This window comes from Primulina tabacum, chromosome 18 (assembly GCF_025594145.1).
Source record: "Primulina tabacum isolate GXHZ01 chromosome 18, ASM2559414v2, whole genome shotgun sequence".
NCBI classification, from domain to species: domain Eukaryota; kingdom Viridiplantae; phylum Streptophyta; class Magnoliopsida; order Lamiales; family Gesneriaceae; genus Primulina; species Primulina tabacum.
In genome coordinates, this window is record NC_134567.1 from 17,763,614 (window position 1) to 17,835,702 (window position 72,089).

Below are 72,089 nucleotides of genomic sequence, written 5' to 3' on the forward strand. Positions count from 1 at the left end.
CTAGATGAGTTGGCTAGGTGTTGGCTCAAGGCGGCTTGGGCGTGGCTCGAGTAAATTAGGAGATGGCTCGGTGTGTGCGATAAGGTGTCAAAAACGAAAATAATAAAGCTAAAATTAAATCCAAGGGTCCACGGGGGTGGCTCATGACTTGGAAGGGTAGAATAAATATTAAAAAGGCCATGTTTAAAATTTGAGATCAAAATAACGAGTTTTGGATTTATTCGTGATTTAATCGCCGCACGAAACGCTAATTAACGAGATAATTGAAAAGCCTAGTTTTATGCTTTATAAAATTATGAAAAATTAGGTCTAAGCTTAAATAACTATTATAAGTCTAAGTTTTTAATTTGGGAATTTTATATTAAGGTTTGGTTTAATTCGTTATATTTAAAGATTAATTTAAAAGTCGTCGAATTAGGCTAAATAAAAATATGAGAAAACTCATGTAGGCTTAAATAATTATTTGGGACATGTTAGAGTCAACAGAATTAAGAAAAAGTCAAAAACGTGAAATTTTACGTCCAGGGGTAAAACGGTCTTTTTACACCTAAAAATTAGTAAACGTCATGGCAGTGCCCTATTTGCTGTTTTATATGCTAATATGATTATTTCACATGTTTATGAATTTTTATATTTTGAAATATGATTTTTAAAATGTTCATGGATGTTTATGATTTTTAATATGTTAAGTTGTGATTTTTAAATGTCTATGATTTTTTATGATTTAAATTGGACATTTAAAAGATATGTTGCATGCTTGGTTTCAAAATAAAAATGATATTATTCATGTTTTTATTAAGTGATGATAACATGTTGAAGGACGTGAAGGGATTGTGACTACTACATGTTGGAAATATCGTGAGAGTTATGGTCCCAGTGGGAACCCGACGATCGTGTTTCCTTGGATACGGATACGAATACGAATACGTGATACGAATATGAATATGTTAATACGTAGGCCAAGGCCCAGTTGACCGATGAGAGTGTTGCAGGTGTCCATGCCGCCCAGTACTGTGGTTTTCTTTAGATGGATCCATCGCCCAATACGTTTAGGAATACGAGTCACAATCACGATCTGAATTCAACAAACACGAGTATGAACATGAATATGAATATGTTGATATGAATATGAATATGTTTATGTTTATATGAAAATGGTTATGCATAAGATTATGAAAATGTTTTTATTTAAAAGTTTTATGCATCATGAAATTTTTACGAAAATGTTTATTTTTATGCATCTTCATGAAAATGATATTTTAAGTACAAGTATTTTTCACTGTTATATGTTAACTGTATTATGTATTACTCGTTATCAAGAATATGACGTGTTGAGTCTTTAGACTCACTAGGTGTGATTGATGCAGGTGATTATGATAATGTTAATGGAGGTCTTGATGGTTGATCTGACTGGACTGGAGGTGCACATAACCCGAGGACCGACCCTAGTTTTCCGCACTAGTTATTATTTATGATTTTAAGTAATGTTAAAGGTATTTTTACGTCTTTTATTTATGTTAAGAGAGATTTTTGAGAGGTTATAGTATGGGATATACTTTTCAAATAATGTTTTTAGGTTGATAAAATGTTTGACGAGTTTATGCTTTAAAATATTTTCCTTTGGATTTTTAAATGGTAGTTGGATGTTTATTTTTAAAATAATGTTAAAAATATTTTATGGTTCGGCCGATGCTAATTGAGGTTTTAAAAAAAAAATCTAGTACTTTTTAAGAAACCGAATAAGCAGACGTTTCAGTTGGTATCAGAGCAATGGTTCTGTAAAGGGTTGTGCTACCATCAGCGCCGGAAAGATCAGTCTTCAAGCCTCAATTTGTAAGTTTACATGCTTTATATGATTTTATGATGTTACCTGCATAAGTACATGGCTTATATGTTCACGTCACATGTTTAATAGTATTATGATGATAAATGTTTTATATGCTCTAGAATTTTTATACGTGATACGATATGAAATAAGAAATTATTTGATTTAAACTCATATTGGTTTTGTGGTGGAATTGGACTATGTTGACTTTTTGGGTTTTAGTATGGACATTTTACTTTTTGGGCTATAAGTTAATCATGAATATTATGAATGCTTTGGGACACGTAGATTTTCTAAGAAAATATTTATGATTCATGGTTACTAGTCGAATTAATTTTTGGAATTACTCGTAAGTAATAATTATTCGAGGACTGCGATTATCTTGGGAAGTAAGAAAATATATAAATTGTGATTTTATGTTTAATGAAAGGTAAGATTGGTTTTAGGAATTGATTTTTGGGTAAATAAGTGTAAATTTTTGAAATTTTGCTATGGGAAACCTATAGAAGGAAATTAAGAATGCCAAGAATTTATGGGCTAATCATAGGATTTTTGAAAATAAGGACCAATTAGGATGATTTTTGAGGAAATTAAGTATTAATTTTGTAAATATTAGGGAATTTGGGGACTAGTTTAGCATTAAGCGATAATTAAATGGTTTAAACGATAAGAATTTTGAGAATTTAGACTTTTAAGAATATTTAGAACCTTGGGATATCTTGGATTATAATGTTATAAGGAATGTTAATCAAGGGTTTTTAAGAATGAATCGATAATAGGCTTGAAAATCTAAGCGTTAACGGATGCGTTTGGGATTTTAAGGTTGAAATTTGATAAGTCGATGAATATTTTGGGTATAAAATAAGGAAAATAATATACGATAAGTATGGCACTCCATCTTTTAATATTGAGAATTGTAAGAAAAAATTTAAATTCGAGGTTATAATAGTATGGTACTGAGTCATTTGGGTCTCTTTAAGTTGCGATTTGAAAATAAGGATTTAGAAGGAAAAATTAATTGGGATCAAGGAGACGTAAGGACATTCTAGAACTTAAGTTTGATCAGAGTAGCGCAGCGAAAGCGTGAATTTTTGGGATACTAGAACTAAGTCTAAACTTTGGGTTATTAAGGGTAAGCGAATTTCGAGGACGAAATTCAATTTAAGGGGGGAAGATTGTAACGCCCCGAAAATTTAAAAGTCCGCGCGAACCACATGCATGCAATTATTAAATTATTTTGTGTTTTAATTAATTATTTTAATTGCATGAATTAATTATGTTGTGCATACTTGCATGTTTAAACTATATTTTTCTACATGATTGCATTAAAATGTATTTTTAAAGGTTATTCGAGTTGCGATTGAGGAACGGAGACCGATGCTGAAAAATAGAAAATATTTTTATTGGTTAATTGTTTTTAATTATTTAAATTAAGGGTGATGCTTTTTCTTGTTTTTGAAAATAAGGGGTTTTGAGGTGATTTTATACGCCGGGACGTAATTTTTATCGGTGTTGGTTTTTCAACAAAAATACGAATTTTTTGGCAACCCGGCTATTAAATTCACGAACTTATTTTTACCAAAACTATTTTAATATTTAATTAAATCCTAATTAAAACTAATGGGCATAAAGTGTTGGCTTGATGGGCCTAAAGCCTTGTTAGTGTTTAAATAGTATATAATATACTTAAAACCCTCCCCAAACCCCACAATTCTTCACGCCTACTTTCTGAAATCTGCTCACCAAAGTCACGAACACACATGCACAAATTAGAAGAAGAAACAGTGGAAGCTTCAAGGAGATTTCAAGCCACGGTTCTTGCTCCGTTCCTCGCAATCGTCAACGGTTTTTCGTGCGTTTAAAACGCAAAGGCACGTCATATTCTCCTTTTACTCATCATCACACCATAGTATTTTATTTATTGAATTTTTGCATGAAAACAAGTCACACAATTCACAATTTCGTAACTATGCTCATGCTTGTGTTTAAACCTTTGTTATTGGATTCAAATCATGTTTATATGATGTTTAAAGGCCTGCCATGAACTAGGATATGAATAAGCATGTATTTACACTAGTTTAAAGATCTAGATCACACACAAAAGCAACAAAACGCTGCACAAAACAAAACAGAAAAGTGAAGCTGGAACTGAACATGGTGTTGTGTACTGTGAGGGCTCGATTGTTGGGGAATAAGAGGCTAGACCTTGCATGGTTCGTCTGGGTTTAGGGCAGGGTCATGGTTTGAGTCCGAGAAGAGTCCTAGCCACGCTAGGACTCGAAATTAAGGACTCCTACCCGAGAGCAAGCTTCACTTCTGCGCAGGGTCTACGCAGCTTGCTGGGAGAGAGGTGCTCGGCCAGGGAGTCTGTGCTGGGCTAGGTTAGGTCCTTAGGGTCCTAGGAGGGTGCTTGAGGGGATGGTTCAAGGAGTGGCTCGATGGGTAGAAGCCTAGCATCAAAAACGTGAGATTGAGGCTCATGACAGCATGATATACGCGAGGATACTGCCACTGGTTCAATGGTTTGCTGCTAATGTCCAGGGGCTTGGGTTGGTCTGGGTATGGTCTGGGCGTGGTCCAGGGTCAGTTAAGGTCAGGGTGGCTCGATGGTTAATGGTTGGGAGGAGTCCTAGCCTAGATAGGAGTTCAATGGTTCAAGGACACTACACACACACATGCAGAAACATGGGTCGACTTCCAGCAAGAATTTGAGCGGGTTAGGTTCATGTTTTGGGGCTGGGCTTGCACAGTAGGGTCCCTAGATGAGTTGACTAGGTGTTGGCTCAAGGCAGCTCGGGCATTGCTCGAGTAAATTAGGAGATGGCTTGGTGTGTGCGATAAGGTGTCAAAAACGAAAATAATAAAGCTAAAATTAAATCCAAGGGTCCACGCGGGTGGCTCATGACTTGGAAGGGTAGAATAAATATTAAAAAGGCCATGTTTAAAATTTGGGATCAAAATAACGAGTTTTGGATTTATTCGTGATTTAATCGCCGCACGAAACGCTAATTAACGAGATAATTGAAAAGCCTAGTTTTAAGCTTTATAAAATTATGAAAAATTAGGTCTAAGCTTAAATAACTATTATAAGTCTAAGTTTTTAATTTGGGAATTTTATATTAAGGTTTGGTTTAATTCGGGATTAAAACGCATTAATTCGTTATATTTAAAGATTAATTTAAAAGCCGTCGAATTAGGCTAAATAAAAATATGAGAAAACTCATGTAGGCTTAAATAATTATTTGGGACATGTTAGAGTCAACGGAATTAAGAAAAAGTCAAAAACGTGAAATTTTACGTCTAGGGGTAAAACGGTCTTTTTACACCTAAAAATTAGTAAACGTCATGGCAGTGCCCTATTTGCTGTTTTATATGCTAATATGATTATTTCACATGTTTATGAATTTTTATATTTTGAAATATGATTTTTAAAATGATCATTGATGTTTATGATTTTTAATATGTTAAATTGTGATTTTTAAATGTCTATGATTTTTTATGATTTAAATTGGACATTTAAAAGATATGTTGCATGCTTGGTTTCAAAATAAAAATTATATTATGTATGTTTTTATTAAGAGATGATAACATGTTGAAGGACGTGAAGGAATTGTGACTACTACATGTTGGAAATATCGTGAGGGTTATTGTCCTAGTAGGAGCCCGACGATCGTGTTTCCTTGGATACGGATACGAATACGAATATGTTAATACGTAGGCCAAGGCCCAGTTGACCGATGAGAGTGTTGCTGGTGTTCCCGCCGCCCAGTACTGTGGTTTTCTTTATATGGATCCATCGCCCAATACGTTTAAGAATACGAGTCACAATCATGATTTGAATTCAACAAACACGAATATGAACATGAATATGAATATGATGATATGAATATGTTTATATGAATATGAATATTTTTATGTTTATATGAAAATGGTTATGCATAAGATTATGAAAATGTTTTTATTTAAAAGTTTTACGCATCATGAAATTTTTACGAAAATGTTTATTTTTATGCATCTTCATGAAAATAATATTTTAAGTACAAGTATTTTTCACTGTTATATGTTAACTGTATTATGTATTACTCGTTATCAAGAATATGACGTGTTGAGTCTTTAGACTCATTAGGTGTGATTGATGCAGGTGATTATGATAATGTTAATGGAGGTCTTGATGGTTGATCTGACTGGACTGGAGGTGCACATAACCCGAGGACCGACCCTAGTTTTCCGCACTAGTTATTATTTATGATTTTAAGTAATGTTAAAGGTATTTTTACGTCTTTTATTTATGTTATGATAGATTTTGGAGAGGTTATAGTATGGGCTATACTTTTCAAATAATGTTTTTAGGTTGGTAAAATGTTTGACGAGTTTATGCTTTAAAATATTTTCTTTTGGATTTTTAAATGGCAGTTGGATGTTTATTTTTAAAATAATGTCAAAAATATTTTAGGTTCGGCCGATGCTAAGTGATGTTTTTTTAAAAAAAATCTAGTACTTTTTAAGAAAACTAATAAGCAGACGTTTCAATATCTCTCAAATAAATTGGTCAAATGGTTTGAAAAAAATAACACAACTAGACAACTCAATTATCCACATGTTTCTTTTTATATGAAGAAGCAAATTCGGAGAAGAAGATTTTCAAAAGTGATGTGTAATATAATATAATATCTTGGAACACCAATGAAGACTAATGTGTAAAAAAATAATATTTTATTTGTGGTTGTCTCCCCAAATTTCGCTATAAATAGGGGTGCATTGTAATGTATTGAGATATCCCTCATTCTATGAACAAACCTTTGAGTTCATAATATTTCTCTCTATATTTTTCTTTATTTCTTCATTTAAATTTAATTAGCATGTTAATTTCATATTCAAAGTTTTACACTTTGAATAATGAATAGCTAACTTCCTAAAGTTGAGATGAAAAGGTGAAACTCTTGGCATGATAATAAGGTTACTAAAAGGTAAGAATCTATATTTTATATTATTTAATCATTATTTATTGTTTATGTTATATTTATTTCTTTAAGCATTTTTATACCCTACTTATAAGTGGGAGTTTTGATTTATTGTTGCTATATGTTACACTAAATTCTTGGAACCCTTTAAATGTTAGTTTGGTATTACCAACCATTTAAAGTGGATGCCTTGATTTATTATATATGAATATATTATAATATTAAATTACTTGGAACTATTTAAATGTTTGTTTGATTTTACCAACCATTTAAAGTGGGAACCTTGATTTACTATATATAAATATATCATAATATTAATTTCTTGGTACCATTTAAATGTTAGTTTGGTTTTACCAACCGTTTAAAGTGGGAACCTTGATTTAGTGTTTACAAATATATATATAGCACAATAAATACTTGACAACATTTATAAGTTTTGGTATATATTATATACTTATAAGATAATAATATATAACATAATATAAATATGATTATTTAATATATTGGAACCATTTTATTAAGTAGATTTCAATAATGATCGTTAATGTTAACTTTATTAAAATACCAAGAGTGGATCCTTTAATCTCAACTACTTAAATTAAAATTTGAACAATTAAAAATTACCAATTAAAGATTCAAACAACTAAAAGAAAAAATAAATAAAAAGACATTGTAGTGGACTTGTAATTACCTTAGCTTCCTCGTGGATACGATATTCGAACTCATCGAATTATACTACTTGTGGACAACCTGCTCTTGGGATTGCAACAATCAAAGTCACAACAAGTTTATGGCGCCGTTGCCGGGGAAGTATAATTTAATTTCAAGTCTATTTAATTTTGTTTATAGTTTATTTTTGTTTATTTTAATTTTTATTGCTTTTGTGTGTTTTTATTCTTTTGCATTTGCATTTGCATGAGCATTTGGTCACGTACACTTAGTGGGCGACTCATTCGAAATAACCCTTTATTTTTACAAAACATGGCGGAAGAACCCATCAAAGAAAATGAAGATGAAATTCAATCTCAACATGATCATGATAGACGAAGAACACTTAGAGATCACATGAATCCTACACGTACTAGTGCACCTTCATGTCTAGTTTTTCCCCCTGATGCATCTCATTTCAATTTTAAGCCTGGTATTATCCAACTTTTACCCAATTTTCATGGCTTAGATTCTGAAAATACATACATGCATTTACGAGGGATTGAAGAAGTGTGCAACACATATAATGATCTAAATTGTAGCATGAACACCATTCGACTTAAGCTTTTTCCTTTTTCTTTAAAAGATAAAGCTAAAACTTGGATACAAAATCTTAGATCGGGATCCATTTGAACTTGTGATGAATTGCAACAACAATTTTTGAAAAAGTTTTTTCCATCTCATAGAACAAATTCTTTCAAAAGGCAAATCATCACTTTCACTCAAAAACAAGGAGAAACTTTTTATCAGTGTTGGGATAGATACAAAGAATTGCTTAATCTTTGTCCACATCATGGTTTTGAAATTTGGAGAGTTGTTTCTCAATTTTATGAAGGCTTAACACCTAAAGATAGGCAAATGATTGAATTTATGTGTAATGGAACATTTGAAGATAAAGATCCAAATGAGGCAATTGAGTATCTCGATTCATTAGCTGAAAATGCTCAAAATTGGGACACTATAGGTACAATCGAACCATCAAACAAGATTCAATCTCCTACATCTGGTGGAGGTATGTACACTCTCAAAGATGAACATGATCTTCAAGCTAGATTTACCTCTTTGGCAAGAAAAGTTGAGGCACTTGAATTGAAAAAGAATGGTCAATTAAAATATGTTCAAGAAATCGCGTGTCACATCTGTGATACAAGTGATCACTTTACAAAAGATTGTCCCACTTTACCCTCTTTTAAAGAATGTCTCCATGAACAAGCCAATGTTTTGAACAATTTCAAAAGGCCAAATTTTGAACCATTTTCTCAAAATTACAATCCAGGTTGGCGAAATCATCCAAATTTTAGTTGGAGGAATGATAATGCTGCACAATTTTCACAACCACATTTCCAAAATCAACAAAATTTTCAAAATTATGCACCTCCACCTAAAATAAATTTGGAAGATACATTGAATTCTTTCATTGCAAAGCAAGAGTCTATCAATACTCAAACTGCTCAAACCATGACAGATTTGAAAGATACTCTTGCTAAATTTGCATCTGCACTTAATGTTAATGAAAAAGGTAAATTTCCTTCACAACCTCTGCCTAATCTCAAGGATCATCATTCACAAACTGGAACTTTTGGAACTCAACCGATGGATCAGGTAAAATCTGTTATTACCCTTCGAAGTGGTAAGGTTGTGGAAAAATCCATTTTTGAACCTTGTGAAGATGATGATAAATCAACTCCAAAGGGTAAGAAAGTGGAACCCATAACTTGCGAAGAGGAGGTTTAACAGACAGTGTCACCACCATTCCCTCATGCATTGAAAAATACAAAAAAATCAAATTTGAATTCTGATATATATGATATTTTTAAACAAGTAAAAGTTAATATTCCTTTATTAGATGCAATAAAACAGGTACCATCATATGCCAAATTTTTGAAAGACTTGTGCACTGTGAAAAGAAAATTGAATGTGAAAAAGAAAGCATTTTTAGCCGAACAAGTAAGTGCAATCATTCAAAATAATAATACTTTGAAATACAAAGACCCTGGTTGTCCTACTATTTCATGTATTATTGGAGAACGAAAGATTAAAAAAGCCTTGCTTGATCTTGGAGCTAGTGTGAATTTACTTCCATATTCAGTTTATCAAGAACTCAATCTAGGCGAGTTAAAACCTACTTCGGTAATACTTTTACTTGCCGATAGATCTGTTAAGGTGCCAAGAGGTATGGTAGAAGACGTATTGGTCCAAGTTGATAACTTTGTATATCCTGTCGATTTCATAGTTTTAGATACACAACCTATCGAAACTTGTAATGCAATTCATGTAATTCTGGGTCGTCCATTTTTAGCAACTTCTAATGCTCTTATAAATTGCAGGAATGGAATAATGAAGTTGTCATTTGGTAACATGACCTTGGAGCTCAATGTTTTTAATCTTTGTAAGCAATCACATGACAAAGGAGATGAAAGTGAAGATGAAAATCTTATTGAAACTCTTGTGGAAGAAAACATTCAAGAAGGGAGTACTCGTGATCAATTAGATATTTGTTCAATTGAAACTGTTAAAGAAAATATTGAAATTGATCTTAATGATTTTATCAGGTATCACTCGTTACCAGGATCAGAGAAAGAATTTGATGCAAAATATGAGAACAAAGACGAACCACCCATATTGGAGTTAAAACCCTTGCCAGAAGAATTGAAGTATGCATTTCTTGGAGAAGATGAAACAGATCCGGTGGTAATTTCTTCCAAACTAGAAAGTGATCAAGAAGGTAAATTAGTTGATATGCTTAAAAGACATAAAAATGCAATCTGTTGGACACTAAAAGATCTCAAGGGCATTAATCCACTAATTTGCACACACAAAATTCATTTAGAAGAAAATGCTAAAACATCTCAACAACCACAAAGGAGATTAAATCAACACATGAAAGATGTTGTGAAAACTTAAGTTCTCAAACTACTTGATGTTGGGATTATCTACCCTATTTCTGATAGTAAGTGGGTAAGCCCAACACAAGTAGTTCCAAAAAAATCTTGCATCACAGTGATAAAAAATGAAAAAGGTGAATTGTTAACAAGTCGAGTCCCATCTAGTTAGCGGATGTGTATTGATTATAGAAAATTAAATGACGCCACTAGAAAAGATCATTTTCCATTATCATTTTTGGATCAAATTTTAGAAAGAGTAGCAGGTCATCCATACTACTGTTTTCTTGATGGATATTCAGGTTATTATCAAATTCCCATTGCACTCGAAGATCAAGATAAAACTACATTCACATATCCTTTCGGAACATTTGCATTTAGAAGGATGTCATTTGGATTATGCAATGCCCCAGCAACATTTCAATGATGTATGCTAAGCATTTTTTGCGACATGGTTGAAAATTTTTTGGAAATTTTCATGGATGATTTAACTGTCTTTGGGAATAAATTTGATAATTGTCTTGAAAATTTGGAAAAAGTTTTAAAAAGATGCGAAGAAAAAGATCTTATTTTAAATTGGGAAAAATGTCATTACATGATTACTTCTGGAATTTTTTTGGGACATGTCGTGTATGTCATGGAATTGAAGTTGATAAAGCAAAAGTTGATGTCATTGCCAATTTACCACCTCCAAAAACCATTAAAGAAATTCGCTCATTTTTGGGACATGCTGGATTTTATAGGAGGTTTATAAAGGACTTTAGTTTAATCTCTAAACCCATTTGTAACTTCTTAACAAAAGACACTGCATTTGAGTGGACTCAAGAATGTCAAAATGCTTTTGATAAAATCATTCGACATTTAACATCAGCTCCTATCATGCAACCTCCTGATTGGTCTTTACCATTTTAAATCATGTGCGATGCGATTGATTATGCAGTTGGTGCAGTATTGGGTCAAAGAAGAAACGGTAAGCCTTATGTGATATATTATGCAAGTAGAACTTTAAACAATGCTCAAATGAATTACTCCACAACTGAAAAAGAACTACTTGCTGTAATATTTGCATTAGATAAATTTCGTTCTTATTTGATTGGATCAACGACTATTGTGTTTACTGATCATTCTGCTATTAGATATTTGTTGACCAAACAGGATGCAAATCCACGACTGATACGATGGATTTTGTTGCTCCAAGAATTTGACATTGTGATCAAATATAAAAAAGGAACTGAGAATGTCGTAGCCGATCATTTATCGAGACTAGTAACAGGATCATCTTGTGAAATGACACCAATTAATGATAATTTTCCTGATGAACATCTATTTTCAGTTACTACTACACCTTGGTTTGCTAACATAGTAAATTTTCTTGTGACAGGAAAAATGCCACCGCAATGGAGTTCTCAAGATAAAAGAAAATTTTTGAATGAGGTAAAAAACTTTTATTGGGATGATCCGTATCTAGTTCAAGTATTGTCCGGATCAAATTTTTCGACGTTGCATACCCGACAATGAGGTAAGTAGTGTCATTAAATTTTGTCATTCAGAAGCATGCGGAGGACATTTTTCTTCAAAGAAAACGGCTGCAAAAATCTTGCAGTGTGGATTTTATTGGCCCACTTTGTTTAAAGACACCCACGAAATCTGCAAGATCTGTGAAAATTGTCAAAAATTGGATGCGATTTCAAGAAGAAACATGATGCCTTTGAATCCTATCATTGAAATTGAAATCTTTGACTGTTGGGGAATTGATTTTATGGGATCTTTTCCACCGTCGTTTGGATACTTGTATATTTTAGTTGCAGTTGATTATGTTTCCAAATGGATAGAGGCAATTCCATGTCGAACAAATGATCATAAAATCGTCATCAAATTTTTAAAAGAAAATATGTTTAGTAGATTTGGAATTACTCGAGCCATGATAAGTGATGAGGGAACTCACTTTGTTAATAAACCATTTGCTTTCATTAATGAAAAAATATGGTATTAGTCATAAAGTAACTACTCCTTATCATCCTCAAACAAATGGACAAGTTGAATTAGCTAATAGGGAGATAAAGCAAATTTTGGAAAAAACTGTTAACTCAAATAGAAAAGATTGGTCTCTGCGACTTAATGATGCACTTTGGGCATATCGAACAGCTTTTAAAACATCATTGAATATGTCTCCCTATAGGTTGGTTTATGAAAAACATTGTCATTTGCCTGTGGAATTGGAACATAAAGCTTATTGGGCGATCAAAACTTTAAATTCAAGCATAGATGATGCCAACAAATTGCGTAAATTGCAACTTAATGAACTTGATGAACTCAGAAATGACGCGTATGAGAATTCAAGGATTTATAAAGCAAAATTCAAATTATTTCATAATAAAACAATTCTAAGAAAATCTTTTGAGATTGGTAAAAAAGTTTTGCTTTATAATTCTCGACTTCACATATTCCCAGGAAAATTACGATCAAGATGGACAGGCCCATATGTTGTAAAGCATGTGGATATTGAAAATCCTAAAAATGGTGATATTTTTAAAGTAAATGGACAAAGGCTTAAACCATTTTTAGAAAATGAAATCTTTCAAGAAGAGTTTATTTCCCTTTCTGATCCTTGATTTTTTTATTTTTTTGGTGTTGCATTTAAGTTTGTTTGTTTTTATTTCAGGTTTTCTTAATCTTTTTATTTTTCCTGTCAAATGGCGGATAATGATACTCCGTGACTCTCATAGTCGGTTAAATCAGTTTCCCACAACTGTTGATACAAAAATAAAAAAATAAAAAAAATCATTTCTTTTCTTTTCAAAATGGATGAAATTCTCTAAAAAATTTGTAAATATTTTCCCTCTGTTTCTGAAAATGTTATAAGAAAAATTTATGCAGGAAGGTGTGAAAGATTGAGATTGCTAATGCAAAAAGGAATTCCAGAAGATATTCGTCTTGTAATAGAAGCTAAGGTCCGATTAGGAGGAGAAGTTCCACAATCATTGCTCATTCGGTATTTGCCTGGATTAGGAAAAAGCACTTATGCGAAAAAACGAAGGGCCAAAAGTTTAGGGGTTTGTCATAAGTGTGCAAGATGGACTTGTGACAAACAATGCAGATCTTTGGGATGTGTTTGCAATAACAGAGAAGATAAAATTGGTTTCATTAAGAATGGGCTGAGTAAGGAGTCTTTAGATAACATCTTATTGACTCTTGAGACGCATTCTAGTAAACATGTGCATATTGAACTTCTCCGTTTATGGAAACAATTCCAAGATGAGCGTCATAGTCTTGGGAATCCGACTAAAAAAGACCCTGTTTGCCAATTTATAAGAAAATTGGATGGGAAGCATATCCTCGACTCATAGAAGGCGTTGAAGCCGTTTCTCGGACGTAAAACCAGAGAAAAATTGTGAGCCACAATCACACTACTGTTTATATGCATGTGTGTCATTATTGTTTTTACTATTTATTCTGTTTACAGCTTTGACCCATAGTTTTGTCATGATAACATATTACCCCTATAAAATCTCACATCTTTCTCTCTATTTTCGCAGACAAAAAAAGAAAGTAAAAAATGGCTGGATCTTCTGCACAAACATTGAAAAATATTTGTGTATTTTGTGGGTCGAGTCCTGGAAAAAATGAAGTGTTTGTAGAAGCAGCGAATAATCTTGGAAAGATATTGGCTGAGAGAAAAATTCACTTGGTATATGGGGGAGGTAATATTCGGTTAATGAGATCTGTTTCAACATCTGCTCATCTTGGAGGTAGTCAGGTTTTGGGTATTATTCCTACAGCTTTAGCTGAATGAAATATTACAGGTGTTACGATTGGGGAGGAATTAAAAGTTTTTTCTATGTATGAAAGAATCACTCAAATGATTGAAAATTCTGATGCTTTTATCGCACTACCAGGTGGTTTTGGTACATTAGAAGAAATTTTTCACACTGTTTCTTGGGCACAACTTAATATCCATAATAAACCTGTGGGCTTGTTGAATATCAATAATTATTATGACAGTTTGTTGACATTTCTTGATAAAGTTGTGGAACAGAATTTCATTTCAGAAAATTCACGATTGATGCTCATCTGTGCTTCGACTGCCGACCAATTAATTGATGATTTGGAAGCTTTTGTTCATAAGCCTGATCCGATGATAACAAAGATCAATTGGTCGCAATCAAGCAGTAAGAAAAGGAAGTTGGATCATTGATTCAAAAGTCGTGGATTGGTTTGCGTTTGTTTCAGTTTGTTATTTTCAATAAAATTCCAGGTGATATCTATTTCATTATGTACTCTTTATTAATAGTTATTTTGACATTAGGGACAATGTCATATTCTGATTAGGGGAAGAACAAACTTATAAAAAAAAATTAAAAAAAATTAAAAATATATATATTATTTTAAAATAAAATCATGTTTATTGTTTGTATCTTATTAATTTTTGCAAAAATGTCATACATTACATGTTTGAAAGATTTAAATTAGAACATGCATTAATCTATTTAAGAATGTTTAAATTTTTATTTAAAAAAAAAGTCAATTTTAATATTCTGATCAATATAAAAATATGATTTATGAAATCTTTTTGAGTGATTAACCATTGTGATAAAATCAGGTATTAAAGTATATGGCCCAGGATATACCTTATAAGAGTGCCTAAAATTTTAAACTCACACATATTTTGTGAGTGAGTGGAGAGGACTGAGAAAACAGCTTTCGAGCCTTTATTGATCATGAGAGAGACTATCTATTGTTTAGATCTTGAGTTCTTATTTTGAAAAAAGAAATGATATTTTCTGAAAAAAAAGGAGAAAAATACAAAAAGAAAGATATTGAAGATCTATGTAATTTTTAAGTTATATGCTACCACCCATATATCTCTCATAAAAAAAAAAGAAAAAGAGAAATTTATTGTACAAATTAAATAAATATGTGGTCAAGAAGCATAAACTTAGTCTGATTCCATGATGTTATGAAAAATATATATATATATATATAAATATATCAGGAAAAAATATATAATAAGAACAACTAGATTTTGAATCAATGGATTTTCTATCTTTTGATTAGTTTGGCTCGTTTGTCTGTCTGCATTCTGTAAACCATTTTTCTGAGCATTTATCTGTATTCCAACTCCATGAGAGAAATCGTTGCCACAAATTGAAACATTTATTAACCTGTGAGGATATGGAGTTGACACTCTTACTAGGAATTTCTGAAGGCCGTGTACATTTAACTATCTGAAATAAGCTTTGAATTGATCATCTCAAATCATTTCATAAATTAAAATTATGATGATCTTGATATAACTTTGACAGTTTTCAAATTTAATTTAAACACTTAGATAGTTCTGATTACATTTCTATTTAAATTAATCAATATGTTTTGTATTGTCATTAACGCTTAAATTGATAGGGACTAGCAATAAGCTGGTTGGGAGGTGTGATAAACATAAAAATTGTACATTAATTAAATGTTTTATAATATAAATATATAGTTTTTGTTTTATTAAATGTTTAAATATTATATGTTTTATAATAAATTGTATAAAATATAAGTTGTTGTGTAATTACAAGTTTTTACTATTTTTTACAGGTTCGATAAAACAAGAATAAACTTAGCGTTGCAAATGGGATTAAGATGATTCTTGGACCTGTAGAAAGTTGATGTTAATATCTACAATATTGGTGGCAAGCATGAGATAAAAATCATCTCACAATTAGGATTAAATTAAGCAACAAATAAAGTTAAGAAAGGAGTGGCAGTTTTACAATGCTTTAATATTTTGACCATATCTCTCAAATTACTGGGTCAAATGGTTTGAAAAAAATACCACAACTAGACAACTGAATTATCCACATGTTTTTTTTATGTGAAGAAGCAAATTCGGAGAAGAAGATTTTCAAAAGTGATGTGTAATATAATATAATATCTTGGAACATCAATGAAGACTTATGTGTAAAAAATAATATTTTATTTGTGGTTGTCTCCCCAAATTTGGCTATAAATAGGGGTGCATTGTAATGTATTGAGATATCCCTTATTCTATAAACAAACCTTTGAGTTCATAATATTTCTCTCTATATTTTTCCTTTATTTCTTCATTTAAATTTAATTAGCATGTTAATTTCATATTCAAAGTTTTACACTTTGAATAATGAATAGCTAACTTCCTAATGTTGAGATGAAAAGGTGAAACTCTTGGCATGATAATAAGGTTACTAAAAGGTAAGAATCTATGTTTTATATTATTTAATCATTATTTATTGTTTATGTTATATTTATTTCTTTAAGCATTTTTATACCCTACTTATAAGTGGGAGTTTTGATTTATTGTTGCTATATGTTACACTAAATTCTTGGAACCATTTAAATGTTAGTTTGGTATTACCAACCATTTAAAGTGGATGCCTTGATTTATTATATATGAATATATTATAATATTAAATTACTTGGAACCATTTAAATGTTTGTTTGGTTTTACCAACCATTTAAAGTGGGAACCTTGATTTACTATATATAAATATATCATAATATTAATTTCTTGGTACCATTTAAATGTTAGTTTGGTTTTACCAACCGTTTAAAGTGGGAACCTTGATTTAGTGTTTAAAATATATATATAGCACAATAAATACTTGACAACATTTATAAGTTTTGGTATATATTATATACTTATAAGATAATAATATATAACATAATATAAATATGATTATTTAATATATTGGAACCATATTATTAAGTGGATTTCAATAATGTTCGTTAATGTTAACTTTATTAAAATACCAAGAGTGGATCCTTAATCTCAACTACTTAAATTAAAATTTGAACAATTAAAAAATATCAATTAAAGATTCAAACAACTAAAAGAAAAAATAAATAAAAAGACATTGTAGTGGACTTGTAATTATCTTAGCTTCCTCGTGGATACGATATTCGAACTCATCGAATTATACTACTTGTGGACAACCTGCTATTGGGAGTGCAACAATCAAAGTCGCAACAGTAATAGACCATGAACGAAATACAATTCAGATATATCAAGTTTCTTGAGATTTTTCTCTCAAATTGCAGGCATTTTGCTTTGTTCTTCACAAAATCAAACTTATCAAAGATTGCATCTTTGTGGCGTTTGTCAATTGTTTTCGCACGGATTGTCAAAACAAGTTCTTTGAAGGTTCTTATGAAATTCGATTGTTATTATCGTTGATATTTGTTGCTAAGTGTTAATCGCTTAGAGGTGAATATCACAAATCGTTGCTTGTTTCAAAAGATCGGGACAACACAATCGATCTTTGTTCGTTATTGAATTGAGGGCGTGATTCTAATTAATCGTGTTTGCTTCTCATTAGTACGAGGATTCGTATCATTTGGTATCAGAGCATTTGGTTCTCTTTGATTCAAGTAAGTTATCATTGCTATTTTCAGATCTGTTTAAAATTTCGTTCTATTCTCAAATCTGTGTTATCCTTTCGTTGCTATTTTCAGATCTGTATAAAATTTCGTTCTGTTATCAGATCTGTATTATACTTTCGCTTCTGTTTTCAGATCCGTATTATCCTTTGTATTGTTGTAAGATCTGCGTTATTCTAGCATTTTTGGTTTTGCGCAGTCCAAGTGAGACAGTTGCAAGTGTCCACGAGTTGAATCTTGTTAAGTTTGATATACAAATATAAATATTGATCACACTTTTGAGAAAACTATCACATTAGAGTGAAAATATTTGAGTGCGAGCGTTATTTCTTTGGAGTGATCGTGAGAATTTGGGTGAAGAATATATTTTATTTCTACTAACATTTTCTTGCAGGTACAAAATCTGAAAGTAAAATGGAGAGGGAGGTAGGAGATAATTCGAACAAGGGGTTGTCTAAGGTCCAAATGGAGGCGTTATTTGGTCATTTTAGTAGGATGATGAGGGCCGAGTTGGATCCTTTACATGAGAGGTTGGATAGGCTTGAGGTTAGTAATAGCGAAAATAAATCTAAGCCTAAAGGTTTGGGTAGAGGCGAAGAAGAAGAAGATGAATATGATTTGGGAGGAGAAGAGGAGAGTCAAAACGAGAACTGGGGTAGGAACGGAAGAGGTAGAGGGTTTGGTAGAGGAAGAAGAGAAGCCGTACGAGGTAGGTACGATGATGAGAATAGGGAAGATGGTAACATAGGTAGCATTAAGATGAAAATTACGTCGTTCCATGGTAAGTCAGACCCAGAGGCTTATTTAGAATGGGAAAATCGAGTTGAATTTGTTTTTGATTGTCACCAATATTCTGAACTCAAAAAGGTTAGGTTGGCAGTGGTTGAGTTTGTTGATTATGCACTTATTTGGTGGGATCAATTATTGACCACTAAGAGAAGATGCAATGAGAGGTCTATAGAAACTTGGGCTGAGATGAAGAGCGTAATGAGGAAGAGGTTTGTACCAAATCACTATTATAGAGATATGTTTAAAAGGTTACAAACTTTGAGACAGGGTGTGAAGAGTGTTGAGGACTACTTTAAAGAGTTGGAAGTTGTCATGATTAGAGCAAACATAGAAGAGGATCGTGAGGCTACTATGGCTCGTTTCCTGTGTGGTTTGAACAGGGAGATTCAAGACCAAGTGGAGCTTAGGCACTACTTGGATATAGATGAGATGGTGCAGATGGCAATAAAAGTGGAGCAACAACTGAAGAGGAGAGGAATTGGTCGCACCACTCAAGTGGGGAATGCATCAACACCTTGGCGTTCCAACGTTGTTAAACGTGAAGAAGGCAAAGTTGTGACCAAGTCCAAAGTTGACATTAAACAGGAGGCGCCTAAGAATGTAGTGCAAGGTAAACCTGAAACTCCTATTAATCGTTCTAGAGATATCAAATGTTTTAGGTGTCAAGGAGTTGGACATATTGCTAGCCAATGTCCCAACAAAAGGGTGATGGTGTTGAATACTTATGGGGAGTATGAATCTCATAGTGAGGGAGATGATGGAGAGGATGAAGATGAAATTCCTGCATTAGAGGATCCTGATGAGGGATATGAAGCAGTTGTGGTTGAGGCATTAGTGACTAGGCGTATCATGAGTGCCCAAGTCAAATAAGAGGAGACAAATCAGCGGGAAAACTTGTTCCATACTTGATGTTTTGTCAGTGGCAAGGTTTGCAACATTATTATAGATGGAGGAAGTTGCACCAATGTGGCTAGTAGTGAGATGGTAGAAAAGTTGGATATACCTACGTTAAAGCATCCTCAACCATATAGGCTTCAATGGTTGAATGATTGTGCGGAAGTGAAGGTGACAAAACAAGTGTTGGTTTCTTTTTCGATTGGGAAGTATGTTGATGAGGTGTTGTGTGATGTGGTGCCAATGCATGCTTGTCATATTTTGTTAGGGAGACCATGGCAATATGACAGACAAGTGACACATGATGGGTTTAGGAATAGATATTCTTTTGTACTCAAGAAAGAACCCATTGTTTTACTTCCTTTGCCCCCAAAGCAAGTGTTGGAGGACCAATTGAAAAAAAAAAAGAGAGAAGAGGCCGAAAAAAAGAGTGAGAACAAAAGTGAGATGGCCCTTGAACGAAAAGTTGAGATGGCTGAAAGAAAGAGAAATAAAAAAGGTGAAATAGCCATACAAAACAAAAAAGAGAAGAAAGAAATTGAGAGGAAAGAGGCAAAAAAGAAAACATATATGGCCCAAAAAGGTGAGTTGAAACATTTAATGCACACACATGAACCACTTGTGTTGATTCTTTACAAGGAGATTCTCCTTAATACAAGTGACATAGCCGGGTCCCTTCCGAGCATTATTGTTTCACTTTTGCAGGAATTTGAAGATGTGTTTCCGGAAGAGTTACCTCAAGGCTTACCACCATTGAGGGGAATCGAGCACCAAATCGATTTCGTGCCGGGAAGTGCATTGCCAAATCGTCCAGCCTATAGGAGCAATCCGAAGGAGACTAAGGAACTTCAGCGGCAGGTAAGTGAATTGTTAGATAGGGGTTTTGTGCGTGAGTCCATGTCACCTTGTGTTGTACCTGTTTTACTAGTTCATTAGAAAGATGGCTCATGGCGTATGTGTGTAGATTGTAGAGCAATCAATAACATAACCATTAAGTATAGGCATCCCATACCTAGACTAGATGATATGTTAGATGAATTGCATGGTGCTTGTATCTTTAGCAAAGTTGATTTGAAGAGTGGTTATCACCAAATTAGGATGAGAGAATGTGATGAGTGGAAAACTGCATTTAAAACCAAATATGGGTTATATCAGTGGATGGTCATGCCTTTTGGCTTAACTAACGCTCCTAGCACCTTTATGAGGTTAATGAATCATGTTTTGCGTGCACACATAGGGAAGTTTGTTGTGGTTTATTTTGATGATATCCTAGTGTATAGCAAAAACTTGGATGAGCATGTTAACCACTTGAGACTTGTGATAATCACAATAAGGGCTGAAAATTTGTATGCTAACTTAAAGAAATGTGATTTTTGTACAAGCAAGCTTGTCTTTCTTGGTTTTGTGGTAAGTTCACAGGGAATACAAGTGGATGAAGATAAGGTAAGTGCTATTCGAGATTGGCCAACTCCTGCTACTATTGGTCAAGTCCGAAGTTTTCATGGTCTAGCAAGCTTCTATAGGAGGTTTGTAAAGGATTTCAGCACATTGGCAGCACCGATGACAGCGGTGATTAAAAAAAATGTTCCATTCCATTGGGGCGAGGAGCAAGAGAAGTTTTTTAATATTATTAAACAAAAATTAATTAATGCTCCTTTACTTGTTTTGCCGGATTTTTCTAATACTTTTGAAATTGAATGTGATGCTTCAGGTATAGGTATTGGTGGGGTTTTGATGCAAGGAGGACGACCAGTGGCGTACTTTAGTGAGAAACTCAATGGATCAGCGCTGATCTATCCAATGTATGACAAAGAGTTGTATGCGCTTGTGAGGACTTTGGAGATGTGGCAACACTACTTGAGGCCTAAGGAGTTTGTGATCCATACGGATCATGAGTCTCTAAAGTATCTTAGGGGACAACAGAAACTGAATAAGTGGCATGCCAAGTTGGTGGCGTTGATAGGAACATTCCCCTACATAATCAAGTACAAACAAGGTAAGGAAAATGTAGTGGCCGACGCACTATCACGGAGGTACGTACTAATCTCTACCTTGGAGTCGAAAATTTTGGGGTTTGAGCATGTGAAAGAGTTGTATTTGTTGGATGAGGATCTTAAGGAGATATTTGAAAAATGCATGCATAGTCCACATGATAAATTTTATTTGCATAATGGGTTTTTATTTAGAGAAGATAGATTGTGCATTCCTAAGTCATCAATTCGTGAATTACTTGTGAGGGAGGCACATGGAGGTGGTTTGATGGGGCACTTTGGTGTGGCTAAAACTTTGAGTTCTTTGCATGAACATTTTTATTGGCCACATATGAAACGTGATGTTGAACGTGTTTGTGAAAGGTGCATAACTTGTAGACAAGCTAAGTCGAGAACACAACCATATGGATTGTATACACCACTTCCTGTTCCTAGTGAACCTTGGGTTGATATTTCTATGGATTTTGTTTTGGGGTTGCCTAGGACTAAGAAGGGGAGGGATTCAATATTTGTTGTTGTTGATAGATTCTCGAAGATGGCACATTTTATTGCTTGTCATAAAACCGATGATGCATCAAATATTGTGGATTTGTTCTTTAAGGAAGTTGTTAGGTTGCATGGTATGCCTAGGACTATTGTATCTGACCGTGATGTTAAATTTTTGAGTTACTTTTGGAAAACTTTGTTGGCTAAACTTGGCACAAAACTATTGTTTTCTACTACATGTCATCCTCAAACGGATAGACAAACTGAAGTTGTTAATAGGATTCTAGAAACACTTTTGCGCGCTATACTTAAAAAGAACTTGAAAAATTGGGAAGATTGCTTGTCATTTGTGGAGTTTGCTTATAATCGTAGCATGCATTCTACTACGAATTATTCACCATTTGAGATTGTTTATATGGTTTTAACCCTTTAACTCCTTTGGATTTGATGTATTTGCCTGTGAGTGAAAGGTTGAACATGGATGGTAAGAAGAAGGCTGAATTTGTTAGGAGTTTGCATGAGAAGGTCAAGGCTAACATTGAGAAGAAAAACTTACAATACACGAACCAAGCCAACAAAGGGAGGAAAAAGATGGTTTTTGAAAAGGGAGATTGGGTGTGATTGCACTTAAGGAAGGAAAGATTTTCCAGAGAAGCGACGTTCGAAGCTCCTACCTAGGGGTGATGGACCATTTCAAGTGCTTGAAAAGATTAATGACAATGCCTACAAACTAGATTTACCAGATGAGTACAATGTCAGTTCCACTTTTAATGTTAGTGATCTTTCGTAGTTTGATGTAGGAGATAATCAAGATTTGAGGACAAATCCTTTTCAAGAAGGGGAGGATGATGCAAACGTGGTTGGTCAAACACCAAAAAAGGCATGGGAGTCGTTGGAGTTGCCTGAAAGACCTATAACGAGGGGACGTAGCAAGAAGTTTAAAGAAGCACTTCAAGGATTCATGGTGAGCTACAAAGGAAGTTCAACAAATGGGGTGTCTAAATTAGAGGAGCTTGGGGAACATGGACACAATAATGGAAGTGTTTGGAATGTCATTCAAGTGATAAAAGACCAAGAAGACAGCAACTAACACGCACCCGCGCAAGAAAGACGCGCAGCCGCGCGCATATAGCAGCACTAGGCGCGCCACTGCGCGCCCATGCGCGCGCCACCGCGCGTAAACCCGCGCCACCGCGCGCGCTCCGTGCTGGTCCTGGACAGAATCTCGCGCGCCACCGCGCGAGATCATGCGCATCCGCGCGCCCTGCCCTGTAGAAATTGTTCACAACTTTCTTTATGACTTTTTACACTACTTTTTATGGTTTTTTGTTGATTATTTAAGCCTTGTAATAGATCATGAACGAAATACAATTCAGATATATCAAGTTTCTTGAGATTTTTCTCTCAAATTGCAAGGCATTTTGCTTTGTTCTTCACAAAAATCAAACTTATCAAAAATTGCATCTTTGTGGCGTTTGTCAATTGTTTTCGCACAGATTGTCAAAACAAGTTCTTTGAAGGTTCGTATGAAATTCGATTGTTATTATCGTTGATATTTGTTGCTAACTGTTAATCGCTTAGTGGTGAATATCACAAATCGTTGCTTGTTTCAAAAGATCGGGACAACACAATCGATCATTGTTCGTTATTGAATTGAGGGCGCGATTCTAATTAATCGTGTTTGCTTCTCATTCATACGAGGATTCGTATCATCGGGTTTTGTGTACAAGGGCTGACTTGATCTTGGCTTGTGGTCAGAGCTAGCCAGGGACATGGTTCAGTCGAGGGGTGAGCCTTAACCAGGTTGGGGCTCGAGTCGTGATGGTTGGGAGGAGTCTTACTCAACTAGGACTCCTACCCGAGAGAAGAGGATAGCGCGCAGACTTGCACGGCTGGTGCAGGGTGGTGGGCTCTATCCAGAGCTCACGGGCTGGGCTAGGGTGTCTCATTAGGGTCCTAAAAAGGTGCACTAGAGGTTGGTTTGGGTTTTGGGGCGTCGGCTAGGTCCCTAGGCGCATGAAACTAGAGTCCATGCAATTTGCAACTCTCGGCCAGCATAGGTGGGGAGTGGGGGCTTTGGTTTCTGGGTTTGGGATGGTTTCTAAGAGAACTAAGGGTCCAGTAGGGTACTCTAGTGGGTTCGTCAGAGTTTGGTTCAACATGGTTCGAGGGCGACTCGAGAAAATCGAAAGATGGGTCGGGGTCAAAGTTTATAGGTCATAATAGGGTTTTTCAAATTAAAATAAATCAAAAAATGGCTCACGGGGGTCGAGTCGTGTTTATAAGGGATAAAATAATATAAAAAGACTAAGTTTTGAATTTATGAATTTTATATTAAAGTTTGGGATTTTTTTGGATTAAAAGACCGTCAAAACGATTAATCATGAATTAATTAAAAAGCCAAGTTTTTAAGCTAAATAAAATTATGAAAATTTTAATTTAAGCTTAAATAATTATTTGGGACTTGTTAGAGCCAATAAAATCATGAAAAAAGTCAAAACGTAAAATGTCACGTCCAGGGGTAAAACGATCTTTTTACACCTAAAAATTAGTAAACGTCGTGGCAGTGCTCTAAATGTTATTTTTATGTTATTATGATTATTTGTAAATGTTTATGAAATTTTATATTATGAAATTATGAGTTTTAAATGTCTATTGGATTTTTATGATATAAGGAAGACATTTAAAAGACATGTTGCATGCTTGGTTTCAAAAGCAAAAAAGTTATGTTATGCATGATTTTTATAAATTTATGAGAACGTAAACATTGAAGGAAGTGAAGTAATTGGGACTATTGAGGTATGAGGTTTGAGGTAAGAATGAAAATATCGTGAGGGGAGAAGACCCTAGAGGGAGCCCATTTTTGGGAAAAGGCCCCAGAGGGAGCCCCGACGATCGTATTCTATTCGAAAGAGGATAGGCCATGGCCCAGTTGATCGGTGAGAGTGTTGCTTATGTCCCCCGCCGCCCAGTACCGCGGTTTCATGTAGATGGATCCATCGACTTTTTGAGGTTTGAGGAAAGTCACAATTAACGATCTGAATTCAATAAAGGAAAAATGAAAATTTTTATGATCATGAAAAAGGTTTTATGTCATGTCATGTTGAGGAAAAAGAAAGAAAAAGGTTAAGGTTTATGTTTGCATATCATGAAAAAGTTATTTTTACGTAAAAGTATTTTCACTGTTGCATGCGATTTTATACGTATTATTTGTTATAAAGGTTATAGTGTGTTGAGTCTTTAGACTCACTAGCCGTGATGGATGCAGATGAGTTTGAGGGATGTCTTGATGGATGAACTGACTGGACTGAAGGTACACACAACCCGAGGATCTTAAGCCTATTTATTTATGTTTTTGAGAGATTTTGAGATGTTTAGTATGGACTATACTTTTCAAATTTATTGTTTTTTAAGTTTGGTAATCGTTTGACGATTTCATTTTTATGACTATTTCACTTGACTTTTAAAATGCTAGTTGGTTGATGTTTTATTTTAATGGGTAAAATATTTTAATAAAAATATTTTCATGGATGTTGAGGGTTCGGCCTAGTGGGTAGGTTTTTTTTTTAAAAAAAAATTAATACTTTTAAAGTAATAAAAAGGGGAGACGTTTCAAATGCGGTGCTAGTACGCAGAGTTTTCATGTTGTCCCGGGTCAAAGGACTATTGTTGTACAACCACAACCGCTGACATTTCCACTCGATGAGTGATAACCACTTGAAATATCCGAGGAAGGGTTGTTCAGTGCATCATTAAATGATCACCTATATATATGAATGGACGTCTCCATGCTATTACAAATGAAACATGTGGTTTTACATTACATATGCTAGTCTCAAGCTCAAATGACATTTATCCTTATTTTAGGTGATTGATACAATTTGAAGCATGTTTAGAATATACGAAACACTTCCTAATGAGTTTCATGAAATTACGTTGTGAAGCAAACCTCGTGGTACCTATTGTATATTCAAATGTTTTATTTATGCTGCTTGCATGAATATACAGTAAAATAAATATCACAATTCGATAAAACAGTAAAATATTATTAAAATAAATATTATTTTTATATAAGAGTCAATAAACAAAGTCACAAGTTAACTCGTTGCACACCTACTGTAAGGCCCGAGATTTTATCATTTTAATCTGAGATTATTTAATTTATGATTTTGGAATGTGGAGGATTGAAATTGAATTAAAAAAAAAATTGTGAGGGCCGATTTGCAAATAGTGAAAAGTTGAGGGACTAAAGTGCAAATATGGAAATTTGAGGGGACACTTGTCACGCATGCATTTGAGATATATATATTAGGTAAAGTGTCAATTGAATTCAGAATTTCAGCAACGAAGATCGAGAATTCCTCCAGAGAATCTTTAAGATTTCTTTTCTTTAGAAATTTTATTGTACGAGAACCGGTTATCAGAATTTAAATCCGAACACGGTGTAGCGATCCTCGTATCGACAGCTACTACTGGACGTAAGTTTTATTGAGTTCTGTTATCATTTGAAAATATGATGTTGTAGGAATTTGATACAATTCATATATGATGTTCTTGACATGTTAGAAATCGTAGAATCGAAGTCAGACCGAAGAACGGATTTATTATGGAATTGTTATGATTTTCTGATTATATCGATTGAAAATCAGACAGATTTGGATTATTGATTGATTATGGATTGTATTATATATGGGTTATGATTTGTAATTGATATCTGGTGATATTGTGTTGACGGGAATATTGAGATTGTGCCGTTATGTCGTTGATTTGAATTAAATTCAGACTGATCAGATTCTGTATTGACTTGGGAATGGAATATTGATATTATGATTCTCGATATGTCATTTCAGATTTACAGGGACAATCTTGAATTCAGAACTTCCAGTTATTCAGACCGAGACTACGAATGAAAGGTATAAGTCAATGTGGTATTGGGAGATCGACTCAAGTAGGATATACTTGGGTTTCCCTAAATCACATACTTATTGTTGTTATATACATTGATTTGATTTTATATGCTGTTCTATTGATTTATAGGAAGCATGTATTAGATGAGTATTAGACGAGTGATCTTGTGACAGAAGTGCCTGATAGTGGTGGGATCGCCACGGGCACATTGCATGATGTCATAAGATAGTGTATTGGCGATAGTGCCATAGTCTGTGACGGATAGGTCAAGACACCGGATGTTTGGTTATATCGACGTGGATAGAATCAGAGTTTCTTCTATTACTGTTGGTCGATATAGGAATACCAACGTCTGGAAACCGGGATCCCTAGACTAGGATTGAGTCTAATCTGAGTCGTGGAGTCACGAGCATTGTCGACAGTTTTTGAGAAGGGCCTAAAACTCCTTTCTTGAAAATTTGCGGAAAAATTTAAAATTTTCTTTTTAAAAGAACTTAAATGGCCTCATTCATAAAATCACTGGTGAATCAAGTCCAATATTTCAAAATATTGCAGCGGAAGAAAATCAAAGTTTTGCCAACAACAACGATTTAAAAATATCCAACAACTGATAAAAATTGTTTGCGAAGAAAATAACAACTGCTGCTCTGAGGTCCTCGGGTGCCACTACTGCCGACCCAAGCTGGCTCACTGGTCCCCGCCCTCGGCCCTGGCCTCATCAGTACCTACAACAATCAAGTCTAGTGAGCCTAAAGACTCAGCATGCATAAATCGCAGGTAACGAGTAAAAATCTGAATTTAAAATATGCATGAGATAAAATATCATGTCCTGAGGCATACTGAAAATAATCTGTACTGAGCAATTATAATACGTGCATAACTGAACTGGAAGTCACTGTAAAAATATTTGCTCCTTGGAGCCTGTACTGAAATATCTGATAAAATTTTCTGTTGAGATTATGTTTTACGCCTGTGGCCACTGCACTAAGCTGAACTGATCGGTAACTGGCTACCGGGGAGGCTGAAACTGAACTGAGCTGGCCGGTCACTGGCGACCGGGTGGTACCATACTGAACTGATCGGTCACTGGCGACCGTATAAAAATAACACTCCGACATAGTGAATGAACCACAAGCCATATCGCATAAATCTCAAAAATAATCATTTTCTATTTAATGCACGTAAAATAATTAACTGGCATAATGAAAATTCCTGTAATTTTACCAACTGGAGTGGATTGGATCGTTCCCAGGCTCGCTGCAACCTAACTGTGCCATGAAAAATATGCAATAGCTTAAACTTGACCAACTACGCAATTTACGTTCAAAAGATGCGACTATGGAGCCTAATGACTTCGCATTTAATCATGACTCCGAGTCAACTTGAACCGACACTGAACCGACGTATAGTCATGATTAAAATACGCTGAAAAAATCATAAAATAATGCTCCTAAAATGATAGGGTCGAAATCTAGGTGGAATGGAGGCCAAAACACGAAACGCTCTTTCGAGAGTCAATTTGGCATATTGCACCGTAAATTCTCGTACGACCTCAAATATGATCCAAATGACGAACGGTCAAAAACATGACCTTCCTAACTCAATGAGGCACTATCCAGTCAAAGGCCATGGGCTAAAAGCCAACCAAGAACTCAAACGACGCTTCTGAACAGCAGCATACTTGCTGTCAAAAAAAATACAGCAGCTGCGCACTACAAGACTTGCATTGGTTTCGAGACTATCGGCCATTAGGGGCGTGAACCACCAACCAGAGACTCTTACCAACATCCCAAGGAATGATTTGAACCATGGCTAAGGGCCCTAGGCCAGCCACAATCCGCATCACACCAAATCTTAACCGAAGGGTCCAACCGAGAGCAACGTGCATGCGTGTGTAGTGTTTATGCTATGATCGATGTCTTGCGTCGTTCCAGTGGCCATTTGATTGACCATGGCACGATCTAGACATCTAGGAGCATGATATGAACCGTGGCTAAGGACCATAGGCCAACCAAGATCCACACCAAGCCACAAAAGAAACGAACCATATGCTGAAAATGGAAGGGCCGAATGGGGAAAGGGGCTGTTCTTGTTGATTATTTAAAAACCGATGAGCCATGGACCAAGCCACCAAAAGGGCAACTTAGTCACGTCTTAGACATGCTAGGGAAGTGATCCAACCATGGCTATAGGCCCTTGGGGCAGCCAAGATCAGATCCTTCCTCCATGACAAGAAACTGAATTTTCGAATCACATTTCTGCACTTATGGGGAACTTGCTGTCATTCTGAATTTCCAGCAAGCATGGGGCTGGTTTGGATGGACCAACATGGTCCTAATGCATCCTACTACATGTATACAAGCCGCCTTGGGAGCCTGGAGTCGATCCAATACCTGAAACTCACAAACCAAAAGAAATCGTGAAGCTTGCCATGAAGAGCCGAAATTCTGCATGTGTGTTCCCAAAATATTTTGACATGTATCTCGGTTTTTGCTTGCTAAAACATGATCATGTACTGAAAAATAAATGATAATATGACTTGATTGAGGTTTGAAAGAAATCTAGACATGCCTGGTTTCGTTTCGAAAGAAAACGAAAAGAAGAGACGAGACGGCGCGGAGGAGACGGAGTGGCTTGCTTCTCTACCTTTCTTGGCTCTCGATTTTTCTCCCTTTCTCCCTAGCTGTTATTCACGTTTTTTCTACTGAAAAGGGGTCTTATTTTCGGTGGAGGTGGAGGGGGAGTGATGGTTATGAAGGTGAGGAGAAGGGTGCACAAAAATAGGATCATATCAAGACCAAGTCTTCATGCATTTGAATTTTTAATTTTGAATTGCTATCAAATGATCTCTTGGGTGGTTCTAGACTATAGTGGCCGATTTTATCATGCCAAACAAGGGTTAGGATAGTGGTCTAGTATTAATTAATTAAGGTGGAAAAATAGCTAAAAGAATTAGCATGCTAATCAACCAAGAATGGGTCAAAGGTGAGTTGGCAAGTCCTAGTTTGTTCTTCTAGGGGTGTGGCCGAAAATGCATGATAAATGGTAGGGGGAAAATTGATTATCTAGTCAACTAATAATCCTTGAAAGCCTTACTATAATCCTTTAATTAATTTAGTGAACTAACCCCTTAATTAAGTAACTTAAATGAGCTCATTTCTTAATCACCTCCAATAATTTAAATTAAAATCCTCAACTAACTTAAATAATTCCTTAAACTTCTTTTTAACTTAAATGAACTTACTTGCTAGCTAAATTAACTTCTGGAAATATTTCTCGAATCTTAAATTCTATCTCAAAACTCTAACTCCGGTCCGGCCTCACTGAAAATGCTGAAATGCTAAAAAATCAATCTACTGAACTGAAATAATGAAATAATTAACTTCAAATAAATGCATTTAAAATAATTATGCAATGAAGTCAATTAAATTTTAAAAATCTAGAATTATGCATGGATTATACGTCTACTGATTTACGGGTTCTACAATCCTTCCCCCCTTAAAATAAATTTCGTCCTCGAAATTAGAACTCACCGAATAACTCAGGGTATCGACTTCTCATCTCCGGCTCAGACTCCCACGTAGCTTCCTCCTCTGAATGGTTGAGCCATTTGACTTTGACTCGCTTAACCAACTTGTTCCGAAGTTTCTTCTCCTGTCTGTCTAGGATCTGCACGGGTCTCTCCTCATAAGATAAGTTCGGAGTAAGCTGCAACGGCTCGAAATTCAGCACATGCGAAGGATTTGCCATATACTTCCTCAGCATGGAGACGTGAAAGACATTGTGTACTCCGGCCAGATTTGGCGGAAGAGCCACACGATACGCTAGCGTCCCAACTCTGTCGAGGATCTCAAACGGTCCAATGAATCTCGGACTGAGCTTCCCTTTCTTGCCAAATCTCATGACACCCTTCATAGGTGCTACTTTCACGAAGACATGATCGCCCACTGCAAACTCTAACTCTCTCCTCCGCTGATCGGCATAACTCTTCTGTCGGCTCTGAGCAGTCCTCATCCTATCACGGATCTTGACTACTACATCTGCTGCCTGCTGAACAATCTCTGGACCCAACTCTGCTCTCTCTCCTACTTCATCCCAATGAACAGGAGATCTACACTTGCGACCATACAGCGCTTCATACGGAGCCATACCTATAGACGACTGGAAACTGTTGTTGTAGGTGAACTCTACCAATGGTAAGTTCGACTCCCAACTCCCAGAGAAATCAATGACGCAAGCACGGAGAAGATCCTCTAAGATCTGAATAACTCGCTCCGACTGTCCATCTGTCTGCGGATGGAAAGCTGTGCTAAACAGCAACTTCGTACCCAAAGTCGAATGCAAACTCTTCCAAAACGAGGAAGTGAATCTGGGATCTCTGTCGGATACGATAGAAACTGGAATACCGTGGAGTCGGACTATCTCTCGGATATACAGCTCTGCATACTGAACCATGGTGAAAGTCGTCTTAATAGGCAAGAAGTGCGCTGATTTGGTAAAACGATCTACAATCACCCAAATAGCATTCGATCCTCTGGCTGACCTCGGCAATCCGGTCACAAAGTCCATGGTAACATTCTCCCACTTCCACTCGGGAATAGGGAGAGGCTTGAGCAAACCTGCTGGTCTCTGATGCTCGGCCTTCACTAACTGGCAAGTCAGGCACTCGGATACAAAACGCCTGATGTCCTTCTTCATTCCTGGCCACCAATACAATAGCTGCAGATCTTTGTACATCTTCGTACTCCCAGAGTGAATAGAGTACGGGGACGTATGGGCCTCTGATAAGATGTCTGCTCGGATAGAATCACTGCTAGGAACCCATATCCTATCTCGGTATCTCACAATACCGTCGCTGACTGAATACAAAACACTGCCCTTAGCTTCATCTCTCTTCTTCCACTGTGCCAACTGCTCATCTGCTGCCTGACCGCTGCGAATACGGTCAAAAAGGGAAGACTGAATGGTCAAGGTAGATAAACGAGGAACTCTACCTCGAGGATAAGTCTCAAGATCAAACCTCTGCATCTCAATCTGAAGAGGTTTCTGAATCGTCAAATGAGCCATCACTGCGACTTTCCTGCTCAAAGCATCCGCAACTACATTAGCTTTACCCGGGTGGTAGCTAATGTCACAATCGTAGTCTTTCACAAGCTCCAACCAACGTCTCTGACGCATGTTCAGCTCCTTCTGCGTAAAGAAATACTTGAGGCTCTTATGGTCGGTAAAGATCTGGCACTTCTCTCCATACAGATAGTGCCTCCAAATTTCAAAGCAAAAACTACGGCCGCTAACTCCAGATCATGGGTAGGGTAATTCTTCTCGTGGATTTTCAGCTGTCGAGAAGCATACGCTATCACTCTCCCATGCTGCATCAAAACTGCACCTAAACCAAGCTTCGAAGCATCGGTATAAAGAACAAACTCGCCAGATCCTGACGGTACAGCCAAAACGGGTGCTGAGATAAGAGCTTGCTTCAAAGTATCGAAGCTCTTCTGACACTCCTCGCTCCACACAAACTTCACATTTTTCTTTGTCAGTGCTGTGAGTGGAACGGCGATAGAGGAAAATCCTTGGATGAATTTTCTGTAATATCCTGCTAGCCCAAGAAAACTGCGGATCTCTGATGCATTCTGAGGCACAACCCAATCTCTGACTGCTACAACTTTCGCCGGGTCTACCTCAATGCCACTGCTAGAAACAATGTGGCCCAAGAACGCCACCTTCTCTAACCAGAATTCGCACTTACTGAACTTTGCGAATAGTTTATGTTTCTGCAATGTCTGCAACACTGTGGTCAGATGCCTGCTGTGCTCCTCCCGACTCTTGGAGTAGACGAGAATGTCATCTATGAACACTATCACAAACTGGTCGAGGTACGGCTGAAATACGCGATTCATGAGATCCATGAAGATCGCTGGCGCATTCGTCAGACCGAACGGCATCACAAGGAACTCGTAGTGGCCATAACGAGTCCTGAAAGCTGTCTTCGAGACATCAGCATCTCTCACCCTCAACTGGTGATAACCGGAACGCAGATCTATCTTGGAGAAAATTGAAGCTCCCTGCAACTGGTCAAACAGATCCTCAATCCTCGGCAGTGGGTATTTATTCTTCACTGTAACCCTGTTCAACTCCCGGTAGTCAATGCAAAGCCTCATCGTGCCATCCTTCTTTTTCACGAATAAGACTGGCGCGCCCCATGGAGAAAAGCTCGGGCGAATGAACTCCTTGTCGAGAAGTTCCTGGATCTGCTTCTTAAGCTCTGCCATCTCTGTCGGTGCTAGTCGGTATGGCGCTTTGGATATCGGAGTCGTACCTGGCATAAGCTCAATGGAAAACTCCACCTCTCTCTCTGGTGGCATACCAGAGACGTCTTCGGGAAAAACGTCTAAGAAATCTCTAACTATCGGAACATCTGAGGCTGACTGGCTGGGTTCCTCGGGGACAGATAAAAGGGTTGCTAGAAATGCCCGACACCCTCTATGCATGAGCTTCCTAGCCTGAACATAAGGAATAATGCGCGGTAAGGAAAAGTACCTGTCCGGCTCAAATAAGAACTGCTCCATTCCAGGCGGTCGGACAAGAACGGATCTCCGCTGGAAGTCTATCAACACTCTGTTCCTCAATAGCCAGTCCATCCCTAGGATGATGTCAAATTCCGGCATCGGTAACACGATCAGATCCGCATAAACAAGATTACCGTGCAGCTCAAGGTCTATATCTCGGATAACATTGGTAGCTGCCATCTCCTCGCCTGACGGCAACACTACTGAAAAGGCTGTATCTAGCCCAATGGTCTGGATCTTGAGAAAGTTTGCAAAGATCTCCGAAATAAACGAGTGAGTGGCCCCTGAATCTATCAAGGCCTTGGTAGCGGAACCAGATATAAAAATTATCCCTGAAAGAGCGGAGCTCTAAGTTGAATCCCACTACAAGATCTAAACTTATAGACATGCAAAGGTCAAGGTTCCTCTAGCTTAATTTCCCCGAAATAAATCTGAGTAGAGCATGCAATCCTATAACAGTTCTAAGTTCAAAATCTAAATCCCGATTCCCAAAACGCGGAAATTCAAATAATAACTTAAAGTTTAAAGGTACCTGTCAACAACATAGTCTCCGGGTTGGCTTCCGAGGCATGGAGAGCAAAAACTCTGCCTTGGGTAGGCAGATTCCTCTGAGGGCACTGCAGCAACATGTGGTCTGGACTGCCACACTTAAAACACTTTCCTGAGCCAGCCATACATGCTCCAGGATGGCGACGTGAGCACCTGGGACAGACTGGGTGCTCCTGAGTCCTCGGGGCTGGGCGTCCCCGCTGCTGCTGCTGCTGCTGCTGGCCTCGGTTCCTGGGCGGTCCATGAAAAGGCCTCTTATTCTGCTGTTGATGCTGATGAGGAGGAGGGCGATGCGGTGCCTGGACTGGGCGCTTGCCCTGGCGATCCCTCTCGATATCCCGCAGATCCTGCTCTGCGGCTAAGGCCTTGGAGACGGCAATCTCATAAGTAGCAGGGTCAGATACCCTAACATCCCGGCGCAAGATCGGCCGTAAACCCACCAGGAAGTGCATCAGCTTGGCTTTGGCATCATTCGCTATCAGGGGCACAAAGTGACAGCCCCTCTCGAACTTACGGATAAACTCCGTAACCGACATATCCCCCTGTCTCAGGCTCATGAACTCGGTGGTCAGCCTGATGCGAACCTCCTCAGCAAAATACTTGGAGTAGAAAACCTCCGTAAAGCGGGTCCAAGAAAGTGTAGCCAATGTCAGGGCTACCGAAGCTCCTTCCCACCATAAGCGGGCGTCTCCAGTGAACAGGTAGGTGGCACATCGGACTCGGTCTGCGTCTCCCAGCTCCATAAAATCGAAGATAACCTTGAGGGATTTGATCCATCCCTCGGCAACCATGGGGTCAGATGCCCCAGAGAATTCCTTCGGGCGCATCTTCATGAATCGCTCATAAACAGCCTCGGGCCCTGTCGGCCTGGCTGCGGCTGCGGCTACGGCTGCGGCATTGCCCCCCGCAAACTGTGCGAAGAACTGTGCCATCCCAGCTAACATCTGGGCATTCATGTCCGGTGGGGGCGGTGGAGGAGGTGGTAGGTCTCCCTCTAGTCTACGCTCCTCCCTGTCTTCTCGGCGAGGCTCCTCCTCTCTGTTGCGCTCTAAAATGCGTCTAGGGGGCATACTGTTCCAACATAACCCATACGTAACTAACATGCATAATTCCGTAATTTATTTTAAATGAACTCTGAAATACTGAAAATCTGGAAGCATGCTGACAAAATAATTAATGCTATAACTGAAATGCTGAACAAAATGCTGAACTGAAAAAAACTTACAGACCAAAGGCGTGGCTTCGTGAGCTTCTCGCGGTCAGTAGTAGTGAAACCCTATACAGAACCACCGCTCTGATACCAACTATGAAGGCCCTCGAACTCCTTTCTTGAAAATTTGCGGAAAAATTTAAAATTTTCTTTTTAAAAGAACTTAAATGGCCTCATTCATAAAATCACTGGTGAATCAAGTCCAATATTTCAAAATATTGCAGCGGAAGAAAATCAAAGTTTTGCCAACAACAACGATTTAAAAATATCCAACAACTGATAAAAATTGTTTGCGAAGAAAATAACAACTGCTGCTCTGAGGTCCTCGGGTGCCACTACTGCCGACCCAAGCTGGCTCACTGGTCCCCGCCCTCGGCCCTGGCCTCATCAGTACCTACAACAATCAAGTCTAGTGAGCCTAAAGACTCAGCATGCATAAATCGCAGGTAACGAGTAAAAATCTGAATTTAAAATATGCATGAGATAAAATATCCTGTCCTGAGGCATACTGAAAATAATCTGTACTGAGCAATTATAATACGTGCATAACTGAACTGGAAGTCACTGTAAAAATATTTGCTCCTTGGAGCCTGTACTGAAATATCTGATAAAATTTTCTGTTGAGATTATGTTTTACGCCTGTGGCCACTGCACTAAGCTGAACTGATCGGTAACTGGCTACCGGGGAGGCTGAAACTGAACTGAGCTGGCCGGTCACTGGCGACCGGGTGGTACCATACTGAACTGATCGGTCACTGGCGACCGTATAAAAATAACACTCCGACATAGTGAATGAACCACAAGCCATATCGCATAAATCTCAAAAATAATCATTTTCTATTTAATGCACGTAAAATAATTAACTGGCATAATGAAAATTCCTGTAATTTTACCAACTGGAGTGGATTGGATCGATCCCAGGCTCGCTGCAACCTAACTGTGCCATGAAAAATATGCAATAGCTTAAACTTGACCAACTACGCAATTTACGTTCAAAAGATGCGACTATGAAGCCTAATGACTTCGCATTTAATCATGACTCCGAGCCAACTTGAACCGACACTGAACCGACGTATAGTCATGATTAAAATACGCTGAAAAAATCATAAAATAATGCTCCTAAAATGATAGGGTCGAAATCTAGGTGGAATGGAGGCCAAAACACGAAACGCTCTTTCGAGAGTCAATTTGGCACATTGCACCGTAAATTCTCGTACGACCTCAAATATGATCCAAATGACGAACGGTCAAAAACATGACCTTCCTAACTCAATGAGGCACTGTCCAGTCCAAGGCCATGGGCTAAAAGCCAACCAAGAACTCAAACGACGCTTCTGAACAGCAGCATACTTGCTGTCAAAAAAAATACAGCAGCTGCGCACTACAAGACTTGCATTGGTTTCGAGACTATCGGCCATTAGGGGCGTGAACCACCGACCAAAGACTCTTACCAACATCCCAAGGAATGATTTGAACCATGGCTAAGGGCCCTAGGCCAGCCACAATCCGCATCACACCAAATCTTAACCGAAGGGTCCAACCGAGAGCAACGTGCATGCGTGTGTAGTGTTTATGCTATGATCGATGTCTTGCGTCGTTCCAGTGGCCATTTGATTGACCATGGCACAATCTAGACATCTAGGAGCATGATATGAACCGTGGCTAAGGGCCATAGGCCAACCAAGATCCACACCAAGCCACAAAAGAAACGAACCATATGCTGAAAATGGAAGGGCCGAATGGGGAAGGGGCTGTTCTTGTTGATTATTTAAAAACCGATGAGCCATGGACCAAGCCACCAAAAGGGAAACTTAGTCACGTCTTAGACATGCTAGGGAAGTGATCCAACCATGGCTATAGGCCCTTGGGGCAGCCAAGATCAGATCCTTCCTCCATGACAAGAAACTGAATTTTCGAATCACATTTCTGCACTTATGGGGAACTTGCTGTCATTCTGAATTTCCAGCAAGCATGGGGCTGGTTTGGATGGACCAACATGGTCCTAATGCATCCTACTACATGTATACAAGCCGCCTTGGGAGCCTGGAGTCGATCCAATACCTGAAACTCACAAACCAAAAGAAATCGTGAAGCTTGCCATGAAGAGCCGAAATTCTGCATGTGTGTTCCCAAAATATTTTGACATGTATCTCGGTTTTTGCTTGTTAAAACATGATCATGTACTGAAAAATAAATGATAATATGACTTGATTGAGGTTTGAAAGAAATCTAGACATGCCTGGTTTCGTTTCGAAAGAAAACGAAAAGAAGAGACGAGACGGCGCGGAGGAGACTGAGTGGCTTGCTTCTCTACCTTTCTTGGCTCTCGATTTTTCTCCCTTTCTCCCTAGCTGTTATTCACGTTTTTTCTACTGAAAAGGGGTCTTATTTTCGGTGGAGGTGGAGGGGGAGTGATGGTTATGAAGGTGAGGAGAAGGGTGCACAAAAATAGGATCATATCAAGACCAAGTCTTCATGCATTTGAATTTTGAATTTTGAATTGCTATCAAATGATCTCTTGGGTGGTTCTAGACTATAGTGGCCGATTTTATCATGCCAAACAAGGGTTAGGATAGTGGTCTAGTATTAATTAATTAAGGTGGAAAAATAGCTAAAAGAATTAGCATGCTAATCAACCAAGAATGGGTCAAAGGTGAGTTGGCAAGTCCTAGTTTGTTCTTCTAGGGGTGTGGCCGAAAATGCATGATAAATGGTAGGGGGAAAATTGATTATCTAGTCAACTAATAATCCTTGAAAGCCTTACTAATCCTTTAATTAATTTAGTGAACTAACCCCTTAATTAAGTAACTTAAATGAGCTCATTTCTTAATCACCTCCAATAATTTAAATTAAAATCCTCAACTAACTTAAATAATTCCTTAAACTTCTTTTTAACTTAAATGAACTTACTTGCTAGCTAAATTAACTTCTGGAAATATTTCTCGAATCTTAAATTCTATCTCAAAACTCTAACTCCGGTCCGGCCTCACTGAAAATGCTGAAATGCTAAAAAATCAATCTACTGAACTGAAATAATGAAATAATTAACTTCAAATAAATGCATTTAAAATAATTATGCAATGAAGTCAATTAAATTTTAAAAATCTAGAATTATGCATGGATTATACGTCTACTGATTTACGGGTTCTACAGTTTTATATTGATTATGTTTCAGATTTTGATACATATTGCTGTTATCTGTCCATGCTTTTATGTTTATCATATGATTGCATGTTCGTTGATTTATACTGGGATTATATTCTCACCGGAATTATCCGGCTGTTGTCGTGTTTGTATGTGTGCATGACAACAGGTGGGACAAGATCAGGGTCGAGGAAATGACGAGAGATCATGATTAGAGTGGAGACCACGGACTTTGATGTTGCTGTAGATAGGGTTTGAACACTTGATAGCTAGTTGGTGAACCTTCGTTTGTATCGAATGTATGCTGTACAGGACTTGTACCTTATGTTATACTGATATGTATACTAGTATGATTTCCATTACGTTCCGCATTTTAAAAAAAAAATTTAGACCCTGTTTATTATAATTAATTAAATTGTCCCAATGACGATTATGAACTTGGTTAGCGTCCGGGTCCCCACACCTATTTTATCATTAAACACAATCGAATAAAGGAAAACCAACATACAGTTTGCTAACCAAAAGATTACAAGTCAAACTCAACAAGATTCAAAGGCCCGGCATCACGGACACATTTAGTTGTTTAAACTTGATAAACTTTTAATTTGAAAAATAAATAGTAGGAGAAGTAATTATTTAAGCCCGAAACTAATTGGGTCGGGTTAAGATGAGGTTGATACGTTACGTGTATTTATGTATTGTATCCGGATGCATGTGTCTGAGTTAGGCAATAGATTTTTAATCGATCCGACCCGTTCAATTAATTTGGTATTTTTAATCTTTTAACAGACTGATGTCTATTAGTTTGCTGTTATTTCATTGATGGACTGAATCATGGTGTTACTTTCTACCAATTTAAGTTTCAATATTGCTGCGACTTGCGATTACCGTGGATGGAACTAAGTTTATTTCCAATTCAGTTCTTTCGATTAGAGACTTGTAAGTATATAGACTCATGTTTTCTAGTGTGTCGTTTGCCGACAAATCTTGCATGATAGGCTCACTCAAAAAGTATTCTTGGTTAGTAATCAAATACTCATATAATTCATCAAATCAGACACTAAACACATATTCTATCACTTAATTTACAAAATCTGATAAATATTTTATGAACAACTTTTTACATGTTTTAAGGTTTAAAATTCTCGAAGAAAACTTCAGAATATCGTGCCCTTTTTACGTTCACTGTCATTAATATACAACTTAAAAATTATATCGTGCCCTTTTTACGTTCACTGTTTCTTCTCGGCAGGAATTTTTCGCAAATCAGAAGAACGCGAGGAAGGTACGACCTTTTTCACCACTTTCTTCGCCCTCGCCCTCTACCATGGTCGCTTGCTTCTCTGTAAGAGTTTACTCAATCATCTTTAGGGATTCCTTGGTTGCGTTTGTGTAAGTCGCAGCAGATTGTCCTTGCTACTGTAGAGATACGGTGATAGATATAGTATAGAACACAGGGCCCGTGGATAAATGGATTTCTCTGTGTGGGATGAATTGTAAGATAAGAGTATTAATTCTCAGTTTTGGTTGAATAATAATCGTTTGCCGTGAACTAGATCCTAGTTATAGTCATTGTGAACGTAGTTTATAGGTTGAGATTTATGGGGGGTCGAATGATGAGTTATCGATGGCTTAAACTATTTTTTTAAATGAATTTTTCCACAATTATCAAGAATTAGATAGTATGATTGTATGGGTCTAAACTTTCATTGCAATCACGTTACTGTGCATTATCAGAAACTATGACTCATATTTTGTGTAACATCATTTTCCATATTGAAAGTTTCCACCATGATTCACCTCTTAATTCCTCTTTTCAGTAGGGGCTAACTTGTGATTAGCTGTTCTACCATATTCGAACTTGAGGTGATTTGAGGGAGTTCGTTCACTTCTAATGTCTCTTCCCTTTGCACATTTACGGAGTTCACATCCGCAAAATCCTCTGAGTTAGGTTGCTGTAGTATAGTAAGTACGAAACATATCTGTTTGTCTTTGAAAGGAAAATAGGATTCTAAAACTGTAATTAGGCAATTAAATTCTAAGGAATGAACTAATTTTCTAAATAATACTTTAGAGATTACATTGCTAGTGAGTTGCTTTTTGGAGATTTGCGCGAGCTCTGGCTTTTGTGGAGAGCTCTTGTGTTGAATAATTATTTTTATTTATATTTTCGCACTTTCAATTTTCATTGCCTCCTCAATAACTGTTGATGTGGCTTTTACAGGTGATTCAGCAGGAACAGCACTTCTGCTATCCACTAGGCCCGCTTTGCTTGTCTCAAGTTCACGTTCTTCAATTGCCAATAACTGTTATCAACTCCATTAACTGGTCTTTTGTTTTATCTCTGAACATGCACAGTTAGTGGGTCTGGTGATTTTGTTTATAAAGCTCAAAGTTTATTGTTGGACTTTGATTTTCGTGGTCTCAGCATTCCACATATTTCTGGACCCCATTTGCCGATATTTTGGGGCGAATTATGCCAAGCATTAAAGAGCCAATTTAAATTTTAGTTTGGTGTTGACCCAAATGAAATTTTTATTTTGGTCCAAACGACGTTGAAGTCTTTGGTAATCCAAAAGTATCATGCTCTTTTCAATCCCCTCCAAAATCCAATGTTTATACTTACCTCTCTCTTTTCTTCCTTCCCACCTTCAATTTCTTGTGTGTTACCGCAATTTCCTTACCAAGGTACCACCATTTCCTCCAAACCCTATGACAAACTCCAGTGAAAAGCGCCCAAAATCGAATCTTTTTAACAGTACGACGACTCCGACCACAGCCCTCTTCAAGCATTCAGATTTTCTGCCCACTACTGTACTTGAAACCCTCACTTGTTACGATAATGACTGGAAGCTCGCCCTGGAGTTTTTTGATTGGGTTGAAATGAATTGCGGTTTCCTTCACACCACTCAAACCTTCAACAAGATCATTGACATTCTTGCTAAGGTTTTTGAGTTTGATACCGCTTGGAGAATGATAGAAAGAATGCGGAAAAATCAATGCACATTTCCCGATTATATTACATTTCGTATAATGTTTAAGCGTTATGTTGCTGCCCATCTTGTTAAAGAAGCAATTGATACTTTTGATAAGTTGGTAGAATATAATTTGAGGGATGAAACCTCCTTCTCGAATTTGATTGATGCTTTGTGTGAGTACAAACATGTGATAGAAGCTGAGGAGCTGTGCTTCAAAAATACGAGGGATGGTAATTATAATTTGTTGTTTGGTTTCAATGTTGAAAGTACCAAAATATGTAACATGATTTTACGGGGATGGTTTAAAATGCAGTGGTGGAGAAAATGTAGGGAGTTTTGGGAGGAGATGGATAGGAGGGGTGTTCCAAAGGATTTGTATTCATACTCGATATACATGGATATCCAATGCAAGAGCGGGAAGCCGTGGAAGGCAGTTAAGTTGTACAAGGAGATGAAGAAGAAGAGAATCCACTTGGATGTTGTGGCATACAACACTGTTATCCGTGCTGTTGGGATTTATGAGGGGGTTGATATGGCTGTGAGGCTGTATAAAGAAATGATCGAGTTAGGCTGTGAACCAAATGTCGTGACTTTTAACACAATTCTGAAACAATTGTGTGAAAATGGGAGGTGTAGAGAGGCACATAAATTGCTCAATCTGATGACTAAGAGGGGTTGTGGTCCAAACATAGTAACGTATCATTGCTTTTTTACGTGCCTTGAAAAGCCATCGGAGATTCTCAATTACTTTGATAAAATGATCGAAAGTGGGGTTAGACCAAGGATGGACACGTATGTCATGCTCTTGAGGAAGTTTGGCAGATGGGGTTTCCTTCGACTTGTTTTTCATGTCTGGAAGACGATGGAAGAGCATGGGCAGACCCCCGATGCGTTTGCATATAATGCTTTTATTGATGCTTTACTGCAGAAAGGTTTGGTTGATAAGGCACACAAATATGATGAAGAGATGTTAATGAAAGGGCTTTCAGCTAAGCCACGAGTTGAATTAGGAACAAAGCAAGAGAGTGAAGAGCTTGGTATTATCTAATTTTTGTGTCACCATTTTTGAGACAAACATTTGTCCAGAAGCTCAAAAATCCTGTATGAAAGTTCAGATAGTGGGTTTATTAGTTTAATATATGCAGATTTGCAATATGGGCTGTTCAATATATTGGGCAATTTTACTATTAAGTTAAAGATGTCAGGATGTGGTATTTGATAGGACAAGTTGGTGAGTTTCAGTCAGGAATATGATGGAGATCAAGAATTTTATGATTTTATTATTTTACTTGTCTGAAACACGGCCTCGAAGTCGTGGAGCAAATTCCATGACGAGGTGTTTTGATGCTCGATGTTATTGACTTAGCTTCTGTCAGACTATACCCCTGAGAAAGTGGACACAGGATTGGACGAGCCTCGCCAAAGTTGGAGGGGAAGATAATATGGTCATTGCAATCTCGAATTTTCTGCACAATGCGCCAATCTTTAATCCATTTTAAATTTTAACTTATAACAATTACTGTTTTAATTTTTATCCATGTATGTTTTCTGTCTGATAGGCATTGAGAAGATTCTGGCATTTTTATCCGATTCACCCAAGAAAGTCTGTCAACAGGCTCAGAAATAGGATAGGCCCCAGATAGCTTCCCTTTAAACTGTAATTCTATGTTGGATAGAGCTTAATACATTGTCAAACTTCTTATCCCTGAAGAAACTACCCTAGTTATGGAAGTTCACAACCTTGAACAGAAGGTAGGGATAGTTATTTCCTTCGACAAGGGTCAGTTTTATGTATCCTGTCATGGCTTTTAACATTTAATTTATTCCTAAACTGTTTTACATAATGCTGTTATTATTACAGGAAACCTGGTACTATGTTTTTTGAATGATAATTATTGTTGGGAAAATAGGCCTTGGAACTCTGCAATTTTCTAATCGATGCCCTCTGATAGCAAAAGATATTTCAGAGAGGCACAAATTTTAGCTTCAGAAGTGTTTCCATCTTGCTGAAAACTTCCTGAATCTTTTCAGCAGTGTGATATGGTTAGTGCTGTAGATCGCTGTCCTGTTGATGGATTCACAATGAGCCTGCAATTGTCTCAGCTAAAGAAAATAAACCTTGAAGTTAAGAGAACCGGGGTTCTTTTCCGTCCCCAAGCTTGTGCAAGCATTTCTGTCTTCTTAACAGCTAAAGAAAATAAACCTTGAAGTTAAGAGAACCGGGTTCTTTTCTGTCCCTAAGCTTGTGCAAGCATTCCTGTCATCTTTACAGTTCAATGCAAAAAAAATAATAACTTGGAACTGAACACAAGATTAGACGGCATTAGTAGATAACCTGGTGTTGTAATACAAACCCAATGGGCCCTCCTATAATTCTTCAGTAGTTATACTTGGCTAAAGTTATCTCGATTTGTATATAATCTGATTTAAAATTGAATTAATAAATCCCTAATATATATCTTATTTCTATTTGCTGTTTATAACCTCTTGCTATTTGGTCATTATAATTTATCTTTTCAGTTGTAACATTTAAGGTGATTGCTGCTCTTACAATTCTATTTATGGCTGCAGTATGATCACATCGAATATCAAACTGAAGAATCCAGCTCATTCCCCGTGTTTTTTTTATGGAGTTATTTTGAACTGCTAAAGTTCCATCATTTTGGGTTTATGCGCGTGATCATGTGTGAACTTCAGTTGTGGCAGCATGGATGGTTTTATTTTGCTCTGGTTACTTAATACCTGACAAGTTTTCTGTGGCTAATTCTAGTTATTTGTTTTTAGTTTGAGAATGCTCGGGATACAGGAGTTGCTATCAGTGGAAACGACGCTATAACTTTGTCCGTCTTCTGCTTCTGGGCAAGAGTTGAAAATGAGTATGATTTTTCCTTATGTCTTTGCTGCTGGTGTAGTCATATTTGTGGGAAATATTCCAGGATCATATGCAGAAAGTTTGGCTATGTTTCTTTGCTGAAATTTTTAATGATGGTGATGGTATTACATTTGGCCACTTGTTCTTGTAATGAATAATGGTTTGATTCACAGTCTGGTCCGGTCCGGTCTGGCAGTGTGTGATTCTCAGCTTAGTTCATGACTCCATGCTAATTTATGGCACCCCCTGTTATGGGGCGGAGTGATTCTTAGTCCATTTTAGATGCATCTAGGTATACGACAAAAAATGTAACATTTACCCTACATTGAAAATTTTGAAGTCAAGATATCTAGTTTTGGTGATTGTGGATCTGGTTACGAGTACTGTGAACTTGCTCTTCCCATTTCGGTGTTACAAATTTGTTTGGTTAGTGCTTTTATATGTAACCGTTAGTATTTCTCAAGAAACTCACTTGCACACCTTTTTGAATTGAACATTTCGTTTCTGAGCAGTCCATTGTCGCAATATCGTGGCAGGTCTGTATAATTTTTTACATGTGGAGATGTAAAGCAACACTGGTTGGGTACTTTGAGTTTCGATACAATTGAATTTAATCTGCCCGAAAATCATATTCTTAATCGTTCATCAATGTCTTGAACTCCTGCCAAGAGTTCTATTATATTCACATCGGGTCTACTTCCTTCATATGTACCGATAAGGTCGAAGGAAATGTAGCGACGATTCAACTAATGTCTTGTTTCTGATACACACATTTCTAAGGATCTCCAAATTTATACTTGTTATAATATAATTTAAGGCAATCAAATATATGAATTCAGAATATCTTGGTTTATAATACTAATAATCCAAGATGGAATGTCGCCATACGACCATTCTACGTTCGACAAAAATACAAAAGCTTCACGTGCCAGACGATGCGTCACTCGATTCGTCGTTCTTCTCATGTGTTGAATGGAAATGAACTTGTCCGATTCCGTGTTATTGTAAAACTTGATGATTAGGTTCATTTACATTCTTGTTTTTTTGAAATTTTATTTCTACGTCTTCTCTTTTAAAGAAAATAAAAGTTTCACTACGTCTTCTCCATATTTTTTTTTTAAAAAAATAACAAATCACTATTGTTAGTTTTCTTTAGGAGGAAAAAATTTGGAATTTGATGGACTGGGCTAGAAAAAGATTGGTTTGAGTGGAGACTTTGAAATATATGTACGAAATAATGAGTTCAAATTAACGTTTTACAAAATCTCGCCATCATAAGAGGAGTATGTCTAACACGATTATTTTGTAATAGAAAATAATACTTTTATATGAATTTGGTAAGATCTTTTCATCTCACAAAATTAACATGTGAATAATCTCATAAAATTTTTTTTTGCTACTGGATTGCAAAATTTCATTAATAATTTAAACTTCATTAAAAAGTAAAATAGTACATAAAATAATTTTATGAATCATAATTAGCCTTGATTCATTCTGAGACTTTTTGAATAAATATTATAAATTAATTTTTTTAACAAATTATAAAAATTTAAAAGAATATAATAAAGTGGGGTTTGAAACCCACTTCATGGACTCCGACTCCTTGACCACAACAGGACCCTCGAGAATCTAGACCTTTGAATGATAAAAGAAAGAAGACCTCGAAACTCTTCTATTTTTTTCAACTTTCGTTCCATTATATTGTTAGTTTCTCGGTAATTTGAGATATACATATGAAAATAAAGAATAAAATTATTTATCTGGAAAACCTCTAAAAATTATTAGCGTAAAAATCACAGACAAGATGAAAATAATTCAACTATTATATTTTATTATGTACAACCACTCACTGTATTTTTAAAAAAAATACACATTTTCTTAATATAAGAGAACAAACACCTCACAATTATTATAGAAATAAGAGTTCAAATGATATAAAATGAGGGCAAGAACTCAAGGGATGTTTGGGATGCTTTTTAATGATGAAAGGACAAGTGATTTCTCATGTTTGAATGCAAAACATTAATCAAACCCTTCGACCAAATTTGAAAAATATCTACCAACTTTTTTGAATAAATGACTTACTGTTTGCCAACTTTTTGACTAGATGACTTGCTGATATTTCTCTTACTTGGAGATTTGATTGAGAATCAAACACATCTCCACACATCCTTTCAATATTTTCATTACCTGCTGCTTAGGTTTCTGCTAGGTCACTTGAAGATCTACACCACTCAAACTTATCAGTTTTCACTGCTTGGTCAGAAATCAGATATGTTATTTTTTGTATTGATCTTCTACATATCCACACTTCCTTCTACTACTATTTCCCGCACAAATTGAAATCGAACTCCAATGTGTTTCGTCCTGGAATGAAAGGCTGTATTCATTGCGATATGCAAGGCACTATGATTGTCACAAACAAACAAAACATTCTCTTGTTTGTGTCTGATCTCCTCCTATAACCTTTTAATACATATTGCCTCCTTGCAAACTTGAGTAGTTGCCATGTATTCTGCCTTCGTTGTAGATAACGTCACAACTGTTTGCAGTTTTGAAACCCATCTTACTGCTCCTTCTGGAAGTGTAAACACATAACTAGTAGTTGCTTTTCTCTTATCAGGATCACCCGCATAATCTGAATCGATATAGCCCCTGAGTGTAAAATCCGATCCTCCATAACATATTGTAGCATTTGAGGTAGCTTTAATGTATCTAAGGATCCTCTTAACAGTACTCCAATGCTCTCTTCCTGGATTTGCCATATACCGGCTAACTGTTCCCACTGCTTGAGCAATGTTTGGTCTTGTACAAATCACAGGGAACATCAAACTTCCCACTGCTGATGCATATGATACTCGATACATCTCCATCATTTCTGCTTCAATGCTAGGACACATTTCATATGATAACTTGAAATTAACAGGAAGAAGGGTCGAGATTGGCTTACTATCTTGCATGTTGATGCGTTTCAAGACTTTCTTCAAATAAATTTTCTATGAAAGCAAATTATTTATGTTACTTCTGTCTCGATGAACTTGTATCCCTAGAATCTTATGTATTGGTCCCAAGTCCTTCATATCAAATTCCCTAGCCAACTATGCCTTTAATCCTTGGACCTGATATTTGTTGGGGCCCACTACCATCATGTTGTCCACATACAACAGCAAAATGATATAATCATCACCAGGCCTATTGAAATACGTACAAGAGACTGCACTCAGTCTGTTGCATCCAAAGCTCATGATATAGGAATCAAATCTCCTTTACCAATACATTAGTGCCTGTTTGAGAGACTGCACTCAGTCTGTTGCATCCAAAGCTCATGATATAGGAATCAAATCTCCTTTAGCAATACATTAGTGCCTGTTTGAGACCGTACATAGATTTGTTCAACCTACAAACTAAGTTCTCTTCGTCTTTTTTCGCAAAATCTTCTGGCTCGAGCATATAGATTTTTTATTCAAGATCTCAATGCAGAAATGCTGTTTTCACATCTAGGTGTTCTAGATGTAGGTCAAATATCTCACATAGTGCCAACACTACTCTGACCATTGTAAGCTGGACCACAGGAGAAACTATCTTATTGAAGTCAATGCTTTCTTTCCAAGCATACTCTTTTACCACCAATCTAGCACGATACCGATCCACTTGATTATCACCATCACGCTTGATCTCATAGACCCATCTTTTACAAATGACTTTCCTCCCTCGTAGTAGTGTAACAAGATCCTAAGTTTTATTCTTGTCTAACGCCTCAAATTCTTCCTGTATTGCTATCATCCACAATGATACATCCGAACTTTGAGTAGCCTCGTGGAAGCTCGATGACTCATCCTCTGATAATAGAAAATATGAAATATTGCTTTCAGTGACATAATCTGAAAGCCAACCTTGTGGTCTTTTGTCTCGAGTTAACTGCCTCACATTAGAAATCTCAGACTCAACATGTTCTTGTTCTTCATTCTATGGTACTGCTTTACAAGAAATTTGACTATCCATTTTATTTTCCACCTGAAATATAGTAGTTTCTGAATTCAGTGTGCCTTTGTCTCCCTTTACTTTATCTTCTTCGAAGATAACTGTAACGCCCCAGATTCGACGACTGTCTTCACTGTATCAAGACGGGTCTTTCCAGCGTGCTTTTGTACTCACTCACACGCACCCTGGGAAACTTCCCAAGAGGTCACCCATCCCAAAATTGCCCCAAGTCAAACACGCTTAACTTTGGAGTTCTTAGGTGATGATCTACCGAAAAGAAGATGCACCTTCGTGATATGAGTAGTACATATCAAATCTTTTAAGCGCTCTTCAACTGTACAGTCCATTACATTGAACAGTCTCGAAATCCCTCTCATTCCGGTGTGGGATCGGTTCATTCATGTTCCCTCCACCTAGAAGCCTGCCAGGACCCGCTCATTTTCTATGCAACCTCATGGCACCGGCGATCAGCCCCCGCCCTCTTCGGCCCCGGGCCTCACATGCCCACCAGCTTCCGCTTGGTTCGTCCCCAAACCACACCGTACTAAGAGTGGTCGGCTCTGATACCAACTGTAACGCCCCAGATTCGACGACTATCCTCACTGTATCAAGACGGGTCTTTCCAGCGTGCTTATGTCCTCACTCACACGCACCCTAGGAAACTTTACAGGGGGTCACCCATCCCAAAATTGTCCTAAGTCAAGCACGCTTAACTTTGGAGTTCTTATGTGATGAGCTATCGAAAAGAAGATGCACCTTCGTGATATGAGTAGCACAAATCAAATTTTTTAAGCCCTCTTCAATTACGACTACTAGATCAGCAGTCTGCTGAACGATCTCTGGTCCTAACTCTGATCTCTCGCCTACTTCATCCCAATGAATAGGCGATCTACACTTCCTTCCGTACAGTGCTTCATAAGGAGCCATACCTATAGACGACTGAAAGCTGTTGTTATAGGTAAACTCCACTAATGGCAACTTCGATTCCCAGCTCCCTGAGAAATCAATGACACAAGCACGGAGAAGATCCTCCAAGATCTGAATAACTCTCTCTGATTGACCATCTGTCTGAGGGTGAAAAGCTGTGCTAAACAACAACTTCGTACCCATAGCTGAATGCAAACTCTTCCAAAATGAGGAAGTGAATCTCGGATCTCTGTCAGAAACAATAGAGATTGGGATACCGTGCAATCGGACTATCTCACGGATATATAACTCGACATACTGAATCATGGAGAAAGTCGTCTTAATAGGCAAGAAATGAGCTGACTTGGTAAGACGATCAACAATCACCCATATAGCATTCGAACCTCTAGCCGACTTCGATAAACCAACCACGAAATCCATGTTAATGTTCTCCCACTTCCACTCGAGAATGGGAAGTGGCTTGAGTAAGCAAGCTGGTCTCTGATATTCAGCTTTCACAAGTTGACAAGTCAAACACTCGGATACAAATCTCCGGATCTCTCTCTTCATACCGGGCCACCAATATAATATCTGCAGATCCTTGTACATCTTCGTACCCCCAGGATGAATAGAGTACGGGGACATATGGGCCTCAACTAATATGTCTGTTCGAATAGAATCGCTGCTAGGAACCCATATCCTATCTCGATAACGAACAATGTCATCACTCACTGTGTACAAAACACTGCCCTTCGCCTCATCTCTCTGCCTCCACATCGCCAACTGCTCATCAGATGATTGACTGCTGCGAATACAGTCTAATAATGAAGACTTAATCGTCAAGGTAGATAAACGGAGAACTCTACCTCGAGTATAAATATCTAGATCAAACCTCTGAATCTTACACTGAAGAGGCCTCTGAACTGTCAAATGAGCCATCACTGCGACTTTCCGGCTCAAAAATCCGCTACTGCATTAGCTTTACCAGGATGGTAGCTAATGTCACAGTCATAATCCTTGACTAACTCCACCCAACGCCTCTGACGCATATTCAACTCTTTCTGCGTAAAGAAGTACTTGAGGCTCTTGTGGTTGGTAAAGATCTGACACTTCTCTCCGTATAGATAATGCCTCCAAATCTTCAAGGCAAATACTACAGTAGCTAACTCAAGATCATGAGTAGGGTAGTTCTTCTCGTGGATCTTCAACTAACGAGAAGCATACGCTATTACTTTCCCATGTTGCATCAACACTGCGCCTAGACCGAGCTTCGAAGCATCGGTATACAATACAAAATCTCCGGGCCCAGAAGGCATGGACAAGATCGGCGCTGAAATAAGAGCTTGCTTCAAAGAATCGAAGCTCTTATGGCACTCATCGCTCCACATGTACTTAGCATTCTTCTTAGTCAATGACGTGAGTGGAACTGCGATAGAGGAGAAACCCTGAATAAACTTCCGATAGTATCCTGCTAGACCAAGGAAACTACGGATCTCTGATGCACTCTGCGGCACCTCCCAATCTCTGACTGTCGCAACCTTCGCTGGGTCTACCTCAATGCCACTGCTAGATATGATGTGGCATAGGAACGCCACTTTCTCCAACAAGAACTCGCACTTGCTGAACTTAGCGAACAACTTGTGCCTCTGCAAGGTCTACAATACTGCGGTCAGATGCCTATTGTGATCCTCTTGATTCTTTGAGTAGACGAGAATGTCGTCTATGAATACAATAACGAACTGATCAAGATACGGCTGAAATACACGATTCATGAGATCCATGAAGATCGCCGGCGCATTCGTCAGATCGAACGGCATAACTAGGAACTCGAAGTGCCCATAACGAGTCCTAAAAGCAGTCTTAAAAGTATCGGAGTCTTTCACCCTCAACTGGTGATATCCGGAACGCAGATCTATCTTAGAGAATACTGAGGCGCTCCCTGCAACTGATCAAACAAATCCTTGATCCTCGGAAGTGGGTATTTATTCTTCACTGTAACCCTGTTCAACTCCCGGTAGTCAATGCATAGCCTCATAGATCCGTCTTTTTTCTTCACGAATAAGACAGGCACCATGGAGAGAAACTCGGGCGAATAAACTCCTTGTCAAGAAGCTCCTGAATCTGTTTCTTGAGCTCAACCATCTCTGACGGTGCTAATCTGTATGGCGCCTTAGAGATAGGCGCGGTACCTGGCATAAGATCGATCGAAAATTCAACCTCTCGTACCGGTGGTCTACCAGAGACGTCATCGGGAAAAATGTCTGAAAAGTCCCTGACAACTGTGACATCTGCAACTGACTGGCTGGGGATCTCGGGAACAGATATAATGGTTGCAATGAATGCCCGACAACCCCTATGTATGAGCTTCCTAGCCTGAATACAAGATATCATGATAGGAGAATTAAAGTACATGTCAGGCTCAAATAGGAACTGCTCCCTTTCAAGCGGTCGGACTAGAACAGATCTCCGCTGAAAATCAATAAGTACTCTGTTCTTGTGCAGCCAATCCAACCCAAGGATAATATCGAACTCTGGCATTGGCAGCACGATCAAATCCGCATAGACAAGATTTTCATGAAGCTCGAGGTCTATGTCTCGTACTACGCTAGTCGCTGCCATCTCCTTGCCAGATGGAATAACTACAGAATACGCCACATCCAATCCAATCGTCTTGACCTCGATAGAATTCGCAAAGGTCTCAGATATGAATGAATGAGTGGCCCCTGAATCAATCAAGGCGTTCGTAGAAGCTCCGCCTATAAATATTCTTCCTGAAAGGTTGGAACAACTATCTAAACCCAATAATTTACTAGAATTAATCTTATAGACATGCAAAAGGTCAAAGTTCTTCTAACTTAGATTCCCAAAATGACCCGAATAGAACATGAAATCTTATTACAATTTCTAGGTTCAAATATTATAACCCAATAATTCAAAGCAATTAATCCCAAAACGCTGAATTAAATATGCTAAAATTTTCCCAAATATAAACTTAAAGATTTAATATACCTGTCAAGAGCATAGTCCCTGGGTTCGCCTCCGCTGCATGGAGTGCAAACACTTTGCCCTGAGTAGTCAATGTCCCTTGAGGACAATCCTTCAGCAAATGGCCAGTACCGCCACACTTGAAACACTTCCCAGAGCCATACATGCAAACTCCGGTATGGCGGCGTGTGCACCTGGCACAGACCGGGTACTCCTGCCTCCTCGAGACCACACGTCCCTGCTGCTGCTGCTCTCTGCTCCTCGATTGGCCATGGAAAGGCCTCTTATGCTGCTGCTGCTGCTGAGGAGGGCGGTGGGGCACCTGAAATGGCCGCTTACCCTGGCGGTCATTCTCGATATCTCTCTGATCCTGGTCTGCAGTAAGAGCTCTAGAGACAGCGACCTCATATGTCGTAGGGCCAGCAACCCTAACATCACGGCGCAAGATCGACAGCAATCCATCCATGAAGTGCCTAAGTTTGGCACCCTCGTCGTTCGCGATCAGGGGTACAAAGTGACAACCCCTCTCGAACTTACAGATAAACTCCATAACAGTCATGTCACCCTGTCTCAGGGTCATAAACTCCCTGGTCAATCTCGAACGCACGTCATCAGTAAAATACTTAGAGAAGAATACCTCTCTAAAGCTCGTCCAACTGAGAGTAGCTAGATCCAGAGCTACAGATGCTCCTTCCCACCATAAGTGGGCGTCTCCTCCAAACAGATAGGTCGCACAACGAACTCTGTCCTCATCTCCAAGCCCCATGAACTCGAAGATAACTTCGAGGGACTTAATCCAGCCCTCGACAATCATGGGATCTGTTGTCCCTGAGAACTCCTTCGGTCTCATCTGTTGTCCCTGAGAAACTCCTAGGAGGCATACTGTACCATGTAAAATCCTTACGTAACCAACATGCAATATTTCTACTATTTTTCTTGAAATTTAAATATATAATTGCTAAAACATAATCTTGACATAAAAATATTTTTCATGAGAACATGCTGATAAAATATTTCATGAGAACATGCTGGTAAACTATTTCATGCTAAAAAAAATGTAATACGTGAAAGTCGGACTTACAGACTGAAGACGTGACTTCGTGAGCTTCTCAAGATCAGTAGTAAGTACAACCCTTTACAAGAAACATTGCTCTGATACCAACTGTGAGGGCCCGTATTACGTATTTATAATTATTCATGGCACGATTTTCACGTTACGCTTTACGATATGATATCTTTACATGGCATGAAATTTTATGATATATTTTACTTATTATTCACGATATATGCATACTGAGTCTTTAGACTCACTAGACTTGATTGATGTAGGTACTGACGATGCAGAGGCTGAGGGCGGGGACCAGTGAGTTAGCTCGGATCGGCGGTAGTACGAACCCGAGGACCTCACGTTTAGTTATTCAGTTTTATGTTCAAATTCTTGTTATAACTTTTATATATTTTAAGTTATTGTTTAAAACATTATTCAGTTTCTGCTGCTATGTTTATGTTAAACTGTTGAGTTACTTTACGAAAGTTTTTATACGTTGCAAGTTTATTTATTTAAAGAGAAAATTTTTAATAATTCCGTAAAATTATGAATACGAAATACGGGCAATGAGCGGCTCCTGGAAGGCTTCTAGTTGGAGGGAACATCAATGAACCGATCCCACACCGGAATGAGAGGGATTCCGAGACTGTTCAATGTAATGGACTGTACTGTTGAAAAGGGCTTAAAAGATTTGATATGTACTACTCATATCACGAATGTGCATCTTCTTTTCGGTAGCTCATCACCTAAGAACTCGAAAGTTAAGCGTGCTTGACTTGGGGCAATTTTGGGATGGGTGACCTCTTGGGAAGTTTCACAGGGTGCGTGTAAGTGAGGACATAAGCACGCTGGAAAGACCCGTCTTGATACAGTGAGGACAGTCGTCGAATCTGGAACGTTACAGTTGGTATCAGAGCCAACCTCTCTGAGTACGGTGTGGTTCGGGGACGAACCAAGCAGAAGCTGGTGGGCATGTGAGGCCCGGGGCCGAAGAGGGCGGGGGGTGATCGTCGGTGCCATGAGGTTGCACGGACAATGAGCGGCTCCTGGCAGGCTTCTAGGTGGAGGGAACATGGATGAACCGATCCCACACCGGAAGGAGAGGGATTCCGAGACTGTTCAATGTATTGGACTGTACAGTTGAAGAGGGCTTAAAAGATTTGAATGTACTACTCATATCACGAATGTGCATCTTCTTCTCGGTAGCTCATCATCTAAGAACTCCAAAGTTAAGCTTGCTTGATTTGAGGCAATTTTGGGATGGGTGACCTCTTGGGAAGTTTCCCAGGGTGCGTGTGAGTGAGGACATAAGCACGCTGGAAAGACCCGTCTTGATACAGTGAGGACAGTCGTCGAATCTGGGGCGTTACAGTTGGTATCAGAGCGGACCTCTCTTAGTACGGTGTGGTTCGGGGACGAACCAAGCGGAAGCTGGTAGGCATGTGAGGCTCGGGGCCGAAGAGGGCGGGGGTTGATCGCCGGTGCCATGCAGTTGCACGGACAATGAGCGGCTCCTGGCAGGCTTCTAGGTGGAGGGAAGATGAATGAACCGATCCCACACCGGAATGAGAGGGATTCCGAGACTGTTCAATTTAATGGACTGTACAGTTGAAGAGGGATTAAAGGATTTGATTTGTACTACTCATATCACGAAGGTGCATCTTTTTTTCGGTAGCTCATCACATAAGAACTCCAAAGTTAAGCGTGCTTGACTTGGGGCAATTTTGGGATGGGTGATCTCCTGGAAAATTTCTTATGGTGCGTGTGAGTGAGGACATAAGCACTGCTAGAAAGACTCGTCTTGGTACAGTTTTTCGTCGAATATGGGGCGTTACAATAACATTCCTTCATGCTGATGACAAGCTTGTAAACAGTATGATCCCACAAGCGAAACCATTTTACTCCATCAGCATAACCCAAGAAGATACATTTTATGAATTTGGAATCCAACTTCAATATTTCTTGCTCATTGTATAGAACATACGCAGGATTTTCAAATATATGCAAATGAGAATAATATGTTGGCTTCCCCGTCCACATCTTCATCGGAGTCTTCAGATCAATCGCCACTGAAGGAGAGCAATTGATAATATAACAATCAGTTTTACTTCTTCCACCAAAAATTACTTGTCTAGACCCACAGTCCTCAACATAGCTCTAGTTTTGTCCAAAAAAATTATCTTCATCCGCTCCGCCACCTTATTCCGTTGAGTTGTGCAAACCATCGTGAACTGTCTTTTGATGCCCTCATGTTGGCAAAGTGCATCAAATTCATCACCGGTATATTCTTCTCCATTGTCAGTCCAATATACTTTTAATTTTGGAATGGGAAGTGCCAAAATTTAATTTATGTTTTTTAATGGTAATACAATGCTCACAAAAGGGTACTGACACTTTTGTAAGTCCCGGCAGCAGCTTCCGTTCTGAGAGAATTTTTCAATCCTTGTTCTGATGTTTTAATGGTAATACAATGCTCACAAAAGGGTACTAACACTGTGAATTCTTCTCCTGAACCAATTGATGTAACAACTAGTTCCGCCTCTTTGTGTTTTTCTTCCAAAAATACATACAGATTTACAACAAATTTTTCTACCTTCATAACCACAAGTGTAATTTTCACAATTTTCATGATCATGTTCTCGATACGGGTTTTGCACCAGATATCATCCAATTACCCCAATGACAAAAGATTTTTCGTCAGTTCCTTCACATGTCGTACCTCTTGTATGGTGTGAATGGTATCATCAAACATTTTTATTTTGATAGTGCCGACCCCAGCAATTTTCAAAGCATGATCATTTCCCATGAATTCATATCTTTCTGAGACTGATTCATAATGATCAAATCATTCTCTCTAAGACGTCATGTGCCATGTCGTTCCTGAATCCATAATCCATGTGTCACAAAATTTGTGTTTGCCTTCTGCAACTGTTGCCGCTTCGTTGAATAATATTTCACAACCATCTGAAGTACTGGCCACATTTCCTTGAGAACACTTCTCAATACTCATACACTCTTTCTTGAAGTGTCATTTACCAGCACATTTATAACTATAAATATTTTTCTTCTTACTTCTCGACTTTGATCTGCCTCATCTTTGGTTCCCATTGGAGTCACGGTCCATAAACCTTCCTCTTATCATCGGTAAAGCCTCTGATTGCTTCGAAGTTACCAACCTATATTCCTTATTCTTGCGCTGGCTTTCTTCTCCGAGAACCGCAGTCAAGACATCGTCGAATTTTAGAGAACCCATAAGAATATTTTTTGTTAATTTGATGATAAGTTGATCATATGAATCTAGTAGACTTTGAAGTAGAAACTCCACACGTTCATTTTCCTCTATTTTGTGCCCATTGAAATGAGTTGGGCAAATAGAGTATTTAGTGTGTTGATAGGGTCAGTCATCGATGAGGATTCCGTCATCCGAAGAGTATAAAGTCTTCTCTTTTGGAAAATATTGTTGTGTAGTGACTTGACCTCGTACCTTTCTCAGATTATCCCATATAACTTTTGTTGTTTTTATCTAAGAGATACTTGAATAGTACTTCGTCTGCAATAACCAAGTGTACAACAACGTTATCATTCATCTCATTTCCACCAGTTTTTCTCCAATATCCGCAAAGCAATTCTCCTTTCTTAAAACTGCTTTATCATTATTTTTTCACAGCATAAAATTGCTTCCATTGAATTTTATTATCTCGTATCTGCCCGCCATTATGTCTACAACAATTTATTAGACTGGACAAAATAATCCCACCTTAATAAAAAATCTCAAAAAAATATTTTCTGATGTGGAAGATCAGTTTGGGCTGCAACCACAGAGTATACTCTGAATTTTAAAAATTTTAAAACAACGCTCTGATACCACTTGTTGGTCTCACGTGCGGCAACTTGAGATATAAATATGAAAATAAAGAATTGGACACCGAGATTTACGTGAAAAACCCCTAAAAATTATAAGGGTAAAAAACTTGGACAAAATGAAAAGAATTTCACTATAGTATTTTATGGTGTACAACCACTCATTGTGTTTCCAAAGAGGACACACAATCTCTTAATACAGGAGAACAAACATATCAAAAATATTATAGAACTAAGCACTCAAATGCTATAAAATGAGAAAAAGAACTCAATAGATGTTCAAGATGTTTTTTAATGATGAGAGAAATCACCTATTTCATGTCTGAATGGAAGACATTCATCAAACTCTTCATCCAAATTTGACAAATATCAACCAACTTTTTTGACTAAATGACTTGCCGACATATATTACTTATATATGATCACTAATTCATTCGTATTGACATGTATCAAGGATGCATTCCGCGTTGGTTTGTTAGTGTATTTTATAGGTGAATGTTGTTTATTTTTTTCTTCATCTTTCTGTTTCAACTTATTTAATTTTCAACTACTTATTTATGTTCATGTTTTAAAATAAATTTTGCAGCCCTATAAACAAATCCAAACAAGTTAGACAAAGTATTCTTTGTAGGTGAATTTCTTATAGATTCTCAATTATTATTAAAGGATCGTGTGCTGGGGGCACCTTGAGATGCTTCAAACATAATATTCTCTAAGAGCTGCAATAGTTCGTGTTCTAAGAATGTTTACACCGATGAATTAAATCGAGTTTGATTAAGAATCAAGCGGAAAACACTCTAAGTAATCATTCGTTAAGAAAACTGATATATTTTATATATTGTGCAACTAAATAACTGAAATAAGGGGAATCAGTCGTGGTACATATCAGTTCAGTTATGGTGACAACCTAGCTGACAGATGCTCTAACTGATCAAATCAGTTGAAAATAATATTTAAACAGTTAAAGGACACATGATAAGTTTATAGATGTTCGGAAACTTCAACTGCTCCTACGTCACCCCTTCTACCTCATCGGGTAGGATATACTAGAAGACATTGATTTACTTGTACAAACCCACCAACTTATGACTTACCACTGCCTAACTGAACTCCAATACGAGACTGAAGGAAGAACCTCCCAGCCTACACTTGTTTAACTCCGTGTGTCAAAGACTACATACACAAGTTTAATGTCTTTGGGCAAGACTGTATTTTGGGTGGTGGTGTGTATTTGTGTGAGCAAGAACTGAATAATGAACACTACAAGAATGTGTTCTCACACACTGAGGGAATTGTGCTTCTAAACTAAGTTGATAACACGATGAAGTTTTCCTTCTGGGCAAATTGCTTCTACTAAGCAGATATACACCCTTTTCTCTATTTATCTTCACACACTTGTTCTTCTTATTCTTGTTATTATTGGTTTTCACTGATCTTCTATTTATAGGCAGAAAACTGATCGTACAGTGAGACTCAATAATTGTATATGTTGCAGCCTGAACGTGTTCCTTGAATTTGTGTCTCGAATTTTTCTACAGCCTTCTGGAAAATTTTGGCTTTAAGCTTTGCTGCAACGTCCATTATTGTACTATCAATATTACTGTAATGGCCCGAAATTCGTATTCATATTTCACGGAATTTTAAAAATTTTTCTCTTTAAATAAATAAATAACTTGTCTCATTCATAAAATAAATCCGTAAATAGTTTTAACTTTAAAATGATAGCGGAAGTAAATATTGTATTTCGAAACAACAGCTTAAAAATAATCCAACATATTAAAAACTGAATTTGAGTATAAAACGTGCATAAACTGAAACATGAGGTTCTCGGGTTCCTATTACTGCTGACCCAAGCTAGCTCACTGATCTCCGCCCTCGGTCTCGGCCTCATCCGTACCTACAACAATCAAGTCTAGTGAGTCTAAAGACTCAACATGCATATATCGTGAATAACAAGTAAATATATCATAAAATCGTATGCAACGTAAAATATCGTGTCGTAAAGCGTAACGTAAAAATCGTGCCATGGGTAAATATAAATACGTGTATATCTGAAAATCGTACGTAAAAATTTGCTCGATAGAGCTCTGTCATAAAATACCATATCGAGGTTTTTCTGGTAGAGATAATGTTTCAACGCAAGTGGCCCGTAACATAACATGAACGTCTGATCAGACTAAACCACAGTATACTGGGCGGTAGAGATCACCACAGCCCTTGGACTGGATGTCCGTACCCATACATAATCGTAAACCGGTCGTAAGTCACAGGGTGAAGAGATCCCATAAGCGTGAGGTGGCCACAAGACATATCGCATATATCTCAAAATAAACATTTTATATTTCATGCACGTAATATAATTATAACCATGTTTTTACTGGATGAGTTGGATCATTCCCAGGCTTGCTGCGACCTAACCCTAACATGAGACACATGCAAATAATCTCAACTTGACAAAAACTTCATATCCGAACCAAAAACGAGACAAATGAGACCAACAACCTAATTTCCAACCATGGCTTCGTACCAACACGAACCAACATTTAGCCATGATTAAAATACACCTAACATAATGAAATAACATCCATAATAACTGTAATACACGAAAAATAGTGAATGGAGGCCAAAATCAAGAAATGCTCTTTCGAGAGTCACTTTGGCACATTGCACCGTAAATTCTCGTACGACCTCTAAACTTAACCAAATCACAAACGGCCACAAACATGACCTTCATAACTCATTAGGGTACTGTCTAGTCCAAGGTCATAGGCTAAAAGCCAACCAAGAACTTGAACAAGACCCCTGAACAGTAACCTTGCTGTTGTCCAAGCACAGTGGCAGCAGCTGTACGTTTGCTAGTTGTTTTATGGAACTAATGGCCATTGAGCTTGAACCAGCAACCAAAGTCTCTTACCAACATCCTAAGGCATGGCTTGAACCATGGCTAAGGGCGCTTGGCCAAACACAACTCAAGAAAATACCTAGGACCGCCCAAAGCTCCAACCAAGAGCACCAAAATTTTGTACTGTGATGTATTGAATTATTGGGATCTCTTGTATCGTTCCAGTGGCCATATGATCAACCATGGCTCAATCTAGACACTATGAGGTGTTTTTTGAACCATGGCTAAGGGATAAAAGCCAACCACAATCCACTCAAGCACCAAAACCGAAATTTCACTCACACACCAAAAACGAAAACCGAGGGGCGCATGTCTTGTTGTTTTAAAATTTTGATGGATTCGTGAACCAAGCCTTGAAAGGCTGTCTTGGTCACGTCCTAGACATGATAAGGGAGGGTTACAAGCATAGTTACAGGCCCTGGGCCAACCAAGATTCGAACGTTCACCTTAGACAACCAAACAACAAAATCGTGACTCAAACTTGCAACTATGGGGAAGTTTGCTTGTCAAGTCTTTAATCTGAGTGCATGGGCTTAAACCAATGAACCAACATGACTCTACACAATCTAATACATGCCTAGATGCAGCATGGAGTGCGTGGAACCGAGCCAACCTCCTGAAATCAAAAGAACAACTCAACCGTGAAGCATAAAGCCAAACAAAAGAAAACCGAGAAGGGTCTGTGCAGAATTCTTGCAACTTTTGCTGTCATATTTTGTTTGTTTCATGAATCATGAACATATAATGGTTTAAAAAATGTCTATATGACTTGATTGAAGAGGGAATAAACAATATATACATGCCTGGAAATCTGTTTTGAATAAAACAAAGCAATACGACAAACACGGCGCGGCGGAGTCGGAGTTTCTTTCTTATTTTTCTGTTGCAAGTTCTGGATTTTTGCTGCTGTTTCTTTCTGAAATTTTTGAAGTTTATGGATGGAAGGATGCTAGATAATGAAGGTGAAGGTTACAAGGGTGCTAAATGAGTCAAGAAATGCATTTAGATGGAAGTTTCATGTGAGGAGTTTGAATGGCAATATGAAATGTCTCTTTTCCTTCTAGCTGTACGAATTTCACGGGGTTGATATGCTAGATTAGTGGGTTGAGAGAAATTAAGTGCATAATGGTGCTTAAATTACTAATTATGGGTGAGTTAAAGGTGAATGAATTAACATACCATGAAGGGCCATTGAAGGGTGACTAGAAATGGAGAAGTTACCAAGCATATTTAAATTGGTTGGGGGTGACCGAAATTTACTATTAATTTGCAAGGTATAATGTTGATTGAATCTATTAAACTTTAATTCTTAAGGTTTTAACCCCCATTATTTATTTTAGTGAATTAACAAATTAAATTAGGATAACCATTTCTTGCATGGCATGGCTTGGTCTCAAAATAAATTAGTAAAATGTTAGGTTATAATTTCTTAAATATCTTAGGCTTAGATTAATTTATCCCAATTGGTTACACATTTTAATTTTGGCTTTTAACCAAATATTGGACACAAAAGAATTTCTTTACTAACTTAAATCCTCTTAATTTAAATAAATCTTAAAAACATTCTTTATCATTAAAATAACTTATTCCTTGGCTTAAATTAAATTTAGGAATATTTTCTTATTATTAATCTTATTTCAATTCTCCAACTCCAGTCCGACCACGCGTATTTATCCGAAAAGGTAAAAACTAAACTCCTGCGTTAAAAATAAATAATCATGACTTAAAAAATTTTAAAATGAATTAAACACTTCATATATGTATAAAAATAATTTTTAATCTAAATAATAGCAATTATGCATGGCTTATACGTTATCTGGTTTTTCGGGTTCTACAATCCTCTCCCCCTTAAAAGAAATTTCGTCATCGAAATTAAAACTTACCGAATAACTCGGGGTATCGACTCTTTAATTCTGGCTCAGACTCCCACGTAACTTCTTCCTCCGAATGATTAAGCCATTTGACCTTCACTAGCTTTACTAGTTTGTTTCGAAGCTTTTTCTCCTGTCTGTCTAAGATTTGCACTGGTCTTTCTTCATAAGACAGGTTCGGAGTGAGCTGCAACGGTTCAAAGTTCAAGACATGCGAAAGATTCGCCATATATTTCCTCAACATAGAGACGTGAAACACGTTGTGTACCTCGGCCAGATTCGACGGAAGAGCAACACGATACGCTAACGTCCCAACCTTGTCGAGGATCTCAAATGGTCCGATGAATCTCGGACTGAGCTTTCCTTTCTTCCCGAATCGCATGACACCTTTCATAGGTGCTATCTTCACGAAAACATGGTCTCCAACGACAAACTCTAGATCTCTCCTCCTCTGATCCACATAACTCTTCTGTCGACTCTGAGCAGTCCTCATCCTATCACGGATCTTGACTACTATATCGGCAGTCTGCTGAATAATCTGCGGACACAATTCTGCTCTCTCTCCTACTTCATCCCAATGAATAGGCGATCTACACTTACGACCGTACAGTGCTTCATATGGAGCCATACCTATAGATGACTGAAAATTGTCGTTATAGGTAAAATCCACTAATGGCAACTTCAACTCCCAACTCCCTGAGATCGATGACACATGCACGGAGAAGATCCTCCAGAATCCGGATAACTCTCTCTGACTGACCATCCGTCTGAGGGTGGAAAGCTGTATTAAACAACAACTTCGTACCCATAGCTGAATGCAGAATCTTCCAAAATGAGAAAGTGAATCTAGGATCTCGGTCAGACACTATAGAAACGGGAATACCATGAAGTCTGACTATCTCCCGGATGTACAACTCTGCATACTGAATGATGGTGAAAGTCGTCTTAATAGGCAAGAAGTGTGCTGATTTCGTAAGATGATCAACAATCACCCAGATAGCATTTGACCCTCTGGCTGACTTCGGCAAACCGACGACGAAGTACATGGTAATATTCTCCCACTTCCACTTGGGAATAGGGAGAGGCTTGAGCATATCTGCTGGTCTCTGATGTTCCGCTTTCACTAGCTGACACGTCAGACACTCGGATACAAAACGTCTGATATCCTTCTTCATTCCGGGCCACCAATACAATAATTGCAGGTCTTTGTACATCTTCGTACTCCCAGGGTGAATAGAGTACGGCGACATATGGGCCTCAGATAAAATATCCGCTCGAATAGAATCTTTGCTAGGAACCCACATTCTGTCTCGATATCTCACAATACCATCGCTAACTGTATCCAAGATACTGCCCTTGGCCTCATCTCTCTGCCTCCACTTTGCCAACTGCTCGTGTTCTAGCTGTCCACTGCGAATACGGTCTAGAAGAGAAGATTGAATCGTCAAAGTAGATAGACGGGGAACTCTACCTCGAGGATGTCTCTAGATCAAACCTCTGTATCTCAAACTGAAGAGGTATCGGAATCACCAAATGTGCCATCACTGAGACTTTCCTACTCAACGCATCCGCAACTACATTAGCTTTGGGGGGGTGGTAGCTAATGTCACAGTCATAGTCCTTCACTAGCTCCAACCAACGCCTATGATGCATATTCAACTCTTTCTGCGTAAAGAAGTACTTGAGGCTCTTATGGTCGGTAAAGATCTGGCACTTCTCTCCGTACAAATAATGCCTCCAAATTTTCAAGGCAAATACTACTGCTGCCAACTCTAGATCGTGGGTAGGGTAATTCTTCTCATGGATTTTCAACTGACGAGAAGCATAAGCTATCACCTTCCCATGCTGCATCAACACCGTGCCTAAACCGAGTTTCGAAGCATCGGTATACAAAACAAAATCTCCGGGCCCTGACGGCATGGCCAATACTAGTGCTGAAATAAGAGCTTGCTTCAAAGAATCAAAGCTCCTCTGACACTCATCGCTCCACACGTACTTAGCATTCTTGTAACGCCCCGGAAATTTAAAGGACCACGCGAACCACATGCATATAAATTATTAAATTCCTTTGTATTTTAATTAAATTGTTCTAATTGCATTAATTAATTATGTTGTGCATATTGGCATGTTTAAAAATATTTTTCTACATGGTTGCATTAAAATTGTATTTTTAAAAAGGATATTCGAGTGACGATCGAGGAACGGAGACCGGGGGCTGAAAAAAATGTAAAAATGTTTTATTTAAATAATTGTTTTTAATTATTTAATATAAGGATGATAGTTTTCTCATATTTTTGAAAACAAGGAATTTTGAAGTGATTTTATACGCCTGAACTAATTTTATCGGTGTTGGATTTTCAACAAAAATACGAGCTTCTAAACAGTCCGGCTATTTAATTCACTAACTATTTTTATGAAAACAATTTTATAATTTTATTTAAATCCTAATTAGCGCTAGTGGGCTTAATTAGGAGCTTAATAGGCCTTAAGTCTATTTAATAAATTATTTAGCATATAAAACACACTAAAACCCTAATTTTAGACTCTAGAACTCACGCCACCCTAATTTGTGATAAGCAAAACTCCTCCCTCGGCGCAGCTAACCCTCGGCCGTGGGAAGCAGCAGTCCTTCTTCGAAAGTTTTAAGGGAAGCTAGCCTCGGTTCTCTCTGTTCTTCGTCGCCATCGGTATTTCGTGCGTATATAACGCAAAGGCACGCCTAAATCTTCCTTTTCTCATCCATCATATCATATTATCGATTGGATTAATGTATGCATGAAGAACTTGAAGTTTATTTTCAGAATTTTCGGTTTTCTCATATACATGCTACGAACTAATGATTCTATGTACCAATTCATGCCTCTCAAGTATTTAGGGACTGCCATGGTGTAGGGCCGTGACCAGGGAGGGCCGTGCATGTTTAAAAACAACGCACACCCACGCCTAGACCATCGAACAATCAAAAGAAAATGAAGGGAAACAAAAACTGCTTGCACCGGTTGCTGTCACGGGATTGGCGATCGGGTTCATGTTTTAGGGTAAGGCTTGGCCTTGGCTTGGGCCAGGACATAGCCAGAGGTCGTCATGAATCAGGGTGAGAGTCCTAGTCATGCTAGGACTCGAACCGAGGGCTCGGGAAAGAGTCCTAGCATGGCTAGGTCTCCACCCGAGAACCCTGCACAGATTTGTGCAGGGTTTGCGCTACATCCAGGCGATGAGGGCTCGATGCGTGGGGCACGGGCTGGGCTAGGAAGGTTCACTAGGGTCTTAGCTAAGCGTGCATGGGTTGGGTTCGGGTGGTAGAGCCTCGGCTGGGCTCACACGATCAAAAACATGGAGTCCATGCAAGGTGTGATTCTCGGCCAGAATAGGTGTCACGTGGGGCAGCTTGTTTTTGGATTTTGGGTGGATACCTTGACAAACTTAGTGTCCAGTAGGTTAATTTAACATGTTGGGCACGTTATGGCTCGACATGGTTCGGGGGTAACTCGTAAAAATCAAAAGTTGGCTCGGAGTCGAAGTTTAGGTGTCAAATGAGGGTTTTTAAATAAAGAAAAATTGTAAAATGGTTCTCGGGGGTCGAGTCGTGGTTCATAAAAGTAAAAATAATATAAAAGGACTAAATTTATAATTTAGGAATTTTATATTAAAGTTTGGTATTTTTTCGGGATTAAAACACCGTTAAAACAATTAAGGAAAAATAATTGAAAAAGTCTAACATTTAAGCCAAATAAAAATATGAAAAAAATTCACGTAAGCTTAAATAATTATTTGGGACATGTTAGAGTCATGAAATCAAGGAAAAAGTCGAAAACGTAAAATGTCGAGTCCAGGGGTAAAACGATCTTTTTACACCGGGAAATTAGTAAAGGTCATGGCAGTGCCCTAAATGCTGTTTTTATGATATTACGAGTATTTTTAAATGCTTATGAAATGTTCATGATTTATTTATGATTTATTTTAAATGTCCATGAAATTTTATGATTACAAGTTGACATTTAAAATACATGGTGCATGCTTGGTTTCAAAAGAAAATATATTTATGCACGATTTTATTAAGTGATGAAAACATTGATGAAAGTGAAGTAATTGTGACTATGAGGATATGAGGTTATGATTGAGGATAGGCCAAGGCTCAGTTGACGATCATGTGTCGCTGATGTCCCCGCCGCCCAGTACTGTGGTTTCATGTAGATGGTACTATCGACTTTTGAGGATTGAGGAAAGTCACAATTAACGATCTGAATTCAATAAAGGAAAAGATAAGGTTTACGATTATGAAAAAGATTATGTCATGTTATGATTGAAGAAAAGGTAAAGGTGAGGTTCATGTTATGCATATCACGAAAAGGTTATTTTACGTAAAAGCATTTTCACTGTTGCATGTGTTTTATTATGTATTATTTGTTACAAAGATTTGGTGTGTTGAGTCTTTAGACTCACTAGGTGTGATGGATGCAGGTGAGGTTGAGGGAGGCCTTGACGGGTGATTGACTGGACTGAAGGTGCACGCAATCCGAGGACCAGCGTTTCTACTGTTTCCGCATTTACGATTTTAGGATTCATGATTGCGTTAAAGATTTTAAGATTTTTTTTATGCTTTGAGATGTTTGGTATGGGCGGCACATTCCAAATTTATTTCTTTTTAGGTTTGGTAAAACATGCGATGATTTTATTTTTATGACTATTGCACTTGATTTTAAAATGCTAGCTAGTGGATGTTCTAGATCATGGGCAAAATATTTTATTAAAATATTTTCATGTGTTGGCCGAATTTAAAAAAAAAAATTCTAGTACATTTTAAACAAAATAACACGAGACGTTTCAGTTGGTATCAGAGCAAAGGTTCTGTAAAGGGTTGTGCCACCATCAGCGCCAGAAAGATCAGTCGTCAAGCCTCAATTTGTAAGTTTACATGCTTTATATGATTTTATGATGCTAGCTGCATAAGTAAATGGCTTATATGTTCACGTCACATGTTTAATAGCTTTATGATGATAAATGTTTTATATGCTCTGGAATTTTTATACATGATATGATATGAAATAAGAAATTATTTGATTTTAACGCATGTTGGTTTTGTGGTGGAATTGGACTATGTTGATTTTTGGGTTTTAGTATTGACGTTTTACTTTTTGGGCTATAGGTTAATCGTGAATATTATGAATGCTTTATGTGACACATAATTTTCTAAGAAAATATTTATGATTCAAGGTTACTAGTCGAATTAATTTTTGGGAATTACTCATAAGAAATAATGATTCGAGGATTGCAATGACTTTGGGAGTAAGAAAATGTATAAATTGAGATTTTAAGTTTTGATGAAATGTAAGATTGGTTATAGGGATTGATTTTTTGGTAAATAAGTTTAAAATTTTGAAATTATGTAATGGGAAATCTGTAGAAGGAAATTAAGAATGCCAAGAGCTTATGGGTTAATCGTAGGATTTTTGAAATTAAGGACCAATTAAGATAATTTTTGAGGAAATTAAAAAATTGATTTTTGCAATTGTTAAGGAATTTGGGGACTAATTTAGCAATAAGCGGTAATTTGATGGTTTAGTTGATATGAATTTTTGATGATTTGGGCTAGAAAGAATATTTAGAACCTTGGGATATCTTAGTTAAAATGTTATAAGGAATGTTAATCAAGGGTTTTTAGAATGAATCGATATTAGGCTTGAAAATCTAAGCGTTAGCGGATACGTTTGGGATTTTAAGATTGAAATTTGATAAGTCGACGAACATTTTGGGTATAAATTAAGGAAAATAATATACGATAAGTTTGGTCATCCATCTTTTATTATTGGGAATGGTAAGAAAAGTTAAAAAATTTGAGGTTATAATAGTAACAACATTATGTCATTATGGGTTTCCTTAAGTTGCAATTCAAAAATAAAGATTTAAAAGATAAAACTAATTGGGATCAAGGAGACGTAAGGACATTCTAAAACTTAAGTTTGATCAGAGTAGTGCAGCGGAAGCGTGGAATTTTGGGATACTAGTACAAAATCTAAACATTGGGTTATTAAGGATAAGCGAATTTCGAGGACGAAATTCAATTAAAGGGGGGAAGATTGTAACACCCCGAAAATTTAAAGATCCACGCGAACCACATGCATTTGAATTATTAAATTCCTTTGTATTTTAATTAAATTGTTCTAATTGCATTAATTAATTATGTTGTACATATTGACATGTTTAAAAATATTTTTCTACTTGGTTGCATTAAAATTGTATTTTTAAAAAGGATATTCGAGTGACTATCGAGGAACGGAGACCGGGGGCTGAAAAAAATGTAAAAATGTTTTATTTAAATAATTGTTTTTAATTATTTAATATAATGATGATATTTTTCTCATATTTTTGAAAACAAGGAATTTTGAGGTGATTTTATACGCTGGGACTAATTTTATCGGTGTTGGATTTTCAACCAAAATACGAGCTTCTAAACAGTCCGGCTATTTAATTCACTAACTATTTTTATGAAAACAATTTTATAATTTTATTTAAATCCTAATTAGCACTAGTGGGCTTAATTAGGAGCTTAATAGGCCTTAAGTCTATTTAATAAATTATTTAGCATATAAAACACACTAAAACCCTAAGCTTAGACTCTAGAAATCACGCCACCCTAATTTGTGAAAAGCAAAACTCCTCCCATGGCGTAGCTAACCCTCGGCCGTGGGAAGCAGCAGTTCTTCTTCGAAAGTTTTAAGGGAAGCTAGCCTCGGTTCTCTCCGTTCTTCGTCGCCATCGGTATTTCGTGCGTATATAATGCAAAGGCACGCCTAAATCTTCCTTTTCTCATCCATCATATCATATTATCGATTGGATTAATGTATGCATGAAGAACTTGAAGTTTATTTTCAGAATTTTCGGTTTTCTCATATACATGCTACGAACTAATGATTCTATGTACCAATTCATGCCTCTCAAGTATTTAGGGACTGCCATGGTGTAGGGCCGTGACCAGGGAGGGCCGTGCATGTTTAAAAACAACGCACACCCACGCCTAGACCATAGAACAATCAAAAGAAAAAGAAGGGAAACGAAAACTGCTTGCACCGGTTGCTCTCACGGGATTGGCGATCGGGTTCATGTTTTAGGGTAAGGCTTGGGCTTGGCTTGGGCCAGGACATAGCCAGAGGTCGTCATGAGTCAGGGTGAGAGTCCTAGCCATGCTAGGACTCGAACCAAGGGCTCGGGAAAGAGTCCTAGCATGGCTAGGACTCCACCCGAGAACCCTGCACAGATTTGTGCAGGGTTTGCGCTACATCCAGGCGATGAGGGCTCGATGCGTGGGGCACGGGCTGGGCTAGGAAGGTTCACTAGGGTCTTAAGTAAGCGTTCATGGGTTGGGTTCGGGTGGTAGAGCGTCAGCTGGGCTCACACGATCACAAACATGGAGTCCATGCAAGGTGTGATTCTCGGCCAGAATAGGTGTCACGTGGGGCAGCTTGTTTCTGGATTTTGGGTGGATACCTTGACAAACTTAGAGTCCAGTAGGTTAATTTAACATGTTAGGCACGTTCTGGATCGACATGGTTCGGGGGTAACTCGTAAAAATCAAAAGTTGGCTCGGAGTCGAAGTTTAGGTGTCAAATGAGGGTTTTTAAATAAAGAAAAATTGTAAAATGGTTCTCGGGGGTCGAGTCGTGGTTCATAAAAGTAAAAATAATATAAAAGGACTAAATTTATAATTTAGGAATTTTATATTAAAGTTTGGTATTTTTTCGGGATTAAAACACCGTTAAAACAATTAAGGAAAAATAATTGAAAAAGTCTAACATTTAAGCCAAATAAAAATATGAAAAAAATTCACGTAAGCTTAAATAATTATTTGGAACATGTTAGAGTCATGAAATCAAGGAAAAATTCGAAAACGTAAAATGTCGAGTCCAGGGGTAAAACGGTCTTTTTACACCGGGAAATTAGTAAAGGTCATGGCAGTGCCCTAAATGCTGTTTTTATGATATTATGAGTATTTTTAAATGCTTATGAAATGTTCATGATTTATTTATGATTTATTTTAAATGTCCATGAAATTTTATGATTACAAGTTGACATTTAAAATACATGGTGCATGCTTGGTTTCAAAAGAAAATATATTTATGCACGATTTTATTAAGTGATGAAAACATTGATGAAAGTGAAGTAATTGTGACTATGAGGATATGAGGTTATGATTGAGGATAGGCCAAGGCTCAGTTGACGATCATGTGTCGCTGATGTCCCCGCCGCCCAGTACTGTGGTTTCATGTAGATGGTACCATCGACTTTTGAGGATTGAGGAAAGTCACAATTAACGATCTGAATTCAATAAAGGAAAAGATAAGGTTTACGATTATGAAAAAGATTATGTCATGTTATGATTGAAGAAAAGGTAAAGGTGAGGTTCATGTTATGCATATCACGAAAAGGTTATTTTACGTAAAAGCATTTTCACTGTTGCATGTGTTTTATTATGTATTATTTGTTACAAAGATTTGGTGTGTTGAGTCTTTAGACTCACTAGGTGTGATGGATGCAGGTGAGGTTGAGGGAGGCCTTGACGGGTGATTGACTGGACTGAAGGTGCACGCAATCCGAGGACCAGCGTTTCTACTGTTTCCGCATTTAGGATTTTAGGATTCATGATTGCGTTAAAGATTTTAAGATTTTTTTTATGCTTTGAGAGGTTTAGTATGGGCGGCACATTCCAAATTTATTTCTTTTTAGGTTTGGTAAAACATGCGATGATTTTATTTTTATGACTATTGCACTTGATTTTAAAATGCTAGCTAGTGGATGTTCTAGATCATGGGCAAAATATTTTATTAAAATATTTTCATGTGTTTACCGAATTTAAAAAAAAAATTTCTAGTACATTTTAAACAAAAGAACACGAGACGTTTCAATTCTTCTTTGTCAACGACGTGAGTGGGACCGGGATAGCTGAGAATCCCTGAATAAACTTCCGGTAGTATCCTGCTAGCCCAAGGAAACTACGGATCTCTGATGCATTTTGCGGCCCAACCCAATCTCTGACTGCTGCAACTTTCGCTGGGTCTACCTCAATACCGCTACTAGAAATGACGTGGCCTAAGAACGCCACCTTCTCTAACCAGAACTCGCACTTACTGAACTTCGCGAATAGCTTGTGCTTTTGCAAGGTCTACAAAACTACGGTCAATGTTTGCTGTGATCCTCTTGATTCTTTGAGTAAACGAGAATGTCATCTATGAATGCTATCACGAACTGATTAAGATACGGCTGAAATACGCGATTCATGAGATACATGAAGATTGATGGCGCATTCGTCAAACCGAATGGCATCACAAGGAACTCGAAGTGTCCATAACGAGTCCTAAAAGCAGTCTTGAGAATATCGGCGTCTTTCACCCTCAACTGGTGATAACCAGAACGCAGATCAATTTTTGAGAATACTGAAGCTCCCTGCAATTGATAAAATAAATATTCAATCCTCGGAAGTGGGTATTTGTTCTTCACTGTAACTCTGTTCAATTCCCGGTAATCAATGCAGAGCCTCATCGAACCATCCTTCTTCTTCACAAATAAGACTGGCGCGCCCCATGGCGAAAAACTCGGACGAATGAATTCCTTTTCAAGAAGTTCCTGAATTTGCTTCTTGAGTTCTGCCATCTCTGTCGATGCTAATCGGTATGGTGCTTTTGAGATTGGTGCGGTACCTGGCATAAGCTCAATAGAGAACTCCACCCCCCGCATAGGTGGCATACCAGAGACATCATCATGAAAAACGTCTAGAAAGTATCTGACAATTGGGACATCGGAGACGGACTGACTGGGTGTTTTGGGAACAGATACAAAAGTCGCTAAAAACGCTCGACACACTCTATGCATGAGCTTCCTAGCCTGGACACAAGATATTATACATGGTAAATGAAAGTACCTATCTGGTTCGAATAAGAACTGCTCTCTCCCAAGCGGTCGGACTAGAACAGATCTCCGCTGGAAGTCAATCAAAACTCTGTTCCTTAATAGCCAGTCCATGCCCAGAATGATATCAAATTCTGGCATCGGCAATACGATAAGATCCGCATAAACAATATTACCATGAAGTTCGAGGTCTATGTCTCGGATCAAATTAGTAGCTGTCAGCTCCTCTCCAGAAGGCAGTACTACCGAATACGCTATATCTAGCCCAATGGTCTTGACCTTGAGTAAATTTACAAAGGTCTCCGAAATGAACGAATGAGTAGCCCCTGAATCTATCAAGGTATTTGTAGTTGAACCAGCTATAAAAGTTCTCCCTGAAAGGTTGAAACATCATGCGAAACCTAATAGTTACAAAAACTAAACTTATAGACATGCGAAGGTCAAAGTTCTTCTAATCTAAATTCCCGAAAC

The 72,089-nt window shown here is 37.7% G+C and overlaps 1 protein-coding gene and 1 pseudogene across 6 annotated transcripts; both read left to right on the forward strand.

The window, feature by feature from the left end:
• The first annotated feature begins 8,352 nt into the window (after positions 1-8,352).
• On the forward strand, positions 8,353-40,676 carry LOC142532328 (uncharacterized; annotated as a pseudogene).
• Positions 39,526-44,527, forward strand: LOC142532236 (pentatricopeptide repeat-containing protein At1g80550, mitochondrial-like). 6 transcript variants are annotated; one of them, XR_012816542.1, is made up of 4 exons: positions 39,526-39,599; positions 40,539-42,329; positions 42,515-44,324; positions 44,361-44,527. XR_012816542.1 is itself a non-coding variant. In XM_075638547.1 (3 exons), exons 2-3 carry the CDS (start codon positions 40,898-40,900, stop codon positions 42,544-42,546), a joined length of 1,464 nt encoding a protein of 487 aa, XP_075494662.1. In that variant the 5' UTR covers positions 39,526-39,599; positions 40,539-40,897; the 3' UTR covers positions 42,547-44,527. The 6 variants fall into 6 exon arrangements, 4 of the variants coding, with proteins under 4 accessions (XP_075494662.1, XP_075494664.1, XP_075494665.1 ...); XR_012816543.1 differs by having other exon boundaries at positions 42,515-43,441; positions 43,508-44,527; XM_075638547.1 differs by having other exon boundaries at positions 42,515-44,527.
• The last annotated feature ends 27,562 nt before the right edge of the window (positions 44,528-72,089 follow it).

Coding starts and splice junctions, on each gene's coding strand:
- LOC142532236 (XM_075638547.1), top strand. CDS start 40,898: ATGCTCTTTTCAATCCCCTCCAAAATCCAATGTTTATACTTACCTCTC. Junction 42,330..42,514: donor GCAAGAGAGTGAAGAGCTTG/GTATTATCTAAT, acceptor GGTATTTGATAG/GACAAGTTGGTGAGTTTCAG.